This window comes from Parambassis ranga, unplaced genomic scaffold (genome assembly GCF_900634625.1).
Source record: "Parambassis ranga unplaced genomic scaffold, fParRan2.1 scaffold_24_arrow_ctg1, whole genome shotgun sequence".
In the NCBI taxonomy this organism is placed as follows: Eukaryota; Metazoa; Chordata; class Actinopteri; family Ambassidae; genus Parambassis; species Parambassis ranga.
This window is the reverse complement of record NW_021144797.1, coordinates 1373129-1442709: the sequence shown is the minus strand read 5'-3', so window position 1 is coordinate 1442709 and position 69581 is coordinate 1373129. Positions and strand designations below refer to the sequence as shown.

At 42.1% G+C, this 69581-nt stretch overlaps 3 non-coding genes across 3 annotated transcripts; 2 read left to right on the top strand and 1 right to left on the bottom strand.

Moving 5' to 3' along the window:
• Nucleotides 1-26286: 26286 nt before the first annotated feature.
• On the top strand, nt 26287-26358 carry trnaa-ugc (transfer RNA alanine (anticodon UGC)). The gene has a single exon. It is a non-coding gene; the product is annotated as a tRNA-Ala (tRNA).
• A 19387-nt stretch (nt 26359-45745) lies between these two features.
• trnap-cgg (transfer RNA proline (anticodon CGG)) lies at nt 45746-45817 on the top strand. Its single transcript has one exon. It is a non-coding gene; the product is annotated as a tRNA-Pro (tRNA).
• A 4522-nt stretch (nt 45818-50339) lies between these two features.
• Nucleotides 50340-50412, bottom strand: trnal-uag (transfer RNA leucine (anticodon UAG)). The gene has a single exon. It is a non-coding gene; the product is annotated as a tRNA-Leu (tRNA).
• Between the last annotated feature and the right edge of the window lie 19169 nt (nt 50413-69581).

Genomic DNA, 69581 nt, shown 5'->3' with positions numbered 1-69581 from the left:
ATGAAAACTAATAAAAACACATTATTGAATAATAAACACTTACAAATATAAATGTATAAAAATGAATAGGAACAAACTTCAATATATGTGAACACACGCTACATGGTAACACAGTGCAAAGTAAAGACTTTCACCCTTCAAACATTAGGAAGCTATGAAAGAGAAACTGCTAAAGATAAGAACAGTATGAAGCCTGGAAATATACCATATGAAGGGTCTAAGGCTAGAATAATATCTTAAGCTTATAAGAAGCTCAGGCTGTGTGATTTGAATGTGGAAACGTAACAGACAGCTGAAGAATGATCAATATGACAGTTGTGTTGACAGTCTGATCAATAAGCAGAGTATAGGTCCTCTGTAGGTGCCTGTGAATGTTTTCCTGTATCCATGGCAACCTGAATGTTTATCAACTGAATGTTAATCTGAACTTAATTTGCTGAAACATGGTTAAGAATTAAAATAAAATGAAGCTCTTATTTGGAAAAGTAGAAAATGTTTTAATATTATGAAGATATGAAAGAGAAACAGCTGAAGACAAGAACAGTATGAAGTCATGACCTTAAAGAATAGCCTGTGAATATACCATATGAAAGGTCTGAGGGTGGAATAATACCATAAGACTATAAGAAGCTCAGGCTGTGTGATTTGAATGTGGAAAAGTAGTATACAGCTGAAGGATGATCCATATGACAGATATAGTGCTTAAAGTCTGATAAAGACTACAAATATGGCTGCTTTGTATGCCTCTGTGTGTCAGCCTGTCACCATGGTAACGGCCCTGCCTGCCCGAGTGTGTAAGTTGGAGACACAGGTGACGATTAAACTGCTTATACTCCTGTCAGGGCAGATTCTATGTATTTTAATGGGGGTTGCACCCTCCGAACAACTTCTCTTTTTGTCCAAACTGAAGCCTTCATACCAAAAATAAGGACACCGTCAGAATCACAAGAAGTTGCTCTACACACAGTATAATTTTTGTTTTTGGTTTTACATGATGTCTTAATGGAAGAATGACCGGCACTCTCCCCAAACAGCTGGGTATAAAGGCAAAACGGTTTGGTGTTCAGTTTAAAGAGTCACACCATCAGAAAGCTAACGAGTGTTCCTTCAAACTGATATAAAATGTATCCCAGTTAGATGGACGGTGCAGGTCTAAGCGCAGGTTAGAGAGATTTTTTTAGGCATCTCCTCAGCCTCTCTCCACTCTAAGTGATGACATCATCCACTCTGCCTTTGATCATTCCACGCAATACACACTAATGTTAAACTCTGAGGAGACCTCAAAAACCACTCCAACTTTGAGAGCCTGGCGTGCGGAAAGGATTCAGAATTTGAAAATTCTGAATACAAGTTTGATAGAGCAGCATCTAATGAGTGTTTTAAGACTAAAATGGAGTCTGTAGCTTAAAATTTGTAGGAGGAGATACATTTGGCAGATGACCCTCGTTGAAGGGCTCTCTCATTGACTTCAACGTTAAAAGGCTTTTGAATTTGTTTTATTAATATTTTGAAAACAAAACACATTTGAACAAATCTGAATACTGGTTTAATAGACCTTGAAGGGCTGAACAGAATGTTTGAACGGTGTCTGTAGCTGAAAGCATGTGGAACCAGTTACATGTCAAAGCTGAAGGTGGTTTTGAAGGCTCCTCCATAGATTCCCATGTTAGAAATGACGCAGAAGATGCTTAATATTTGAAAAATTTTCTGAAAAAAACTTGAAGTTGACCTGGAATGTCCTGTGTGAGATGAACATTTTGATAGTTGAATGGCTGAAATCGGTGAATGTATGCTGAAGATACGCTGCGCCAAAAAACGTACGGAAGAATAAAAAGAAGAAAGAGGGTGAAGAACAATAGTTTGATTGTTGCCTAGCAACGGCAATCAAACTAATCAACTAAAAACACAAATGCAATGCATGATGGGTAGTTTTTAAATGTCAACATGTTTACATGTCTCCATGGTGATGTGAAGTGCTTTGATGACAAGGGTTTCAGTCACAGTGTGTCTTTGAACTTCTGTTACATACTGAGAGGAGACAGGCAACAAACACTGAGAAAATATAAAGTCTGCAAAGTCAACATGACTCAAAAAGACGGGGAATTAGTTTACAAGGATCTCCTTGACCAGGAGCTTTTCTGTGATGCCGTCATCAGAGTGGAGGAGGTTGACTTTAATATCCACAAAGTCATCTTGGCGAACTGCAGCCCTTACTTCAGGTGAACGGATTATCTCAATTTTAAATGAATGTGTTAGTAACCTTTACATAGGGAGAGAAAAACAAGGATTTGTTGTAGTTCATGATGTGAGTGTTGGAGATTATTCACTGCAATCTTGTTTGTGTTGTGTTGTGTGTTGTTAGTGATTTCTCCCTCTATAGGCTCAAACTTATTTTATCTTAAACTTAAACTTGATGTATAGTTTAGAAGTCATAAGTGAATTAGATAATGTTACAGCAAGCAGATTTAGACCTTTAACTAGACTGTTGAATAAAGTTACCTATAAATCCACCAGTGACTTGTGACTGATTATAGTGTCTGTTTTAAAAACTGAAATGCATCAAAGTGGTGTAAAATGTTGTGGAACTTTTTCTGTGTCTTTCAGAGCTCTCTTCACACGCTGGTATGACCCTGACAAGAAAGTCTACATTATTCCTGACCTATCCTCAGACATGATGGAGCTCATCATTGAGTTTGCATACACCGGCTCTGTTAACGTGACAGAGTCCAATGCACGGAGGCTTTTCATGGCAGCTGATTACCTCAATATAGTGAAGCTGGTGCAAATATGCTGCAACTTTTTTGAAAAGATGCTCTGCCCAGACAACTGCATCGGCATCTGGCAGTTCACAAAAACCTACCATGCCCCTGAACTGCACCTCAAGGCTTTCCACTATGTCCTCAGTCACTTTGAGGAAGTGGCTTTCGGTGAAGAGTTCCTGCAGCTCTCGGCCCAGGATGTCAGTGACATCATCAGCAGTGACAACCTCAATGTGAGACAGGAGGCAGCTGTGTTTGAGGCCATCATTCGGTGGATCACACATGAACCTCAGGAACGAGAAGGATACACAGATCTTCTCTTGCCAAAGGTACTTTATAGGTTAATCTATTTCAAGACAGTGACTGAAGCCAACCTCAGCCCAATAGAGGGTTATCAGTTATTAGATGTGCTCCATGTCATGATGATGGCCAGTACAGCCATCCTTTACCCTTTTATAGGCCAGAAGGTGCAATATCATCTATCCTGATGAGTGATAATAGAAAGCAACACAAACTACCTGAGTGACGCATTGTGCTCATGTGCATGCTGTTCTTCTGGGTGACTCTGAAAATGGAGGAGAATTTATGCAAATCATCATCTTTTCCAAAACCTTACCAAGCATTTGTGGTGTGACAACCTACCTATGAAAGAGCAAGAAATGAAAATATAAGACAGTGTCGTGACCTTCCCTGGTCACCCCGGATTGTCAGATTCCGTCTTCTGTGATCAGAACATTGAGTGAAAGAAAATACCCTGGGTTTTGTAGTTTCGCCTTTTGCAAAAGGGAGAACACAGTGAACACAGGCCTTTCAGTCTGCTTCACTCCCGTCCATACGTGTTCTGCCCCTCCCCTGGACACAGGCTTGTTTTATTGAAAGTTGAGGTACATTTGCATAATAGATAAACAGTTCTTCAAGACCCTCGTTGGTATTCCCATATTGGGACATGTTGCCCTTTTATCCACACCTACTTATTATCATAATGTTATTTATGACTGTGAAACACTCTGTTTCCCTCCTATGTTGGATGATTTATCTTACGTCCACCTTCACCACAAAAAGGGCTCCAGTAATGTAAACATCCTCCCTAACTCTCTGTAAGGGTGTATGTGTGTGTGTGTGTGTAGAGAGTCCCCCTTTTTCTCTGAGTGAAAGCATACATACGAGTAAATATGTGCTCTGTATCATGTCAGGGCGTAGGTAACCTTTATATACTTCCACACAGCCAACCAAAAGTTACTAAACCTCCTGTTAAAGCTGGGCGCTGGCACAAGCATTTATAATCATTTATTATTATTAGTACAAGTACATAAACTAATAAGGAACATATACATGTAATGCTGGCTATTTGCATAAGCTTTGTGTGCAGGTTAATGCAACTCAGACAATCAATAAGCTGATAATGATACTATGACAGATGAAGGGAGGAGAGTAATGAGAGGAATGAAAAAATATATTAAAGATAATCAAAGAGGGCTCAGTCCATCTGACTGACTGCCACGATGTAGAACAGAGAATGAAGACCTCGTTTGTTCAGGTTGCTAATAGCATTTCAAATAACTGACCATTATTTTATTGTTTTACTTGTTGTATTTATTGTGATGTTCTTTATTAGGAACCATGGTTGTTTATGTATTTTTATTTATTCTGACACAGACTGTTATTGTTGTAGGTCAGGCTGAGCATGATGCCTACAGAGTACATACAGAGTCATGTGCTGTCCAATAAGCTGGTGACGGACAACTTGAGGTGCCAGGCCATGGCCTCTGAGGTCATCGAATGCAAAGACAGAATCCTCGGTCGGCCTCATCTGCCTTCTGCCATCCTATTGGCCATTGGAGGGTTGAACAGCAGCGTGGATCTAACTAATGTAATCGAGGCATTTGACGTCCGTGCAAATCACTGGATGAACATAACAAACTTTTCTGAGCCCCTCGCGCCTGTCATGGTGCAGCCTACCTCGGTGGGTATGTCTACTGTGTTGGTGGCTTTGACCAGGTGTTCAAAGCCACCAATAGTGTGTGCAGGTTTGACCTGAGCACACAGAAATGGCAAGAGGTGGCACCGATGCACTATTGACGCGGTAATGTGAGCGTGACTGTGCTGAACGGGTGCATCTACGCCATGGGAGGCTATGATGGGCACACACATCTCAGCAGTGCTGAGTTCTACCAGCCAGAAACCAACCAGTGGCTTCAAACTGCACCCATGCATGAGCAGAGGAGCACCAGCTGCACAGCACTCAACGGCAGGGTGGGTGGAACACAATGGAACATACCAGAGAACAGAAAGATCTGTTTACAAAACACTGCTGCCAGTTTGAGCCAACAAAAAAGACAATTTCTTATTGTTCCCCCCCACCCCCCCTTTTTGTATTCAGATCTACATATGTGGTGGATTTGACAGGAATGAGTGCCTGCAAACAGCAGAGTGCTACAACCCAGAGACCAACCAGTGGACCCGGATCTCTCCCATGAGCAGCCGGCGTAGAGGACTAGGAGTCATTGCATACAACAACCATGTTTATGCAGTAAGTGCATGAAAGAAATGTGTGACCAGCTTTCATCAGCGCTTTAAAGCAGCTAGTTTTTTATGTGACAATTGAATTGATAAGTGATGCATCTTCTTCTCATCTTTGACTCCAAAGGTTGGTGGCTTCAATGGAACAGGCTGTCTGCAGACCGCTGAGGTCTACAACCCTCACACCAACACCTGGCGCAACGTGTCCTCCATGATGACCCCCCGCTGCAACTTTGGCATCGAAGTAGTTGAGGACCGGCTCTTTGTTGTCGGGGGCTTCAATGGCTTCAACACCACCTCTAATGTTGAGTACTATGACAGTGAGACGAATGAGTGGTCTCAGGCCTGCGACATGGACGTCGGCCGGAGCGGTCTGAGCTGCTGTGTGCTTTCTGGTCTTCCCAACATGGCCGACTACACCATCCCTCGTGATTCGTGATTTCTGTAAATCTTGTAATAATATGAATGAATGAATGAATAAATGTATAAAGTGATGTAACAATACTGTCACAGTACCTGGCTGTAAATGTATATCATCTGTTTTATTCTGTTTATATAGGAGTGTACCATTAAAACACTACTATTTATGTGCGGATCAGTTATCTGATTGAACATCATGAAACAATTTTCAAAGTTTGACAGGCTAAGTTTATTTTTTACCTAAAGGTCGCGCACATCAAGCAGCTGTGGTAGACATTTTTTAAAATAACAGTGTACGACTTTACAGTTTTGATTTACTCTTGCTGATTTCACCGTGTTATGTTGAACCACAGGAGGCGGCTGCTTTCAGAGACTTGGCTCTAAACTCCCTCCTTTACCTACTCGGCAGCAAACAGCAGGAGCTGACAGACAGCATTGGCAACTGCCGGGTGAACATATGGAGCATTTGGCAGCTAGAGAGGCAGATGTAGAAACCAAAAAAACCATAGAGCCAAAGGAGAGTGAATATTGGGCTTACGTTCACCAGGTGGACAGAGACACAGCTCCAAATGAATGATGTTCCAAAACAGCTGGCTGTGTAAATAAACAACTGTTTGCTATCAGGTTAGAAAAAGATGATAATGACATTGTTGTGCTGACAAAAAGGGCTTAATTTAAGAGAATCTGACTCCTTCAAAGCTGCTTCACATACCATCATATTTTTCATTGGAGGCCTTTATTCACAGCATCAACATATTTTTCATATCAGTGGTTATTAAGATTAAGAAACCTTTATTAGTCCCACAATGGGGAAATTGCATAATAGTGATAAGAGACAGTCTGCTGTCCTTGACAAATAAATGCCATTAAATTCCATGAAGTTCTGCTGTGTTTGGGACAATATTAGTGCTTCATCACAGCTTTTAACCTGGGACTGTTGTGGATGTCACTTCTGTTCTCTGTTTGTGGTTTTTCTTGCCTGCCTTTTGTTATTCTTATTTCCTGATTGTATTATTATCCTTCCTGCCCTGACCTCTTTTGTATGTGTCTCTTCCTTACCTTCCTTCTGTTTCCCGCCTCTGTGATTACCTGCTCCTCCCTATTTTTTTCCACCTGTGTCTCATTGTCCCTACTCTTCTTAAGTCCTGTGCTCTCTTTGTCCTCTTTGGATCATTGTTCTTTGGACGTGTGTCTTGTGTTTGCCTGCCGTCATGTCCTCCCTGTCAGTTCGTCCTCCTGTTCCTCTCTTTGGATTTATTTTGGTTTGGTTAGTGTTTTTCCTTGGTTTCATTTTGTACTTTGGGTTTTTCCTTTGGAATTCATTCTGAGGTTTTGCTCCCAGCCTCTTATGTAGTCGAGTCCTGACTTTGTGTTTTTGACCTTGGCTTTTAAAATAAAGCTCTCCTTTTGTTGGATTAGCACTATGCTGCATTTGGGTCCTCTTTAATCACAAACATAACAGGGAGGTCCAGAGACACAGATTTTAATCAGACACAAAGAGACACACTTAAAAGCAATTTCCTGTAAATGTGTCACATGGGTGTCACCACTGCTGCCACTAGGAGATCCCAAATGAACGTGACATCACTGCATCCTGGCCGTTTCCAGCCTGATCCACGGGATGTGTGTACAGGTGCTTTTAATGTGGTTGTTGTCCAAATGTCAGGGCATTATTCTGCCCAAAATGGAACCTTGAGATGTATAGTTTTATTATTGTTGTTATTTAGCGTCACTAGGGGGCACCAAGGTTATTTAGGGAAGCACTAGACACAGGTAGACCAGAATGCACCTGGGTGGGCAAATGGTTTTTTACCAGCACAGGAGAGACAGCAGGGAAAAAGTTTGTCTGGTTGTCTGCCTGAACATGGACAAAATAAAATCATTTTGATGTCAGGTTTAAGAATGGACATTGAGTTTTTCCTACCTGCGTAAACCAAATGTCAGAGAGAGAGCAAGAGAGCGAGAGAGCGAGAGAGCCAGTCACTGCACATCCAGATTTGATGTATTTTCCTTCCAAATGTTTGGCCTTATTGAATGAGTCTGCAATAGGACAAGCACAAAATACAGGATCAGTTACTATTACTTAAACATGTATATAAACAGACTTTTGCAAATAGCAATCATAGCTTTTAAAAATGTCACTTCACCTTTGCAGCTGTTATCTGTACTTTCTACTCCACTACATTTCTCCTTATATGGAACTGCAGACTTGTAGATTACAACCTAAATGAAAACTTGTTGAGCTAGCCAGGAGTCGAACCTAGAATCTTCTCAAAAAATTATTCAAGGTTTCAAAACCTTTTTTTCGGGTTCAGATTATGGCAGGATTCTAATCCCATAGTTTGTTTGTATGTGATTTTGTGTTTACAGACGCAGAGCTAGCAAATTTTAAAAAGGCTCTATCTACTTACTAAAGGTAAAATTTGACCAGTCAAGGATTCTAATGACTACATAACACATCCTTTATTACATAAACGTGTTGTAAACACATGTATTGAACAAATGCACTTGAAAAAATAAAATCAGATAAAAATCATTGTGACATATATGTCACATCGGCCCTTTAGCCAAAAAATCGGTGAAAAAAATGATGTGACATTATGATGAAACTCTTGAGGGTTAAAAGTCTCTCCTTCGAGCCAGATTTGAACCAGAGACCTAAGGATTTCAGCGTTTGGGTGAGATGAGAACAAGATGCCCGAGCACAGCCGAGCGTTCACAGTCGACTCAAACACAGGTCATCTGTGCTTGATTTGAAAGTCAGGATTGTGGATTGGATTTGTGTGTTCATAAAGACCTGAAAAAAATCAGACCAGATTTTCCTCATCCTGGAATGCAGCTAAGACTTTGTGGTAGTACGACCACTTTACATCTTGACCATACTAGAATAGAATAGAATAGAGCAAGGCGTCTGGACTTGTAGAGTTTTCTTGAAGATGTTTCGTTGCTCATCCAAGCAGCTTCAGTTTGGTGGGGAAACATGGTTTATATGTGGTTACAGACCTCAGTGGGTGGGTCTGGGTAAAACTCACAAACAATAGCATTTTAGTGACCCCAGCATCTGTTTATTGGTCTGTATCCAGTAACCAAGAAAATAAAACTACAAAAGTTGTGAAAAGAAATATCAAGCAGGAACCCTGCTGGGCAATTAACAGTTTAGAACAGGGCAAACTGAGGAGAACACAAAACTATCCAACTCAAGGGATTTTCAGAACTATACAACAAACAAAAACCTACTCTAACAGAGCGAAACATACACAATGCCCAAACAAACTGAAAACTACTCCACAGAGCGACTCACTTACCCAATAGAAGATGTTGGTTATGTATTGTAACCCCAGATTCTATGAGTATAGGCGCAGCCCTTTAAGGCTATCGCTAATGGGTTCATCCCTTCGCACGCATGCGCAGCACTGAAAGATTTAATCACCGCCCACCTACTACGTGGGCCTCACCTCGGTCTCACCTCGAGTATAATTTGGACTGAGACCGGACAATCGGCTCCCAAATAAAAAACGTCTTTTTCTTCAGCCAAAAATAGGAACCAGTGAGGCCCTGGAGGGACAGCATCAGATGACAGATATGCCTGTGAGATCGCCTCACACAGCCAGTGTGACAGGCGCTGAGCAGACAAAGGAAACCACAAAGACTGAACTCTGTAATGCACAAACAGACGCTGCGTGCGGCGCACAGCAGCTGTGCGCGCCACATAACAGGACAACGCGCGCACCGGACAGAGAAGATGAGATGTCCTCTCCTCATCAGAACTGTGAGGAGGAGGGAAAAAACCATCCAACGTTACCACCCTGGATCTGAAAGAGCTAGTGATGCTCTTAGGTATAAAAGTCGGATAAGGACGCAACACAGCTGAACTGCCATCCCCCTGAATCCTGAGGCAGGAGGGGGCCACAGAGAGGGCAGATAAATCACTGACTCTCTTTGCAGATGTTAAAGCCAACAACAAAGCAGTTTTAATAGACACAAACTTCAGTGAAACTGTATCCAGGGGCTCAAAGGGCGCCCTGGTTAGTGCGAGTAAAACTAACGCCAAATCCCACTGAGGAGCAAAGGAGCGGGACACAGGCCTGTGTCTCCGCACTCCCTTCAAAAAACGTTTTGTTAAAGGATGGCTAAAAACTGTTCTGTCACCAAAACCCTCATGACAGGCAGACACCACAGCCGTGTAGGCTTTAATTGTACTAAAAGCCAAGCCTCTATCCAGCAACAGCTGGAGAAAAGACAACAGAAGAGGCAGGGGGCAGCTGGTGGGATCCACACTCCTGTCAATGCACCACTGCTGGAAAGCAGAAGTGATGAAAAAATGAAAAAAGAAAGGAAAGTTGTGGAAACTTTGTGAACATATCCAATTTATGTACGTATTTCAGGATGCAGAAACTCAAATTGACACTTTTAGGATTTTCCTTTGGACCACAGCTTGGATTCGAACCAGCGACCACAGGAATGCTAGTGTTGGAGGAGAAATAAGTTATCATTTAAAACACTGCCAATTGAAGCCAATTGAATGATTTCATCTGTTATGATAATATTAAAGGTAACAGCTGAGACATTACACAAAACTTTCAGGGGTTCTTCCTGTTGTTTCTTGCCACTGTTACTCTTAAGGAGGGTCATTCTCTGGCTCCAATCAGATGACATCACAGGGCGCTGCCGGGTTAGGGGTTTAATTCCAGAATTTTGTTACCATTCCGGAATCCTGCATATCATTCTGGAATGGGTGGATGGATGTCTATTCCGGAATGCTGCCTCTCATTCTAGATTTCTGCCTTTCCTTTGGGAATGCTTTCTTTCATTCTGGAATGCTTTTCATTCCAGAATGCTGTCTTGCTGACTTCTGTTCCAGAATACTGACTGTTATTCTGGAATTCTGCCTATTATTCTGAAATACAGATGTCTATTCTGGAATGCTACAGCTTATTCAGTCTTCAATCCAATCCAATCCAATCCATCTTTATTTAGGGAGCACTTTTAAAAACAACAAGGTCAGCCAAAGTGCTGTGCACAGCCTATCAAGTGTAGAATAAATTACTAATAAAGTGAAATAAAATAAATATACATTTGAAAAAGCACAGGAATATAAAACAACAAAACAATAAAAACACCAGTCAGGAGTAAGAACAATAAAACAAATAAAAGTCAACAACTCAGAGTTAAAAGCCAGAGTAAAAAGATATGTTTTAAGTGATGACTTAAAACACATAAAAGAATCCATCTGTCTAAGGTGCAGAGGCAGTTCGTTCCACAGTTTAGGACCCGCGACAGAGAAGGAATGGTCCCCCCTGAGTTTTCACTGCGTTTTTGGGACGACCAAGAGAGACTGGTCAGCTGACCTGAGAGAGCGAGCAGGGCAGTAGAGCTGAAGCATGTCAGACATGTACTGAGGGGCAAGACCATGAAGGGATTTAAAAACAAATAAGAGAATTTTAAAATCAATATGAAAACGAATCGGGAGCCAGTGCAATGACTTAAAATCAGAGTAATGTGCTCTCGTTTCTTAGTCCCAGTTAAAAGCCGTGCAGCAGCATTCTGTACAAGCTGCAGTCATCCAAGTGAAGCCTGGCTGAGCCCAAAATAAAGTGCATTGCAATAATCTAACCGATTCGTAATAAAAGCATGAATTAAAATCTCAAAGTGATGCCGAGAAAGGAACGGTTTGGCTTTGGCCAGTTGTCTCAGTTGAAAAAAGCTCGCTTTGACAGCTGCACTGATCTGAGCATCAAGTTTCAGATTGGACTCCAATTTCATGCCAAGATTTGTCACTGTGGACTTTTCAGGACACCCAAATCTACAACAGCAGCAGAGGCATCACTGGGCCCAAACAGTGTGACCTCTGTCTTAGTGTCATTAAAATGTAGCAGATTTGCTGACAGCCAGGATTTAATTTCCTCAACACAGTCTAAGAGTTGTGGAACAGAATGAGGATCCTTTCGTTTTAAGGGCATGTAAATTTGTGAATTTGTGAACAAGAGAAACTGGTCAGCTGACCTGAGACAGCGAGCAGGGCAGTAGAGCTGGAGCATGTCAGACATGTACTGAGGGGCAAGACCATGAAGGGATTTAAAAACAAATAAGAGAATTTTAAAATCAATACGAAAACGAATCAAGAGCCAGTGCAATTTCTTAGTCCCAGTTAAAAGCCGTGCAGCAGCATTCTGTACAAGCTGCAATGTCAAGACCAGGCTTCTTGATTAAAGGCTGCACCACAGCATGCTTAAAACCATCAGGGACCGTACCATTTCTCAGACTGCTGTTTATAATATTGAGCACATCTGGAGGGATACTGTTGGAAAAACCTCTTTAAAGAGACGGGGTGGAAGAAGATCCTTAGGGGAACCAGAGGGCTTCATATGACCAACAGTTTTCTTTAGCAGATGCAGACCAACAGGCTCAAATTGGTCTAATACAGCAGAGGGAGTGATCGGGTTTGATGGGTTAGATAAAGTATGAGGGCTCTGGTGCTTGCAACCTTGCTAATAAAAAAAGTGCAAAAATGTCTCATCATCTGAAGCTTCCAAGCAGGCTGTTTTGGGAGCATTGATAACATTGTTGATGGTTTTAAACAGAACACGGGGATTGTCACAGATGAAAGCAATAATGGAGAAATATTTAGTTCTTTCTTTTTGTAGTTTTCTGATAGTTGCGCCAGCTGTCCTTTAAAATTTGAAAAGACACCTGTAACATGTCCTTTTTCCACTTTATCTCTGCTCTTCTACTTTCACGCCTGGCTGCGCATGTGACGTCATTCAGCCACGGCTCACAGACTAGGTTTTGGATGCCTAGTTTTCACCGGAGCCACAGAGTCTAAGATGGACAGGCATTTAGAATTAAAACAGAGAAGATGAGATGTCCTCTCCTCATCAGAACTGTGAGGAGGAGGGAAAAAACCATCCAACGTTACCACCCTGGATCTGAAAGAGCTAGTGATGCTCTTAGGTATAAAAGTCGGATAAGGACGCAACACAGCTGAACTGCCATCCCCCTGAATCCTGAGGCAGGAGGGCCACAGAAAGGGCAGATAAATCACTGACTCTCTTTGCAGATGTTAAAGCCAACAACAAAGCAGTTTTAATAGACACAAACTTCAGTGAAACTGTATCCAGGGGCTCAAAGGGCGCCCTGGTTAGTGCGCGTAAAACTAACGCCAAATCCCACTGAGGAGCAAAGGAGCGGGACACAGGCCTGTGTCTCCGCACTCCCTTCAAAAAACGCTTTGTTAAAGGATGGCTAAAAACTGTTCTGTCACCAAAACCCTCATGACAGGCAGACACCACAGCCGTGTAGGCTTTAATTGTACTAAAAGCCAAGCCTCTATCCAGCAACAGCTGGAGAAAAGACAACACAAGAGGCAGGGGGCAGCTGGTGGGATCCACACTCCTGTCAATGCACCACTGCTGGAAAGCAGAAGTGATGAAAAAATGAAAAAAGAAAGGAAAGTTGTGGAAACTTTGTGAACATATCCAATTTATGTACGTATTTCAGGATGCAGAAACTCAAATTGACACTTTTAGGATTTTCCTTTGGACCACAGCTTGGATTCGAACCAGCGACCACAGGAATGCTAGTGTTGGAGGAGAAATAAGTTATCATTTAAAACACTGCCAATTGAAGCCAATTGAATGATTTCATCTGTTATGATAATATTAAAGGTAACAGCTGAGACATTACACAAAACTTTCAGGGGTTCTTCCTGTTGTTTCTTGCCACTGTTACTCTTAAGGAGGGTCATTCTCTGGTTCCAATCAGATGACATCACAGGGCGCTGCCGGGTTAGGGGTTTAATTCCAGAATTTTGTTACCATTCCGGAATCCTGCATATCATTCTGGAATGGGTGGATGGATGTCTATTCCGGAATGCTGCCTCTCATTCTAGATTTCTGCCTTTCCTTTGGGAATGCTTTCTTTCATTCTGGAATGCTTTTCATTCCAGAATGCTGTCTTGCTGACTTCTGTTCCAGAATACTGACTGTTATTCTGGAATTCTGCCTATTATTCTGAAATACAGATGTCTATTCTGGAATGCTACAGCTTATTCAGTCTTCAATCCAATCCAATCCAATCCATCTTTATTTAGGGAGCACTTTTAAAAACAACAAGGTCAGCCAAAGTGCTGTGCACAGCCTATCAAGTGTAGAATAAATTACTAATAAAGTGAAATAAAATAAATATACATTTGAAAAAGCACAGGAATATAAAACAACAAAACAATAAAAACACCAGTCAGGAGTAAGAACAATAAAACAAATAAAAGTCAACAACTCAGAGTTAAAAGCCAGAGTAAAAAGATATGTTTTAAGTGATGACTTAAAACACATAAAAGAATCCATCTGTCTAAGGTGCAGAGGCAGTTCGTTCCACAGTTTAGGACCCGCGACAGAGAAGGAATGGTCCCCCCTGAGTTTTCACTGCGTTTTTGGGACGACCAAGAGAGACTGGTCAGCTGACCTGAGAGAGCGAGCAGGGCAGTAGAGCTGAAGCATGTCAGACATGTACTGAGGGGCAAGACCATGAAGGGATTTAAAAACAAATAAGAGAATTTTAAAATCAATATGAAAACGAATCGGGAGCCAGTGCAATGACTTAAAATCAGAGTAATGTGCTCTCGTTTCTTAGTCCCAGTTAAAAGCCGTGCAGCAGCATTCTGTACAAGCTGCAATGTCAAGGCCAGGCTTCTTGATTAAAGGCTGCACCACAGCATGCTTAAAACCATCAGGGACCGTACCATTTCTCAGACTGCTGTTTATAATATTGAGCACATCTGGAGGGATACTGTTGGAAAAACCTCTTTAAAGAGACGGGGTGGAAGAAGATCCTTAGGGGAACCAGAGGGCTTCATATGACCAACAGTTTTCTTTAGCAGATGCAGACCAACAGGCTCAAATTGGTCTAATACAGCAGAGGGAGTGATCGGGTTTGATGGGTTAGATAAAGTATGAGGGCTCTGGTGCTTGCAACCTTGCTAATAAAAAAAGTGCAAAAATGTCTCATCATCTGAAGCTTCCAAGCAGGCTGTTTTGGGAGCATTGATAACATTGTTGATGGTTTTAAACAGAACACGGGGATTGTCACAGATGAAAGCAATAATGGAGAAATATTTAGTTCTTTCTTTTTGTAGTTTTCTGATAGTTGCGCCAGCTGTCCTTTAAAATTTGAAAAGACACCTGTAACATGTCCTTATTCCACTTTATCTCTGCTCTTCTACTTTCACGCCTGGCTGCGCATGTGACGTCATTCAGCCACGGCTCACAGACTAGGTTTTGGATGCCTAGTTTTCACCGGAGCCACAGAGTCTAAGATGGACAGGCATTTAGAATTAAAACAGGAAAAGAGTGCCTCTACGTCTGTGGTACAAGGATCAGCAGTGGACGTTTGACTGAATAAAGCGGAGAACTGAGAAGCAGTGGAGGACCCTGTGGTCTGGTGGTGTCGGTTCAGCACCTTGGACAGCGATGGACAGGAGGACAGGAAGGTCCAGCTGTCTCAGCTGGGACCTGTGTGTGTCTGTGAGTGTGTGTGTGTGCCCATGCATAAGTGTCAAAACTTGTAATTCACGCCGCAACCACTGGGGGCTGGCTCCAAAAGCGAGTCATTTCCAATAGACTCCCATGTTTAAATGTCCGACTTCACAGCAGAAAAGAACATGTTTACAGCCTAGTACAAAAAACCATTCTGGTCTCAGATGATAGGTTCTCTTCTAGTATCAATTGTAGGGGGGGTGAATTTTTTTACAACTCACTCGTTAAAATTACGCATAATTATGGGCGTTGAGTGACAGGCGTATCACAGTGTGAGTTTCCTGCTTCCACGATCGCCCGCCCCCTTAACCCCGCTCGTGCTCCCCCTCTTTGTCCATATTTGGAGTTTTGGTGGACGTGGCGCTACCAACATGGCGGCGGTCATCAACGTCCTGGAACCTCCCACCGAGCCTCAGAACGGCTCTTCAGAAACAAACGTGACGTCACGGAAGCTCTGTCCATAGTTTTTACTGTCAATGGGGTGCACACACACCTGCAGTCTGCCCACAGTTACTGACGTAGCCACTCCGTCACACCCCAGCTGACACATGACCGCACCAGGTGGCTGCTGCTATGACAGATGGTGGTTGTCAGCATTCCTCGTTAGTATAGTGGATAGTATCTCCGCCTGTCACGTGGAAGACCGGGGTTTGATTCCCCGACGGGGAGAAAGACTTTTACCACCAGATAGGATGATACTGACCCTGTACATTGCTGCTGCAATAGAAAACATTTCCCAGTTTGGGATAAATAAAGTATTTATTCTGTTCGTCTTGTGTCTTGTGAGCTTTAGATTATATTATTTCTTGGGCTCTGTGCTCTAAGAGTCTGAAAATATGTGGTTTCCTTTATTTACAGTCGTGCATGTCATGTGACTTTACTTATGCAACATGTATGATAATGTTCTGTCTCCTCTCGTTTCCAGACTGTCTGGAGGACACACAGGCTGTGTCCCATTTCAGGGTCTGCATCCTTCGGAGGACGCAGCCTACGCGGTCTCAGGAGGCCGCGTCCTCCTGAGGATCCTCCGGAGGATCCTCCACCGTTGGTAAATGGGACAGTCTGGCCTTCAAAGCACTTCCTGATTGTGGCGCGACGTCATAAATTTTGCCCCGGGAAAAACAAAAGCAGCGACAGCGACACAACACGGACTAGACAACAAGCGGGACAACAGTGTGGATTTAGACATTTGGAATTTTTTAATATATTTATTTGTTGTTGGAGGAAGAGGAGAGGCGGCTCCAGCAGCAGCAAAACCGGTGACGGCTCATTTTCTTCAGGCTGGGAGAGCGCAGTGGGGAGGTGACGGTAAGCTGCTGTTTAACCATATTATTGATCATAATTAATATACCGGTTACTGAGCAAACGCTAGACATATAACCAGTAGATAGACAAATATGATTAAATGTAATTTATATTTGATTCAATCGTAAGACTTGATACAGGGTCTGTATTAAACCACTGCTTTAATGTGTCATTAAGCATCAGGTCTGTCACTGCACCAGAGAATTACTGCTGGGTGGAGGAGAGTGGGGCTCCCTGCAGGACCAGCTGTCTGTCCTGGAGGAGGTGTACTGACCATCATCACCTTTGGAGGGTGAGGATACATATTTTATAGCTTTTCATATTTTAAGCTGCTTTGGAAGCCGCTCTGTTGAAGTTATTATTTTTATTTTTGCCCTTTTTAAAAACATCTTTAGTAACATGGCAGCCGCCGATCGTCAGCTCTGCAAACCCTGATGGACGATGTGGTGGACAGAGGAGACAGGCACCCCCCTCCCCCAGATGATGTCCCACTCACAGCCAGAGGACTCCAAGGTCTTCACCGTGGCATCATCCAGTCCAGCAGCACCAAGGACTCCTGCTCAGCCAAACATTTATATATATGTTCTTTGTGAATAGTATTTTCTGCTGATCTTTATAAATAATAAACTGTACATTTTCATAATGCCCACTGGTAAATAGTTAGAAATGTTCTGTGTCTTTGTAAATATTGTACATAACAGAACAATAAATGATTTACTGTGGCCACTGAGAAGTTGTTCAAAAGTTTACTTCAATTATAAATAGGTAATGAAACACATGATGTAACAAGGTGAGAAGAGTTTAAGAACACAAAGACAAGAACGATTTAATATACAAATTAATAAGTAACATTTAAATAACAGAACATAAAAATCACTGCTGTCCAACATCCTCTCAATGAGCTGAGGTCTGTCCGTTCTCTCTCTGCTCTCCCTCTCCCTCTCTCTCTCTCTCTCCTCTCTCCCTCTCTCTCTCTCTCTCTCTCCCTCCCCTCCCCCTCTCTCTCTCTCTCTCTCTCTCTCCCTCTCCCTCCCTCTCTCTCCCTCCCTCTCCCTCCCTCTCCAGTCTCATCTCCTCCGTTATCAATTGTCAGGTTTCTTCTGTTTCTCTCTGCTCCTCCTACAACAAAATGCCAACAGGCAGAATGACCGTTTGATATAATAACGATAATATTGCTCCTCACGTGAACTATACTTTATACTATACTACAGTAAACAACAAGAAACAACATTCAATCAAAGCGTTTAGTTTACAGCGCCTCGTATCAACAGGACGTCATGTTTGTAAATACAAAACTCATTTTTTTAATGCCGCTGTCACTACTAGCATTTTAAAACTCTCGAACTACTGCTCTTTACTTACATTTAAATGTGAATTCGGCACTCCTGCCGCTGCCGCTCGCTTGGTCCGTCATTGTACTATTGGACAAAAAGTAGGCCCGCAAAGCATTGTGGGATATTTAAGGCCACGAAGGATGGTAGCGATGCGTCCTCCAAATTCAGGCAAAAGGAGGACGCATTTGGAGGACGCATTTGAAGGACCCTTCGACTTTTGGCGAATTGGGACAGCCTTCGCGCAGCTTTGTGACGTAAGCGGCCTTAAAATGCGCACTCCGAAGGATGCAGACCCTGAATTGGGACACAGCCACAGAGTGGACATGGGTCACAGAGTGCTGCTGCTGTTTGTGTCTCTGCAGCATGGGCAGCTGCTCCTGCTCCACTCGTCACCGGCTGATTGTTCACACCTGTGATCAGTCATCAGCCAATCCTGCTGCAGCTTCCATCTAGTATATGTGTCCAATGGAAGCTGAGCAACATGTCAGCTACACACATAGAAACACTACACATAGTTTGTCATATAAATAACATGGATTGAATCATGTTGTACAGTCAATGGAAACAAAAAGCACTGAGAGTGGTGCTGGTAGTGCAGCAGTGGATGGAGGCTGAAGTGCTGCCACCTAGTGTCAATATTTGGTATTAACTCTGACTACATATTCCACCTTTAACTCTCTGCCATATATACTGTGCCATGTGTGAAGTGATAATAAAATGTGAATGTGAATTTATTGTAAAGAACTTTACTTATTATCCCTGTTATAAGTGAGCAGTGTGTGTGTGTGTTTGATGGAGTGTGTAATGTCTGCTCAGTGTTACTGATGCTGCTGTGTGCGATCTGAAAACTGATCAAACTGTGATGTGTCTGATGCTGACAGAAGAATCAGAGGTCAGACAGTCAGATCCTCCTCTGTGACACCTTTAACATCATATCAGAAATCTCTGTCTTCTTCTGGTACATGCAGCTGATCACCAGCAGGGGGCTCACTGCTTTGCTGTCAGTGTAACAATGGAACTGTTAGAATGATGGTGCGGCTCACACAGGTGTGTGTGGTTGAGGTTAATCAGTGCAACAATGTCAGCTTCTCTCTACAGACTGTGAGAGAAACAGTCTGACTGAAGACAGGAGGAGGCAGAAATGTCACTGTGTGGATGTCAGCTGCCAGAAAACACCACAGAAGAAGAAGAAGAGGCAGAGGAAGAAGAAGAACAGAGGGGAAAGTGTTTGTGGTGACGGTGGATTGGAGTAAAGCTCAGCTGCTACAACAGAACAGTTTCTGAACACATGTGTAGCCACCAAAACTACACAGGAGGGTTCTGGCAAAACTGACATCCATGCTAGACAATGAGTCCCACCCCCTGCAGGACACCCTGTCAGCCCTGCAGAGCAGCTTCAGTGGCAGACTGCTCCACCCTCGGTGTGTGAAGGAGAGATACAAAAGGTCTTTCCTTCCTGCTGCTGTCAGACTCTATAATAAACACTTCTGATAGGTGCAATACTCACACACCACAGTGTGCTTTTATTTTACTGTTATTTATTTAGTTGCACTCTGTACAGTTTATAAACCACTTCTACCTCCACTCACCTGTGCAATAACTGTTAATATGTAAACTGTTTATAATGTATATATCTTTTTAGTGGTAGTCTATTTTATAATGTATATATCTTTCTCTTAACTTATCCCTTGCTGTCTGTATGCCGTTGCAAAAATGCAATTTCCCCATTGTGGGACTAATAAAGGTTTCTTAATCTTAATCTTAATCTTACACCTGGTACAACAAAGGATCACAGTGAGTGGAGGACCAAGGCTGGAACCAGAGGACCAGAGCTGAGCTCTGGAGGCCAGAGAAGTCCTCCTGCAGCCTCTGCTGAGTTTGTTCCTTTTGGCCCTCTGTTCTTTGTTCTTGCTGATCTTTTTGCAGTGTTTTGCTGATGCATTTATATAACTATATCATGTGAGAATGTTTTTGACATAGCAGCCTGTATTTTGGATTATTATGTTAGACTTTCTCTGGACACTTATTTTTATTATTTTGGCTGTTTGTTTAGTTTCCAGGATCATCATTTCACTGTGATTCAGATAAAATCCAGATCACAGAAAGGCCTTCCTGTTCTCACTTCAGTGAATGAATTATGGTTTTGTATTTTCATTGGTCACTGAAGAAACAGTGGTGGAATTGTAACCTTTTAAATGAGATTCTGTTTGGTTACCATAGAAACCACTGAGGAGGCACTGATGGCTGTTGGGGTTGCTGCTGCTGAGTGGAGTCGTTCTGGTGGTCATTATGATGGAGATGCTGCAGAGTGGGTTCATTGTGTTGGTGGTTGTGATGGGATGGTGGTCCCTGATGGGGTGCTGCCGAGTGGGGTCATTGTGGTACAGGTTAGGGGTGTGAAGTGGTCCCTCTCAAACCTGCAGTAGAAAGTCTTGAGGTCGCCAGCAGTGGGGGAGGTTGTCTCCTGTGGTTTGTGATCTCCACACTGATGCATGGTCGTTAGCAGAAAAGCTGTTTTTCAACTCTTCTGAGTATTCCCTTTTTCCTAACCCTTTTTGCCACCTTGATTTCCTTGGTGAGAGGGTTTCTGGTCTGCCTGTACACTGTCAGAAAAAAGGGTACAACTGAGGTCCATTTTTGTTCCCTAAGGTACAACTGCCGATGATTTACCATCACAGGTTCCAAGCTGTTTCCCATGGTACTTAAATGTACCCTTTTGTGTCAAAATGGTACATTTAAGATCCAAAATGATCAATGGTCGACATCTGTACCATTTTTTCCACAAACAGGGGTACAATGACAAGGTGAAGCTGTCAGTGACAGTTGGGGGACTGTATGGTTTGTGCACCAGAACTGGGAAATTTAGTTTGTTCACACTCTTATTTTTAATCCTAAATTTCCAATATTAATCCCAATTTCCAAAATGTAGGTGATGTGGTTGGACAAAATTTAGTCACACAAAAATAAAATAAAGAAAATCAGTGGTATCACACATTACTAATATTTAAGCTGAACCCAGCTACAGAACCTATTAAAATTTTACAGTAAAAAGCCCAATTTCAAAAATGTATCCTTGAAATAATATTAGAGGGTTGAATCACAATGATGTGACCAATGACCATGTGACCAATAACGGCTCACACAAGCGCGTTCCTTATGCAGCAGCATATGCACGCGCACCAACGAGAGGTCTTAATCGCCCTCACCAGTTCGCGCTCAAATTCGAGTTGGAGCTCTCTACAGAGGAGCTCCTTCAAAAGCTTCAGGAAAGTGGATTAAATGTGACAGAGGAGGAGGCCCAGCGATTCAGAGGTAAATTAATTTTATCATTTGATTGAGCTGGAAAGTTGTTTTGTTACAGAATTGCTTTATCAATTAGCATTGACCTTGTCTAAAACATGGAATTGGCCTACTAAAGTCAGAAATCAAATCTAGGTTAACATGACCAAATATATGATTTTGAGGGGGCTTCCGGTTTGGCGGACATTTTTGACTACCTTTATAACCCACCGGCTTACTTTTCTTCTCGTCAGACCATCTGTTTTTATATATGTATACATAAGTATACCTCCTGACTCTACGCAGCAGTGGGTCGTTTCATCGTTTCGCCATGCCACCTAAACCTTCTAAATCGAGTGAAAGGGCCGAGCCTGAGGCCGCCATTAGCAAAGCTGACTTGGTAGCATCGCTAGCCGAACACAGGGAAGCTCATCATGGGCACTGGTCATGGCCAGCGCCTGGTTTCATTTTCAGAAAATGCCGACCTGTTCCAGCTACGTTTGGAAAAGGTTGAAAACTGTTGTGAGGGGCTAAAGGCTGAAAATGACAAATTGAAGGCTAAACTAACCCAGCTTGAGGGGAGGAATAGGAGGAATGTCCGTCTCGTTGGTCTGCCTGAGGGGATTGAGGGTCCACAACCTACGGCCTTTTTTGCCAGCTATTACAGGAGGTTTTTGGAAAGGACATTTTCCCTTCTGCACCGGAACTGGACCGTGCACACCGTAGCCTTGCCCCCAAACCCGGCCCCCGAGCTCGGCCTGTCATCATTTGCTTTCATCGGTACCAAAACAAAGAAGTGGTGGTGCGGGAGCCAAGTAAAGGGGCGAGCTGAAGTACCAGTCTAACCCGTTTAGGATCTATGAAGACTACAGCCCAGAAGTGGTTACTCAAAGAAGGGAATACAGGTCCATAATGGCTACTTTGTACAAGATGGGACTCAAGCCTTCACTGCTGTTTCCTGCGCGGCTCCGTATTGTCAAACCTGATGGTACTCGGGTGGCATTGAACTCCGTGGCAGAGGCTGAAAAGTTTATTAAAGACTTTAAAGACTCTCTCTGAACGTCAAGCGTAATCTCATGTAACCGCTACAGCTTCAGGGAGTATCTGGACTGTTTATGCTTAGCGCGTTAGTCTCTTTCTTTCTGTTTTTAATAACGTTTATTACGTGATGGCGAATGTTTACGTCCAAATCTTCACTGTAACTCCGCAGTGGTGGTTTACCTGTGTGGTGGGTTATTTTGTACCCGTATTTGTTCAGCAGGAAGGGAGTGGGTATTTAGGTAGGTAACAATATGGAAGTGTTACAGTTAGATAAGGGAGGTGTGCTGTATATTTTGGCAGCTAGTTTGACCTGGGCTTTGGGAGGGCGGTTCTGTATCTCACTGTTTCTGCTAAAGAGCCGAGCTTTGTATGTATATTTTTTTTCTATTCCTCCAGCCAGGATAATTTGATTGGTTTAATATAATGTTGCATGTTGATCACTGAGTTTCTCTCATTTTTATTATTGATTCAGTTATTATGGTAAGCCCCTTGAATACTGTTACCTGGAATGTTAAGGGTCTGAACCATCCTGTTAAGAGGAAAAAGGCTCTTATTCATCTGAAACATAAACAGGTAAAAAATCTACAATACACACTTGAGCCATCATCCCATTTACCCAGCCGTACCTCAGTATTCTTTATTTAATCATTAAAATGTAAATTTTCTTCCAGCAAGCACTCCAGAAGGCTCAGAAGGAATTAGCAGAAACCCAGCGCATTCTGGATGATGGCAGAAAAAAGCTGGCAGATTTGGAGGGGGCTATTGCTGATTTGCAGGCCAAGTACCAGGACAGTTTGGCTAAGAAGAAAGAGCTTGACAGCAAGTATCAACTGTATGAGGCGCGCCTCGACCGAGCAGACAAGGTCAGAAAGAGCGATGAAATTTGATAAGGATTCAGGAACACGACACACAGGAGCAGAAAAAAGTGAAACTACACAGATACTGTATACACATAGTGGTACGCTGTTTACAGTGAAGTACATTCTATAAACGTAAACCAGTTAAATGTAATGTATGTGTAAAATGTTAACAAGGTTAGTACTGCTCAAAAACATAAAGGGAACACTAAAATAACACCTCCTAGATCTTAATGAATGAAATATTCCAGGTGAAAATCTTCATTCAAGTAGAATATGTTGACAACAAAATAACATAAGAATGATCAATGTAAATTAAAATTATTCATCTATGGAGATCTGGATTTGGAACCATACACAAAATAAAAGTGGAAAATCACATTACAGGCTGATCCAACTTGAGTGGAAATTGTCAATGTCAAAATGAGGCTCAGTGTGTGTGACCTCCACGTGGGCTTAGGACCTCCCTGGCATCTCATCCTGGTACCTAATAGCAGTCAGGGTACAAATATCTACTCTAAATACTCTACACAATAACTTTATACAAGTCATACAATTATTGAATTTTTTCATCATGATGATCTGCGTTGGGAAGTGCGTTGGGAGGAAACAGTCCAACATGTGGATATGGACATGTGGATGGCCAATAATGTAGCAGGTGATATGCTTCTATCTGCTGGATACATAGTATACCTGGGACCCTTTACTGTAAGTTTGTTGTACCTTAGTGTGGCATATTGAAAATGTTTCTCTACAGTATATGTGCATATTTCAATGTATGCCTTTGTCTCTGTCCATGTGCCTGCATAATTGAATATATTTGTGATGGCCACAGCAGCATTTCTTTGTATTTTATTTCAGTGAGTACAGGTCAGCCATGGTAGATGAGTGGCTTCACTGTTTCCAACAGATGAGTGTTCCACACACTGATTGGGACAATCTCATCAACACCCTTGAAGATCCTGACAAGATCTGCTCCTGGCAGGTCAGCGGCTCGTCATTGCTGACCTTCAGGGCTGAAGACAGATTTAATTTGGGCTTACTATTTCTGTCCTAGAACTTTATATTTGACAGACTTATTTTTTTATGGTTTTAATCATCCTGTTAAGAGGAAATAGGCTCTTACTCATCTGAAACATTTGGGTGCAGGAATTGCTTTTATCCAAGAAACACATCTCAGGAGTTTGGATAATGCTCGTCTTAAATGTGGGTGGGTGGGTCAGCTATTTCACTCAAACTTTCAAGGGAAAGCTCGGGGTGTTGCAATATTGATACATAAGGATGTTTCTTTCACGCCTTCTACAACACTAGCAGACTCAAATGGCCGTTATGTTATTGTGACTGGCAAACTCTTTAATCTCAAAGTTATTTTAGCTAATATATATATATATATATGCTCCAAATTTTGATGACCCACAGTTTTTCTCCCGCATCATTAAATTGATCCCTTTAAATTCACACCTGCTCATTATGGGGGGAGATTTGAATCTGTGTCTGGACCCAGGGATGGATCGGTCATCGGTTAGGCCTGGTTATCCCGTATCAAAATCTGCCTCTTGTCTAGAGACATTTCTTTCAAACTATGGTATCTCAGACATCTGGCGTTTTTTTCATCCACAGGACAGGAAATATTCTTTTTTCTCCCATGCTCATCAAACGTACAGTAGAATTGACTATTTTTTCTTCAGATATTCTTTCATGTGAATATCAACCTATAGTAGTTTCTGATCATGCCCCTCTTCTACTCAAATTGAATATCACTGACACCAGGACTCCCACTCAAATCTGGAGGTTTAACTCAATCTTATTATCGGATGAAGAATTTGTGCGTTTTCTTTCAGATCAAATTTCCTTATATTCAGATATTAATATGACACCAGATGTTTCTGTTTTGACTGTTTGGGAAGCCCTTAAGGCATACTTGAGAGGCCAGGTAATATCTTTTGTGGCTAAAAAGAAAAGAGAGTCTGAATTAAAACAAATGGAGCTGGAAAGACAAATAGCTGACTTGGATAACAGACATTCACAAAGTCCTTCTCCTGATCTATACAAACAACGACTTCAGCTTGGTGCAGAATATGATATACTAACATCTCAACCTATAGAATATTTGCTGTTAAAGAACAGAAGTAACTTTTATGAGCATGGCAACAAGGTAGGAGAGGTTCTGGCGAGACAGCTAAGAGGTGCCAGAGCGGAGCAGATGATCAATGGGGTGACATCTCAGGCTGGTGAAATCATCGCTGATCAGCAAGGAATAAATGATTCCTTCAGACACTACTACAATGAATTGTACAGTTCTGATAAATCCTGTAACCCTGATCTTCTTTCTAATTGTTTCAAAGATTTGCACATTCCATTATTATCTCAGGATCAGGTTTCTGCCCTGGATGCGCCTATTTCGCAGCAGGAGGTTGTGGCGGCAATTAAATCATTACAACCTCGGAAATCCCCAGGCCCAGATGGATTACCTAGTGAGTTTTATGCTGCTTTTTCTGGACAACTGGCACCTGTCTTGGCAGATGTATACACAGAGTCTCTTAATAGAGGATCTCTTCCTGATACTATGAACCAAGCCTGTATAACATTGCTCATGAAAAAAGTAAGAACCCTTTGGAATGTGCATCCTATAGGCCAATTTCACTTTTAAATTGTGATTATAAAATTCTGGCTAAAATACTGGCCCGTAGTGTAGAAGTTGTTTTACCTAGTGTGATATCGGCTGATCAGACTGGCTTAGTTAAAGACAGACGTTCTTTTTTTAGTATTCGTAGGCTGTTTAATGTTATATACACTCCCTGTCAGGCTGATTCTGAATGCCTTCTCTCCATGGATGCAGAGAAGGCATTCGATAGGGTCGAGTGGGACTACCTTTTTGAGACTAGATGCTTAAAGAGCCAATTCATTACACTGGTCCAATAAAAACTGAAATGAATGTGTTTTTATTTTTTGTACACATGTTTACAATCCAACATGACAGATGTCAGTGACAGGGAATATGTTGTTATGCTTCAAGTAAACCTGGTTCAAAATCTGTGCATACAGCCATCAACTGTACGAGCAGACCCCGTTTATGTTCAGGCTGCAGGAGGACTTCTCTGGCCTACAGAGCTCAGGGCTCAGGGCTGATGAATGAAAACACAACTCTCACTGTCACTGGAGCCGTGCTGATCTAAGAAATACACATCATATTCTGAGTGGAGATATCTTAAGACAAGCTGCTGTTGGTGCATCAAACATGGGGGATGTTGCTCAGTGGTAGAGCGCATGCTTTGCATGTATGAGGTCCTGGGTTCAATCCCCAGCATCTCCACAGGAATGTTATAGTTCTCTATCAGCTGGAAGATTTGTTCGTTTACACTTCAGCACTTTTTTAAACCTCACTCTGAGTAGACTGCATCCTTTCTTCCCTCCCTCCCTCCCTATCCCTAGCCCAGTAAAACCAGCGCTTAACTGCTGCTGTGATGTCTGCATCCGTGGCAGCAGCGCAGGTGGGGTTTCTTCTCACAGCATCTGAAAGTGACAACACACAGACAAAGACAAAACAAACTGAATGACTCAATTTGTTATATAAGTAGCTACAACACCATCCTGAATTAGCGGCACACTTGTTTAAAAAAGATGAAAAGTGGAAGTAAACATAAGGGTGTAAGGGTGTACTAAATGCCTGAAACACTGGTGATCTTGAGGTGCACTACTGATAAAGTGTCCTAGAAATGTTCACAGACCAACTAGGACAATGGACCTAGGGTTCAGTAATAATACAGTAATGAACCTACAGTGTTAAATATTCTCCCAGATACTAGCAAAATATCTTCTGAGTTTATCTTAGTCCCACAATTTAAATATAATTATATCATTCAAGGTAAGCAAATTAATTTGGGGAGAAAAATGCACTGTAAGGGAAAAAATATTTTAACAAAACATGCCACAACTATTGGGACCCCTAAAAATATTAGGAATAAAACGTAATCAAATCTTTTTTAATTCACATTCTTTATGCAACAGTGACTATAATCTTTGAAGATGTATTTTACAACTCCATGCTTCTTTGAGCTATAAATGTCACGACCTGGTGTTTATTTATGGTTTTGGTTTTCCTTGTTTTGGGTTTTTAGCTTGATCTGCGTTTAGTTATTGTTATTTTCCTGTAGTCCTGGTGTTTTGTTTCCCTGGGTTTGTGTCAGTGTCTAGTCTTGTCTTGTGTTTCCTGTTTTACTTTGGTAGTCCTGTCCTCCCTGTGTATTGTCTTGAGTTTTGCTTCCTGTGTTTTCCCTCCTCGTTGATTACCTGCCCTGCCCTCATGTGTGTCACCTGTGTCTCGTTGTCTTCCCTGGTCCCTGTGTATTTAGTCTTTGTCTTCCCTGCACTCTCTGCCAGTTTGTCTTGTCGTCACCCAAGGGGATTGTGTTTTAGTCTTGTCTTCGTCTCTGCCTTGCCATGCTACAGCCACGTGACCAGGTTATGCCATGCCTTTTGTTTGCCATGTTTTGATTTAGGTTTGTTTTTGCCCTGTAGTGGCTTTTCCACGTCAAGTGTGATTTTTAGTTACTTTTTGCCTTTTGCCCTCCTGGCGTTAAATAAAAGACTGCTTTTAATTTTGAAACTGCTCTGCTCTCTGCAACTGTGTCCTCTCCTCACAAAACCCTGACAATAAACAGTATGTGACAGTAACAGTATGTCATTTTTCAGCGTTTGAAAGACGAGACAAGTGTATTCTGGAAAATGACTTGACCACAACAACTAGGACTAGGAATACCTAGAATCAGATTTCAGTCAGAAAGAGAATTTGGTATAGGGGGGCTTCAAAAAAGAAAGAGCATCAGGAAGAGCAGAGTGCAGGGCACCAGTGACACTATTACAGTGATGAATTCACCAATGATAACAGCTTTCAGCTGAAGTTTCTCAAATGCAGTCTTGCCATTAACCCCCCTCCAGCTGACCATTTTGGCAAGGTCATTTTTCATGGCCCTCTTTAAAATTTGAAAAACTGTGTCTTTGAGGCTGGCACCCCCAACCAATCCAAGGGTATAGCCTAAGGAGAGCAATGGAAAATTACTAGAATTATTTTGAAATCACACATTATTGCATTACTTCACCTTAAAGAGCTTAAACGTAACTCACCAATTCGGTCTGTATTTGTGGACAGGTGTCCATTTCCCTCTCCAGGGCCATTAAGGCCTCCACATTCTGCAGAGGGAAATGGGCACTATGTTTTTCTGCTGCTCCATTATGATCTCCTGCTTCACTAGTATGTCATGCAGAACAGCTGAAACATATCAGACAGAAACAAACAAAACACATAAGCCACGAGTCATAGGTTTGTTCATGTATGTATGTGTATTTATTTATATATTTATTGACTGATTCATTGAGTGAAACCTCCTATGTATTTCAATAATTCTTACATCCACACATTCCACTACACACGGTGGAAGTTTTGAGGCGCTCCGCACATGAGATGGATGGTGCATCTACCTCTGTGACAGACTGGCCCTGCTGCTGTAGTGGCCCTGACAGCTCTCTCACATTTCCCTGGCCTATCTGCCTCAATCGCCCTGCCATCAGCTCCCTGTCAATGTGTGCTTCTGGGAAATGTGGTGTATTGAAGATCCCAGGGAACTGCCATGCTAAGAGTCAAATATACAAGTCATGATATAAATCCTTTTATCTGATTGGTTTTAAACTCTGACAACTGATATTCCTTTTCATATAAAATCATGTTTTGGCTGCTTACAAGTGACCATAAACACTAAGTTGCTTTATTATGTTATTTTAAATCACATTACAATTTAACTAAAACTGGAATAATAAAAATATTTAGCGTAAGTATCAATTATTTGTTACAAAGTAATAAATATGGATAAAAGTTTAAGAATGACATGAGTCTAAGAATTGTGGAATTTAAACTTTACCTGGTATTCAGGGATGTCAGTGGAGGATCCACCATTTGGTAGGATCGTACACCCTCCACTCACCCGGTACCGCTGAAGGGGCTTCTGAATAGTGGGAGGTTTGGGAAGAGGTCTCCTTTTAGGAGTAACCATTTCCTCTTCACTATCTTCTTCAATTATTTGTCTGCTTGGTCTTTGGATATAAAAAATGAAACAAAGACAAAGTTTACATAATCATGTTTAATGAAAAGCAGCTGTGACATTGATTTAGCAGAGTAATTGATTGTATGTGTCCCTCAGGTTTGGAAGGCTTCAATTCATACATTTTGAGGAATCCAAAAAATGTAGATGTATTTAAAGAAATGAATAAGTTATTAATTTAACCAAAGGAAACTGTTGCTCATAAAATATGCACAACAAATTTTAACAAAACAAATTCTCAAAATTCCTACCGGATCTTTCTTTTCACTGGCCTGCCAGAGACGTCTTCTGCCTCTGACTGCAGATCAGATTCATGGTAATCATCTGTTTAGAATGGAGTTCAACTTCAGTATTATGTTGCTGATTTATAACCGTTGGTTTATTATTACGAGTTATACATACTTGCTGTGTAAAACACTCCGGCATTATATGTATCCCAGGTGTTATGGGGCTCCTCCATGTTTTTGACAGCTTTGTTGATACCGTCTGCCCTGTATGGAGGCCTCCAACAGACCCCATCTTTAATCCATGAACTGGGCACCACCTCTACCTCTGCCGTGTTGTCAAAACGACAATGTGGTACATTTTCTGCAATGACAAAACAATGCCCCATATACTTTGTTTAATCTTAATAGCAAAAAATGGTCTTTACACTGAAAGAAATGACTTGTAAGATTTACTAAAAAAAATCTGCACATCAAGTACATTTTAATGCTGCAATAATAAGTAAGACTTACTTTGTAGATTTAAGGACAGTTTACTCAATACTGGTAAGTTTAGAACCTACTTTTGTGAAGATATTAAGTAAATGTTACTTAATTGCATTTAAGTTGATATGTTATTTTTATTCAAAAAATTGAGTATTATTTATTTGATTAATCTAATCAAAACCGTAAGTAAATTTTACCTTTTAGTTAAAGAACTAAGTAGAATTTATTTATTTCTCTCTTATTTTATTAATTACAAATTCTACTCACTGTAATTAAAAAATGATGCAGGAATTTGATAAATGTAAATGACAAATCACAACACACAAACACGGCCAAACTTTTGTGTTGAACAATTAGATCTAAGCATCCATAATTGAAACAGTGGCCACAGTGGCATGACTTATATCAATTTATAAAACATTTACCCACTGATTTAGACTGGTCATAGAAAAAGGACAATGGGACTGAAGGCTGCTGATGTTTCAGTTTCCTTGTAATAACATAAAGTTACCAAAAATAAGAAGATATCACTAGTTTTGACCTCAGCATAAAATATGAAATGGTGTGTATGACACAAGACATATCTGATTGACAACAGTAACAATACATAAGTCTATTAGTACCTTACTTAAAGACAGTTCTGCAAGACTTCAAATGTGTAGGGGAGTGGTTGAGACAATCTTAAGTGCTTAAATAAGTCCCAATGAGGAGCACACATGCACGCCACTACACCCCTGCCTTCAAGAAGGATGGAGGCCTCCACTGGATCCTCTCCTTCCGCTTCATGGTACATGAAGATCCTCAGGATGTGTTCCATGTCTTCCACCCAGCAGCCCACCTGCATACAATGTACAACACAAATTAAAATGCATACATTTAAAAATAGAACTTATTGTTCTTCAGACAGGAACCATCCATGCATCATTGAATAAAGATTAGATCACATTAAACAAAGTCAAAATTATTTTCCAATGAGCTGGCCCTACAAAAATAGAACATCTTGATACACAACACCATTGGAGGGTGTGTGGATCAAGGATGCAGATCTCTTGCACATTACAAAAGATACGTGTGGAAAAATGTTAATACAGCTATTACAAAGAGTTGGGGAAAAATTGCAAACAAACTGGACAGTGATGAGATTAGAAGATTTCTATTAAACTAAGGTTGTACTTGCACCCAAAATAAAACAGCTTTTGAAAATCATGTCTGACAGTTTGGGAACATTAAACACTTTACTTACCAGGCAATCTTTAAAAAGTTCCTCTTCTTTTACACCAAGGTACAGTCTGAGGCCCCAGAGAGCAGACTCATGTCTCATCTCAATCCTCTGGGGCTGTGAACAGATGTTTGTGTCAATACTAAACCATTATTTATATGCCACGAACTGTGAAGAGAAGAGCATACATTTGCAAAGATCAGTAAGACCACTGCAGACACCAGAAACCAGTCAGCCTGTCCTCCCAAGACCTCAGCTGTCCACTGCCTGGGCTTGTGTTAGAAAAGACATCACCCTGTAAATGAACACCACATGTGTGTTTTAACAATATTACAAACACTTTATGTTGCATTAAGCCGATTTCCACCTACCTGAATGACAATGTTTTTACAAGAGGGTGCTATTCAGCTCTCTGTTGACACAAACACAGATTACAGATTAAATTAGTGCTGTCAATAGATTAAAAAAAATCTCAAATTAATTACAAGTTTAAAAATGAATTAATCATTTTTTAATACTATTTATAAGACCAAATTCTTTTATTTCTAACAGTGCAAAAGGCTTAACACTGAAAACAATATGACTACAGCTATTGTTGCAAACGTGCCTTAACGTACATGTAGAACAACTAAACAGTAACAGACCCAGGGCTGCGTAATACCTCTTGCTTGCAAAGTGTGCGTCTGTACAGCTGCTCCAGTGAGGCTTGGTGAGGCTGCAGGCTAGCAGCTAGCTTGTGCTAACATTCAAGTGATACTTAATCACGTCAACAGAGCTGGTGCGCACGGGGTGGGGGGGGCACGTTATTGTCAGAGGCAATAACGTAACGTAGTAGTTTTTTAACACGTTCGCTCCTTCGTTTTAATCTGCAGTACTAATCTTTGTACTTCTCACTGACATGTTTTACTGTGCAGTCTCAGTGTGGACGGGGCTAGTCATACCTTGGGAGCCTCAGAGTGACCGCACATAATGTTCACAACACGGCCTGCCATAGTACCACACTCGCTGTCGCAGCGGTGCGACATGGCTCAGTTGCCACACTATGTAATGATACTTGATTATGTGCAAACTAGCTTTAACATATTGCTCACTGCGCAATATTAAATTTAAATATTATACTAGGCTGCATATGTTTTAAACTCATGAGAGCTGTCGCTGCCAAAATGCCTCTGGTTGATCTGACCAGATTATTTTGCACAATAAGCACAGTCCATGTCAGGGCTCAGCGTGAAAGAGGACACAGATGCAGTATGCGGTGCAGTACTCAAGCAGTGTCTTTATTAAAAAGGCAGGGAGGGCGACAAGTCCAAAGTCAAAAGCTCAAAATCACACACCAGGTGGAAAAATGCAAACGGCAAAAGAGGTAACACAAGCACAATAAAGCTGCAAGCAGCGATGATCGGGCCCTCGCACTCCGCGCGACCGCCCCCTTCCCATTACGCCGTCCCTTCTCTCACCCGCTCCCCCCATGAGCTGCTGCGATTTTGCCAGCGGTGGGAAAAAGCCGGCAGACAGAAGCAGAGATGTGTCAGTGCAACAAATCTGTCAATATATGTAAAAATTGTTAGTATGCAGTAACCTCCTGTTTACAGTAGGTGGCGCTGTCCACAGATGTCCACACGTGGTCGGGGTCGGGTCTGTATTACATGTAAAAAATTTGAGGATTTTAGGAGCATCTGTGGTGGAGTTATATCAGCTGCAGTACTGTATGTGTCCACTAGGTGGAGCAAGACACCATGAGAATAGTGGAGACCTGTCTGTGCATCAAACCTCCAAAAAGATTTGATTCATACATGAAAATTGTCAAGAAGCAGTTATTTTCGGTTTCCTGTAGGTGGCGCTGTGCAGGTGACTCATGAACATGCAGACGTGTCGGGGGACGGACCGTTATGACATGAAAAAAATTTGAGGACGTTAGGACGATGCGCGGCGCGAAGTTTTAAGCATCCGTTACAATGTCGTTCAACTGAGCATGCTCGGATTCAAACTGCTACTTACTCTTCTGGATTAAAGATTACTCAATATTTATAGTATATGTGCAGTGAATACAAATTAGTTAAATTCTATGCACAAATACACAATAAAACGTACTCTTTTCATACAGTTCGATTGTTACATGATAAAAATGAGTAAATATTTATGTTTTTACTTAAGAAATTCTAGTATTCTCTTGATTTTAATATTATTAAGTAGAAAATGTTACAGGTAATTTAGTACATTTTAGAGTTCGTTTTTTCAGTGTATAAAAGGTCAATCGCAAGTCAATCAGGACTCACTGCACTACATGAAGTGTACTAGTAAAGTATTAGAAGCATCAGACTTTTAATCTGAGGGTCCAGGTTCAAGTCCCAGTTTGTTGCCAACAGCCAATTATAAGTAGACACAACACAGGTTTACCAGGTCAGGTCACTAACGTGAGTGTTTGCTGTGTTGAGTTGGCTTTCCCTCACAACATTTTAATCCTAAGTGGGACTGACATTCCAACAAGTAGCTTCTTCAGTTCTGTGATGACAATGTTGTTCCTCAGCCAACCAAAAATATTCCAAAATATCTCCTTTCCAGGGATAGCACACCAAAACTATGAACTGAGCAGCACTGGAGATGCTCTGCTCTGTCGATTCATCCAACTGAAAGGAACATTTCTTACATAATTGCAGTCTATCCAGCAGCTGTGACTGAATGTCAGCTGAGAGATCTTCTCTTCTCCCCCTCACCATGTCATTTGAAAACATTACAACTACCAGTGTATTAGCTCCCTAAAGGATAGTGCACAGGAAGTTAAACAGCACATTGATTCTGGTGGGACTTGAACCCACAACCTTTGAATCACTTCTCCTGTGTTTAACTAGAAGTCCAATGCACTATCCATTGTGCCAGAGCCACAAAGCTCTCAATTTTTTTGTCCTAGAATGAAGGGCAGAAATCCGGAATAAGCAGCAGCATTCCAAGATAGTCATCAGTATTCCGGAATTATACGCAGAATTCAGGAGTAACAGTCAGTATTCTGGCACGTCAGCAGTCCTGAATGGAAGGCAACATCAGCAGTGGCTTAGTGGTAGAGCAGGGTTGTCCAAAAACTGGAAGGTTGGTGGTTCAATCCCAACTTCTCTCTAGTCATTGTTGTGTGACCTTTACCCACATTGTCTCCAGTAGATTCACTAGTGTGGTGCTCCTTGCTGGTCATTGTATGACACTGCTTGGCAGCAGCCTTAAGCAATTTCCCTTCTGGGATTATTAAAGTATTAAAAATTCAGTATAACAGAGGTTGCAGCATCACTGAGTTTCCCCTCAGGGAAGCTGCTTTTTACTGCTCTTTTTTACTGCCACCCTGGATATATGCAGTCCAGTGCAGTGAGGCATGCTCTGTTCTGTACAATGGAGAAGCCAAACAACTACTCCAAAAACTGGCCTTAAGTGTTTGTCAAAGTTTGTCTTCAAACAAGATGCTTATTCAGTTTATTCAGGAAACCAATTTATTGAACTGGTTGCATAAAAAAATGTTTTTTCGACATACACACAAATCAACATGACAGATCTCAGTGTCAGCTGTCAGTTCACATTCAATAGTACACAGAAATAAAACCTACCAAGGAACATTTTCAAACAAATAGTTCAGTTGGTCACACCTGTTTGGCAAACATTTGACTTATTTGTGTGGGTTCTCTTGTGGCCAATTAAAACACTATTTTGTCTAAAACATTTCCACCATAATTTGCAAGATAATGGCTTCTCATCTGTGAGTTCTCATATGGACAGTTAAGTAACGTTTTTGACTGAAACATTTGTCACATGTTTTGCAAGAAAATGGCTTTTCACCTGTGTGGGTTCTCATGTGGGCAGTTAAAGTGCTATATTGACGAAAACACCTGCCACATGTTTTGCAAGAATGTGGTTTCTCACCTGTGTGGGTTCTCATGTGAATAGTTAAATGGCTATATCGACTAAAACACCTGCCACATGTTTTGCAAGAATGTGGTTTCTCACCTGTGTGGGTTCTCATGTGAGTAGTTAAAGTGCTATATTGACTAAAACACCTGTCACATGTTTTGCAAGAATGTGGTTTCTCACCTGTGTGGGTTCTCATGTGAGTAGTTAAATTGCTATATTGACTAAAACACCTGCCACATGTTTTGCAAGAATATGGTTTCTCCCCTGTGTGGGTTCTCATGTGAATAGTTAAATCATTATTTCGACAAAAGCATTTGCCACATGTGCTGCAAGAAAATGGCTTCTCACCTTTTCTACCAAGTTTACATTTTACAGATTTTTTTCCTGGAGGAGAGTTGTGAGAGACAATCCTGTCACAGCTTGGTTCTAGTTCCTTTCATTAGCAACAGTCAATATAGAGGGCTCAGTCTCCTCTCTCAGTTCATGCTGCTCTTCCTCATGACTGCTGCAGAGAACATGCGGTTCCTTTCTAACCTGTGGGAGCTCTGGTTCCTCCCAATCCAGGCTGTGGTTTCTGTTCTGGTTACAGAGCTGCTGGTCAGCTAGAATCAGCCCTTTCTCCTTAAAATTGTGTTGAGTGAGATCTAAAGGGTTAGAAGAAACAAGAAAACATGTTTCACAGTTTTGATCATTGAGCTTAATATAAACGTTGCACAGAACTGAGTAGGATCCTGCATGAGTCACTGGAATCACTGCTTGTTTGCAGTTTCACATACCTGTTCTGTGTAACTTTATCTTAGGTGTCAGCAGTGGGTCCTGATGGTTGATCTCTTCTTTGTATTGGATGACAATCGGTTCAAAATGGTCCAGACTGGATTTTTTTTCCTGGTTACAGATCTGCTGGTCAGACAGGATCTATTCCTCCTTACAGTCATGTTGTTGAGGGAGAACTGGAGGAACATGGACACAAAGCAGTGCTCTCAAGTTTTCAAGTTCAAGCTTAGAGTGAGTTTCCCAGTACCCCTTTGATATACTGCTGTATCATCAACATTGTTATTTAATACTTTTATTTTATTTTATTTTTTTTTTAGATACTGTATTAATCCCAGAGGGAAATTCGTTACGGCTGCTGCACAAGCAGTGTCATACAATGACAGGAGATGGTGGCTCGGCCATACGCCGCACCTCCGCCTGGTGCTTGTCCATCAGGTCACGAAGTTGCGCTCGCATCACGTGTTTCTCTGCCTCCATTTTGGATTCAAGACTCTCTCGTTCGACTTGCAGCCGCCGCAGTCGCTCCGTCAGCTCCTGTGTAATATGTATAATATGTATTATACATATACATATTTATAATCAAACTACTCTATTTATTTACAAAATCATACATTTTGATGTTTTTTCTATTGATTTTATACTGTGCACAATGGTAGAAGTTGATGAAGCACAAGGTAAAATAAATACTAAAAAGCTCCAGTAGATGCGATAGACTGTAGACTCTCTGCATCAAGTCAGTCAGAGGTGAGTCCTGTCCAGTTTAATAACAGCATCATGTTTTGTGTGGAGGAACAGTGATTTTCTTTTTAAGGAGGACATCAGGTGTAACCGTCTGACCAGACAAGCTACTGCTGTTATGTTGACTGCAAGAGAAAGCACCATCTTTCACAGGTCTGTCTACATACAACATTATTACATCTGTTTTGATTTGTGGCTCTGTTGATTATCTGCATGTCAAGGACAAGCCTGACTCTCACTGAATGGTGCACATCTGGGCTGATGCCTGCAATTGAAAACATTGTGTTTCAAATATTGTGTATATATATTGAAAATAAAAAATACATTTACAGTGACCCTATTAGTCAATGAGCTGCAGCATATTTCTCTATGAGATGTGATGTTTAATAATTCCTTGTATTTGCTCTCTGCTATCTAATTAGGATTTGAATGTACTTTGAATGCCTTAATAATGAGTTAAATAGCATCATTGTGTTGATGTTAATATAATACACTTTGTAATAGAGATTGCATGCTAATAAATTAAAAACATGGACTGCTTGTATTTAATTTGCTCTTATTTCTTGTCTGTTCTGCAGAGGTGTGAATGATGTCTTGGCAGCAATGCAGCAATATCAAGCTCTGTTGGTGACTAGTCTGAGGAGTCAGCTACAAACTGTATTTCAACATCAGGGAAGTGAACTTGAAAAGGAAGCGTTGGCAGTATTGGACCAGATTGAGGATCCATTCACATCTGTTTGGACAGCATACAGGCAGGACAATGTGATTAAGAACAATGTCAAGTGTGTGGAGTCAGAGGATCTTTCTGTTGGCTATACCGCCTGCTGCAGAAAAAAGGGACAAAAAGGGTTCTTGCCACAGCTCCTGAATGTTTTCATTACATACCTCTGATTACAAGTTCAGAACAGTTATTGTCCCATCCAAATATAAATAAATAATGTGTTGTACACTGTGGTGTGTGAATATTGCTCCTATCAGAAGTGGTTATTATACAGTCTGACAGCAGCTGAGGTTGTGTGTAATGACGCAGCTCACCAGCAGAGGGCGTGTGAAGGAGCAACAAGCAGGAAACTACAGAGGAGAAGAGACACAACAAAGATCAGAACAGACACACTCAGCTCTTCTCTCTGAGACCATGATGATACCGTCACATATCATCACTGCACATGTTTTTGGCTGCACGTCTGGAAATGAGAGGAGACAGAACATTATCATACATGTTGCATGAGTAAAGTCACATGACATGCACCACTGTAAATAAAGGAAACCACATATTTTTAAGACTCTTAGAGCACAGAGCCCAAGAAATAATATAATCTAAAGCTCACAAGACACAAGACGAACAGAACAGAACAGAACAAATACTTTATTTATCCCAAACTGGGAAATGTTTTCTATTGCAGCAGCAATGTACAGGGTCAGTATCATCCTATCTGCTGGTAAAAGTCTTTCTCCCCGTCGGGGAATCGAACCCCGGTCTTCCACGTGACAGGCAGAGATACTATCCACTATACTAACGAGGAATGTTGACAACCACCATCTGTCATAGCAGCAGCCACCTGGTGCGGTCATGTGTCAGCTGGGGTGTGACGGAGTGGCTACGTCAGTAACTGTGGGCAGACTGCAGGTGTGTGTGCACCCATACACACACAGGTCCCAGCTGAGAGCAGCCGGACCTTCCTGTCCTCCTGTCCATCGCTGTCCAAGGTGAACCGACACCACCAGACCACAGGGCCATTATTTATTTAGCAGGAAAGAAGAAGATGCTCTGCAGCATTCAGGTGTTATCAAGACAGCCCCTATAAAGGAGAGGTTCTGCTTCTCAGGAGGGTCACACCCTAATACAAGACCACTTCCTGTTATGCAACAAATAGACTTTATGATTCAATGTTGAGCTAATGCCACAGCCACAAAAAGACATTTCTCCCAGCTGCTAGACAGCAAGCCTTACCTAGACATGGAGGACAGTCTCCTCATGGAGGACAGTCTCCTCATGGAGGACAGTCTCCATGGAGGACAGTGATATGCAAAGTGTTCAGTCTTTGTTGACACAATTAGAAGAAATTATTGTTCATATCTTTACCAATGTCAAACTAAGAAGAACATGTGCTTTGTGTTGTTCTTCCACCGACTGACACATGAAAAATAAGAGGTCACACATGGCTCGTTGGTCTAGGGGTATGATTCTCGCTTAGGGTGCGAGAGGTCCCGCATTCAAATCCCGGACGAGCCCTGATGTTTAACTTTGTTCCATTGGAGACCAACTCCTTGTTGTTGACTCTTTTCAGTTCCTCTCTAACTACCACACAGCTTTACAAAGCTAACAAAGTTCTATTCAGACTCATCCCAATCCAGAGCAGTTGTTCCACAGTAACACCTGCAGGAGGACGTCATCACCCAGTATGTGACCTGCACTGTGAGCTGTAAGGTCTTATACAGACAGGTGTGTGTCTGTCCTCATCAGGTCCAATCAGTATCATCAAAGACAGCTGGACTCAGATGAAGGTGTAGAACCATCTGAAGGACGATCAGAAGAAATGGACGCACCTGAGTTCAATATATGAGAGTCACAGCAAAGGCTCTGATACTTAGGACCATGTCATATTTCACTTTGTCTTTTTAATACATCTGCAAACATGTCAACAGCTCTGTGTGTTTCTGTCAGTATGGGGAGCTGTGTGGACATTAATGAGGAAAAATGAACTTCAATGATTTTAGCAAATGGCTGCAATATAACAAAGTGAAACATTTAAGGGGGTCTGAATACTTCCTGCACCCACTGTACACATTAAAAGACAGTGATGATCTGTTCTTATTGTCTAAACAGGAACAGTTGAAGCACAGCTTGCAGCCCCTGTATCTCAGGCTTCTCAGCTTCTCTTCAGATGTTTGGACGTTTCTGCTGGAACCTCTCATTTAATGACTCACATTTATTTATATGCAATTAATGAAGTTATAATCCAGTAGAGTGTATTTTGTCTGATTGCTATATTTATGTAATTCTTTAGTTTTCATTAACACTTTGGTGCATTTACTGGCACAGTAACTCACATTTTTTTCTCTGGCATTTATAATCTCTTTATATGTTTTGTTCTTTTCTAGTTCAATCTTAGTAAGTCTTACAATAATGTTTTTTTTCTGTGTCAACAGGACATTGTCAGACGTGAGATTATTTCCAGGTTGCTAACAAAATTAGAGTCAGCTCTTTCAAGAGCACCTCTTGACTTGAAAGAGCAAGAGCTGTACCTCTGGGAAGCACTTTCAAGACATGTAAATATCTCCGCTGAACTTGTATAGGCCGTAAACGAATTTCTCAGGCTAGTGACAGAGTACGCTGAATGTACAGAACTCACTAGGAACACCATTGAAATTGTAGGTGGAGAGATGGGGCGCCCTGCGTACGTTCTAGAGAGAGAAAGGATTACTGAGCTCCTGGACATGAATCTTACTGTGGACTGCATTGCAAAATTGCTTGGTGTTTCAGCCAGAGAGTGGCAGCATCAATGCACTGAGTGGATTCCATTGGGGTGCTCTCTAGACTAACTGGACTGGGCTGTGCGCATAGCATACTCTTTAAGGGATCCCTTTCTCTCTGGCATGTGGACACTGTAGGGTGAAAGAATTTATTCTGCACGGTGTTGACATGCAGTGTGTTCAGATATACAAGTATTCATGTTTATATGTGTTTATTGCTTAATAATGTGATTATGTGTTAGAATATTTTATAGAAAATCAAAGTAATTCGAGGATACTGAATGTATTAAGAAGTAATTTCATAGTGTGTCATATAACTTTGTTTTCTGCAGTTCAGGCTGTGGCAGATGAGATCAGTTGTTTTTCTGCTCTCTGGAGCTTCGGTTGGTACGAGATGGTCATAAATTCAGACTAAGGACAGCAGCACCTCTGACCTGATAAAAGCCAGATTTTAAAGGAATGTGTTTTTCTCCTGAGTGCCCAGTTTATGGTCATCCCTAGATCGGACTCACAACCTATGAGATTTAAGGAATTGGAGTTTTACCTTATTAGGGAATAAACACTAATAGTCTATTCGCTGTATGAACCAGGTTCTGCAGGGGGATAGTAGATGCCCCTGTGGGCCGGCAGGCAGGAACGCCCATGTGGTATATCAATGTGTGAATTCCATGTCCAGTTGTTGTTGATGAGTTGTTCTTTGTTGTTCGTGGTTGTTCTTGCCTTGTTCTTTGTATCTCAACAACCCAGAGCTCTGCGACTCAGAATTTGCCTCATTGTTTAAAAAATCATAATTTTGAGACCAGAATTTATCCGCTCCTTCCTTACAAACTAATTCAGGGGGTGGTCAGAAGAACAAGGGGATTTTCACCCCGACAGCAGCCATGGAAACATTTAGTGCTATTGTTTGTGAGTTTTACCCAGACCCACCCACTGAGGTCCTCCACCACATATAAACCATGTTTCCCACCAAACAGAACTGATGAAGCTGCTTGGATGAGCAGCGAAACGTCTTCAAGAAAACTCTACAAGTCCAGACGCCTTGCTTCAATCTTCTCTACGTATTAACATATCATATTTTCACAGCAGTTTTAAGGTGTGTACATACTCCTAAAGGTTAAATTAAGAATTTTTGTTGGTGCAGTAGTCAGCGCGCATATGTTTTATATATTATATTTATAATATAAATTATATAAATAACAATAATATTTATATATTTTACGTATCCTGTGGATATATTTTATTTCTAACATGGCACCACCATGCGACAGTCGTCTTGTTTATTCAAGAGAAGAACTTTTTGCACTGCAGACTAACGTCGGAATGCAGCACAACGTCCCGGCAGAGCTGAGGAGGAAGTACAGGGGCTGCAAGGCAGGAGGAGTAAAGGCTGCACGTAGACGTTTTAAGCCAGTGATCCCCTCGGTAATAATGGGGAACGTGAACTCACTACCGAATAAGATGGACGAGCTGACTTTAACCATGCTTCCCTGGACTCCACCTTGACCTCCTTCTACCAGGCTGTAGACTGTCCCACAAGGCAGAACAGAACAATAGACCTGCTGTACACCAACGTGAAGGACGCCTACAGAGCCACCCCCCTCCCCCCCACTTGGAAAGTCTGACCATAACCTGGTCCACCTGCAGCCACAGTACACCCCCCTGGTCAAAAGGATGTCCAAAACCACTCGTTTAAACAGGAAGTGGTCCCCTGTGCAGCCCTCTCCCCACCTATCACCCCTCCCCCCATCTCAACACCCTTCGCTGCTACTGGACAAACTGAGGGAGATGTCTGTGGACCACTACTTGGTGTCCTGGATTGCTGACTACCTCACGGAGAGACCGCAGTACGTCAGACTAAAGGACACCACATCAGACACTGTCATCACCAGCACCGGAGCTCCCCAGGGGACGGTGCTGGCCCCCCTCCTCTTCACCCTTTACACCTCAGACTTCTGCTACAACTCAGAACTGTGTCACATCCAGAAGTTTGCAGATAACACAGCCATCGTGGGGTGTATCAGGGATGATGGAGAGGATGAGTACAGAAGTGTAGTCAGCGACTTTGTCACCTGGTCAAGTGAACCATCTCCAGCTTAACACCTCAAAGACTAAGGAGCTGGTCATCGACTTCAGGAAGTCCAGCCCACAGCCACACCCAGTGACCGTCAGGGACGACGAGGTGGAGATTGTAGGCAACTACAAGTACCTCGGGTTGTGGCTGGACAACAAGCTGGACTGGACATGCTGTACAGATCACCTGTACAAGAAGGGCCAGAGCCGACTGTACTTCCTGCGAAGACTGGGAGCCTTCAACATCTGCAGGAAACTCCTGTGGATGTTCTACCAGTCTGTGGTGGCCAGTACACTTTTTTATGCTGTTGTCTGTTGGGGGGGGGGGGGGGTAACATAAACAAAAGGTGTTAATTTTGTTCACGAATCATTTTCGTCATAGTTTTCGTTAACGACCTTTTTTTGCTGATAAAAATGAGACGATAACTAAATAAAAACTAACGCACGGTGCCAAAAACGAAGACGAAATGTATTGACACTTTCGTCAACGAATAAAAACGAGACGAAATTATTGATTGAGACGAGATTCAATCAGAGCAAAGTTTGTTTGTGGGAGGGAGGGACGAATCAGGAGACGGCGGCAGAGAGCCAATCAGAAGTGATCTCTCTGCGTAAGGACGTTACCCCACGATGCTGGAAGAAGGCGTACTCATGCATGGTAACACAACACAGGAGAAGAACAGACACACGGACATGTTTGATGTCAAGACAAACAAGATGGTCCAAACCGTGTGGAGCGACTATCAGCGGTAAAAACACAACAAACCTGAAGCGACATTTGCAGACGAGTCATCGTAACTACCGTTCATACACGTGACAAAATCTATAAATGAAGACACCGCTGCTGATGGTTTACAGCATGTGCACTGTTTCTAAGTTGTCACTGAAGTGTTTTGCTGTAGTTATGGAGTATTCATGAAGAAGGTCATGACTGAACAGTGTATTCAGGGAGAGCAGCTCACTGTTCACTGGGTCTTTTGTGACAAGGACATAGCAATTAAATAAAGAGGTGTTTGTTTCAAATAACGTTAAAGCTGTGCCTGTTTTTATTGCACAATAAAACCTTAATTATTTCATGAAAAAATGTGACTAAAATCAAATGGCATTTTAGTCACAAGACTAAAATAAAAACTAAATCAGAAATTGCTGCCAAAATTAACACTGGCTAACAGGCTGGACAGACTTATCAGGTGGGCTGGCTCTGTGGTCGGCATGAAGCTGGACTCCCTGGTGACAGTGGCAGAGAGGAGAACACTAAGAAAACTCCTGTCTATTGTGGACGATGCCAGTCATCCTCTGCACACTGTCATCAGCGCTCAGAGGAGCCTGAACAGTCACAGGCTGCTCCTCCCCAAGAGCAGGACCAACAGAGACTCAGAGACTCCTTTGTCCCCCGATCCATCAAACTCTACAACTCTGCTTTTGGCAGGAGGGGGAGAAGGAAGGGAGTACAGCCCGCCTGATACATGAACACATGTGCAATAATTTATATGTGCAATAATCCATCTGTACCATTTATGCTGCTGTGCAATGTTTGTAAATAATTCCTTTACATTACTGCACTATATCACATGACCATCTATGGTGGTGTGCAATGTTTGTAAATAATTCCTCTTATCTTTTATTTTTTTTACTGCACTATATTCTATTTCATTCTATTTTATTTTATTCTATTTAATTCTTGCTCTGACTGTTGGTGTTGTAGTGCTGCTGGTACCCAAATTTCCCCGAGGGACCTTCCCAAAGGGATTAATAAAGTATATTCTATTCTATGTGGAGGAGGGATTGATTTTGGAATGAGGAGGCTGCAACCTGCGATGGCACCACTAGATGTCAGCTTTTCACAGCATTGGTGGTTCAGTGGTAGAATTCTCTCCTGCCACGCGGGAGGCCAGGGTTCGATTCCCGGCCAATGCAATGACCCTTTTAACTGAGACACCATCACTGGTAGTGAAGGTGTCACAGGAAGAATTACTGTGATGTTTTACCTTTAGAGCCTTTTTATAGAACACATTCATTTGATTTGAATTAAGAATGTTAGTTGGTGCAGTAGCCAGCATGAGCACTGTAGATGTCTTTATTTAAAAAAGAAAAAAGACCATATTTCACCTCTTTCTGAGCCTCGTTAATGCAGTAGGCAGCGAGTCAGTCTCATAATCTGAAGATTGTGACTTCAACACTCACAAGGGGCACTTGTTGTTGTGCACTTGTCATGTTTGTATCATGTTTGCTCCTCTCTCTCTCTCTCTCTTTCTCCTTCATCCTCTCTCTCTCTCTCTCTCTCTCTCTCCCTCATCCTCTCTGACTAGCAGCAGGACTGGTTCCCCCTTAAGTTGACGGGTCCTGCTCAAGGTTTCTTCCTCTTAAAGGGAGTTTTTCCTTGCCACAGTGCTCTTAGGGGGGTTCCTGTGAAGCGCTTTGAGACAATGTCTGATTGTAATATGCGCTATATAAATAAAACTGAATTGAATTGAATTGAAATTGTTTTAGAGCCAGAATACAGATTACAAAGAGCACACTGTATGTTTACATGTCATTCAGGTCATATTCATAGAGACCACTGAAGCAAGGCGTCTGGACTTGTAGAGTTTTCTTGAAGACGTTTCTCTGCTCCTCCAAGCAGCTTCATCAGTTCTAACTGTTGGTGGGAAACATGGTTTATATGTGGTGGAGGACCTCAGTGGGTGGGTCTGGGTAAAACTCACAAACAATAGCACTAAATGTTTCCATAGTTACCTGTGATGATCTGGCAAGCAGACTTGCAGAATGAAAAGCATTCCAGAATGAAATTCAAAATTCCAGAATGAAAGGCAGAAATCCAGAATAAGTGGCAGCATTCCAGAATAGACATCAGTATTCCGGAATGATAGGCAGAATTCCCGAAGAACACTCTGTATAGTGGAACAGAAGTCAGCAAGACATCATTCTGGAATGAAAAGCATCCCAGAATGGAAGAAAGCATTCCCAAATGAAAGGCAGAAATCTAGAATGAGAGCATCCTGGAATAGACATCCATCCACCCACTCCAGAATGATAGGCAGGATTCCGGAATGGTAGACAAAATTCTGGGATTAAACCCCTAACCCGACAGCGGCCTGTGATGTCATGGAAGCGTGCGTTCCAAAATGGAAGGCAACATTCCAGGACAAAAGTCAGCATAACAGAATGAAAAGCAGATTTGCAGGATGAAAGACACCATTCCAGAATGAAAAGCATTCCCTAATGAAAGTCAAAATTTTGGAATGAAATGCAGAAGTCCAGAATAAGCGGTAGCATTCCAGTATAGACATCAGTATTCCGGAATGAATGGCAGAATTCCCGAATAACATCATAACGTCATTTAATAGGGCTCGACCGATTAGCTCGATCCCCATACGGCCAATCTGTGTTTTCATTGTTGAAGCGTGGACATGCCTGTTTCACTTACTGTGTGCTGGTTGGTACATTGGACTCAAGGATTGGTTTTTGAAGACACTCCTCCAAGTGGTGTCTTCAGTTCTGCTACTATTCTGGTTGGGAATCTGAGTTTTATGTGTTCAGGATCTCTGTGGGTGGATCTTGCAGGAACTCAGACTTTTAATCTGAGGGCCCAGGGTTCAAGTCCATGTTCAACACTATATATTCCTAACCAGAAATCTTTGTACATATCTTTACCAATGTCAAACTAAGAAAAACATGTGCTTTGTGTTGTTCTTGCACCGACTGAAACATGAAAAGCAAGAGGTCACATGTGGCTCGTTGGTCTAGGGGTATGATTCTCGCTTCGGGTGCGAGAGGTCCCGGGTTCAATTCCCGGATGAGCCCTCTTCTTTCAACTTCAGTAGATTGAATGTCTGTCTTACAGCAATAATCTTTAACCCAAACAAGTTCATATTCCAACTTAGACCCTGTAAACAGCAGTCTGCTCAAACTCCTAGGAGCAATCTACAACTGATATTGTTTATTCAAGAGAAGAAGTCTTTGCACTGAGGACTAAAGTCAGAATGCTGCACAAGGTCCAGGGAGAGCTGAGGAAGAAGTACAGGGGCTGTTCTGCACGTAGACATTTTAAGCCAGCGATCCCCTCGGCAATAATAAGGAACGTCAACTCACTACTGAACAAGGAGATCAGGAGATCTGCCTCTGTCCTACCCATCATCTGCCTCTGCTTGAAACTACTGTTGGTAAGTTTTCTGTCTTCTATTCAATAAGTTTATTATCTTTATGTGAAACAATGTGCATGCCTTCAGATAAATGGACCTTGAGTTTAGGAAGAAATGTCAGTCATTGTTCATGTTGGGGTAGACAGGCTACAAACAGCTAAGATTAGTTAGCATTCGTTGTAGCTAACGTCTATGGTCGCGTCATATAGCTGTCAGAGGTAAGTGGTGAACACGGTTAGTACTTGGAGTTTTCTACACAGGCACGTTGAATTCATCCTTAATACACTGAGAGCGCAGCTCGCCGCCATCTAAAACAATCCAAAAGTGCTTTGCTTTACTTTTGTAGTGTAGCTGGCAGGCTAACGTTAGCTCAGAGCTAACGCTCTGTGTTAGCCTAAGCAGCACTTGTATGCAGGGGTACAGCCAGTGCTTAAGTGTAGTTAATGTGAAACAATACAGTCGTGATTTATTGAAGTGAAGCAGTCGGCATATTTTCGCGATATATTTTATTTTTTATATATTTTTTGTCTGCTGGTGGGTGCCTGCTCCCCTGCGCATCGGGCTGGAACTGCGCCGTACATGACAGAGAGCAGGGGAGACCTGTAAACGTGCTGAAATGACTTTGTTTAGTAAAAGGAAAAGGTATAAATGTGTTCTATAGTAAGGGACCATTAAATGACTTCTGTTGTGATCTGGCGCTATAGATAAAAATAAAATAAAAATAACTCATTGGATGAACTCTTAAACTTAAATTGTGGGAGACTTCCAATAAATCCAATAAATATGGGTAGCCCCAACTCAATGTGATGTATTTGAGTTGGACCAACATGATTTTTCCATGTTGGTCCAACTCAACCTAAATAATACCTATTAAATTATATTTGATTAAAACGAGTTGAGATTTCAGATTAAAGTTTTGGGTGGACCTCAGAGGCTTTTCAGATTTGAAATTTCATTGTGAAATTTGGGAGTGGCTGCTGCAGCATAACATCTTTAACATATTTATTACATGCATACCTCTAATATATAATCTCATTTTATGCTCTTAATGACTGTAGCTAATTATATACTTGGTAATCAATTACAGCATCTCATTGTTATTTGGTCAATGAGATCTGACTCTTTTCTGACTTCTTTTATTTTACAGGATGCTGTATGTGGAAGTGTGCAGAGTGCAGTTTGGAACCAGGTACTTTTATGCATCTGCAGCTTATCATACACCACTGCATGCAGATGTACTTTAATACATGGATTATGCTACTACTAAATCACATTTTTACTTGTCCATGGTAATTAATGAATGTAAAATGAAAACTCACATTTCTTTATAGCCATTCAAGTCTGTGTGAGAGTAACTACAACTAACAATACTGTTTGTACTACTACTGTTTTCAAGGTGAATGATGACTTCTTGCAGATCACCACAAAGCCGCTGCATTGAAGTTCATGCGCTGGTGTTCTGCCCGGACCCTGGAGGGTCCGCTGCCTCGTCTTCGCTGGTGTTCTGCCCGGAACCTGGCGGGTCCGCTGCCTTGTCTTCGCTGGTGTTCTGCCCGGACCCTGGAGGGTCCGCTGCCTCGTCTTCGCTGGTGTTCTGCCCGGACCCTGGAGGGTCCGCTGCCTCGTCTTCGCTGGTGTTCTGCCCGGACCCTGGAGGGTCCGCAGCCTCGTCTTCGCTGGTGTTCTGCCCGGACCCTGGAGGGTCCGCAGCCTCGTCCTTGCTGGTGGTCTTCCGCCCGGACCCCGGAGGGTCCGTGTCTCCCTCGCTGGTGGTCTTCCTCCCGGACCCCGGAGGGTTCACGTCTCCCTCGCTGGTGGTCTTCCGCCCGGACCCCGGAGGGTCCGCGTCTCCATCGCTGGTGGTCTTTTGCCCGGACCCCGGAGGGTCCTCACCCCTGTCCATGCTGGGCTTCCGCCCGGACCCCAGTGGGCCCTCACCCCTGTCCATGCTGGGCTTCCGCCCGGACCCTGGAGGGTCCTCAGCCCTGTCCATGCTGTGCTTCAGCCCGGACCCTGGAGGGTCCCTGTCCCCTCCGTTTCTGACTCTGCCCCCCAAGCACCCCAGCCTCTCGTTTTATGGGACCTCTGTGTCTGTTGCCCTGTTGGCCCATGGCCAGGGCCTTCTTGAACTCTGAGACCTTTTTTCCTGGACTCTTGAGACTTTGAATTCTGGGCTTCCTGTGTTTTTGTTTGTACCCTTGTTTTGTGTTTTTGGAACGTCTGGGAGCCGTTCCTTGAAGGGGGGGTTCTGTCACGACCTGGTGTTATTTATGGTTTTGGTTTTTCTTGGTTTGGGTTTTTAGGTTGATCTGTGTTTAGTTATTGTTATTTTCCTGCAGTTCTGGTGTTTTGTTTCCTTGGGTTTGTGTTTAGCTGTCTAGTCTTGTCTTGTGTTTCCTGTTTTACTTTGGTAGTCCTGTCCTCCCTGTGTATTGTCTTGAGTTTTGCTTCCTGTGTTTTCCCTCCTTGTATGATTACCTGCCCTGCCCTCATGTGTGTCACCTGTGCCTCGTTGTCTTCCCTGGTCCCTTTGTATATAGTCTGTGTCTTCCCCTTTGTCCTTGCTAGTTCGTCTCGTCTGTGTGGGCTTTGCTTCTTTCCCGGTCTCGTCCATGCCATGCCATGCTATGCTTTGCCCAAGGTAGTCTCCTTATTCATGTTATGTTTTTGAACCCTCGCTAAGTTTCCTAGTTTTTGCTTTTCTAGTTTTGCCACGTGTAGTGTGATTTTCAGTTAGTTATTTTGTACTTTACCTTTTGACCACGACAAGTGTGATTTTTAGTTTTGTATTATTTTGCCCTCCTGGCCTTTAAATAAAAGACTTTTTTGGATTTTAACCGCTCTGCGTCCTGCAACTGTGTCCTCTCCTCACACAAAACCCTGACAATATGTTTAGGTTGAGTTGGACCAACATGATTTTTTCATGTTGGTCCAATTCAAATACATTATATTGCATTAATGTACTTGTTTTGAGTTGGGGCTACCAGTATTTATTGGATGGAAAAACTCAATTTAATTGAGTTCATCCAATGAGTATAGGTTAAAAAAATGAGTGATATTTAATCACAATAAATATACAGCAATGCAGTGATTAATGTGATTAAAATTTTAATCATGTGACGGCACTAGTTCAAACGTTTGCGTTCAAAGAACAGATGACCTACCAGTGGATGTCATGGTCATGGTTTTCTGCAGAAAGTCTCGTTCATTTTCTAACATGGCAACCTTCTCCTTTAGAGTTTTCTGTCAACAGGCTCTTGTTCTGACTTTTGCAACCCTCACCTCTCATTAACGCTGGCTTCCAATGATGTGTGTCTGGGTGCGTACACACTGCGTCACACCCCAGCTGATACATGACCGCACCAGGTGACTGCTGCTATGACCTATGTTGGTTGTCAGCGTTCCTTCCATTCCATTACAGCAGCATGAAAACAAGGTCCTGAGCAGCATAACAACAGATAAAGTAGAAATAAAGACTATGTACAGAGCAACCATAAGATATGCAGATATACAGATGAGAAATGTACAGAGATGTATTATGTCCTGTTATGATATCATGAAAAACTCTGAGTATTACACTGTAGGTGAGGATGTTATTGCACTAAGAGAAAAAACACTGTACTGTTTCCCCATCAGTGTCACTGGGTGTAAACATGGTGATAAAGTACAGAGGTTAGAGTACAGATGGACTGATGTTATACAGTCTGACCCCTGCCTGGACAAAAGTCTGTGGCTGAAGGAGACACCCAAGGTCCCCACTGTCTCATGTTTTTATATTTGACTCATTTTCACAGCACTTCATTAGTTTGTTATCGTAATCAGCCACCATGTACAGGTGCATCTCCATAAATGAGAATATTGTGGAAAAGTTCAATATTATAAACTAATGATGTCACACTGTGATCAGATGATGAACTCAAAACACCTGCAAAGCAGACACAATCATGGGGAAGACTGCTGACTGGACAGATGTTGAATAAATAAAAAATAGTCAGCATGGTTATCCTCGGGAGCAATAATGGGAATATGACTCCCATCCATCAACCCTGCACACTGAGGGAACCCATCAAGACGGGTATAGTGGCATAGTAGTGTAGTAGACCCACTAAAGGTTCTAGCAGTGGAAGTGAGTTGCGGATAAACCACAGATAGAAGTTGGCTCATTTCATACCTGTATAAAACCTCAACCACGAAGGGACTCAAACCCTCAATCTTCTGATCCTAAGTCAGACGCCTTATCCATTAGGCCACATGGTCTAGTGTGTTTGCCACATAAACTTTTCTTTGTCAGAATGTTATGGCATAGTGTTAATATTAAGAGTTTTTGTTGGTGCAGTAGCCAGCGCGAATAGAATAGAATAAAAACAGTTTACATATGAACAGTTATTGCACAGGTGAGTGGAGGGAGAAGTGGTCTGTAAGAAAACTGTACATAGTGCATCAGAAACTAAATAAATAATGTGTTGTACACTGTGGTGTGTGAATATTGCACCTATCAGAAGTGGTTATTATACAGTCTGACAGCAGCAGGAAGGAAAGACCTTCTGTATCTCTCCTTCACACACCGAGGGTGAAGCAGTCTGCCACTGAAGCTGCTCTGCAGAGCTGACAGGGGGTCCTGCAGGGGGTGGACTCATTGTCCAGCATCAGAATCAGAATCAGAATCAGAATGACTTTATTTATCCCAGAGGGGAAATTCTTTTTTGTTACAGACATTAGAAATTAAAGATACATTGAAATATATAATAAATATCTAAATACCTAGACAGCATTTAAATCCCTGAGTTGTATCTAAAGAACATATTCACTACTGTATAAAACCTTTCCGTAGTAAAGAGCAGGACATGAATGCACCAGTATGAATGTACAGTGTCTGAGTGACACTTCTACTCTTATACTCTGTACTTAACTGCATTTAATGTACCTTGATACCTCTGGCACAGGAATTTCCTTCGGGATTAATAAAGTCTTATCTTGTCTTATCTTACAGTTCAGAGTTCAGTAGTTTGATTGAGACAGGCAGGAATGACTTCCTGTGTCTCAGTGGTGCATCATGGGAGTCAGTTTTGTCAGGACCCTCCTGTCACCCACCTCCTGCACTGAGTCCAGAAAAAAGCCAGGTTTCTCTGACTATCCTTAACTGTGCTACATTGAATCAATGTGAGAGGTCTGTAAAGTATTTCTGTCTGACCTTTAATGTTTGATCATGTTTGATATTGCTACACTAGCAGAATTGATATTATAATATAGCAAACATTTATTTCCCAATTTGACTAATAGAATATCTATATTTGTATGTATATATTTGATGATATGAGAACTCTAATTTAGAACTATGTATGATACGATTTGTACTGTATTATTATTAGATAGATGGACTGTGTGCACATTAATTGGTCCTGTGCTGTGTGCAGGCCAGGGTTGATGGCGAGCTAGGATTGAGCTCTGCTTAGGCTCGAAGAATACGATTCAGCTCAACGTCTGGATCTGGCCCAGATCTCTTCTGGTTGGAGGAGTGGTAGGAGGCTCCTGCAGCCCCCTTTATTTTGAACTTTTGTCCCCTCGCTGCATGAAATGAACCTTATATTAGTTTACAGTAGCATAAAAAAGAGCTAACTCCTTTAACTTCTCTCATAAATACATCTGCAGTAAACACATGTTCTGTGACAAAACATAAGACAGAAAATACCTGAAAGTCTATACTGACAACAAGCTTTGTAACAACACAATTATCTTCTTCAGAGTTGAATTTATTTCTCCACCTGTCATAGTTTCAAGGACGTCATCCAAGCCACTTGTACATGTGAACTACTATGGATACAGGTCTGTGTTAAGAAGCCTCAGCAGAGGAGGAAATCTGAGGGTCGAAGGCATAAGGCTACATAAGGCTTTGTCTCCCATCTCTGACCAACCTTAACTGTCACTTTCCACAACAGCAGGCGAAACAAGACCATCATTTGTGAGAAACATGCTTATTCATGTCACATCAGTGCCTGAGAACAGACTGAAAAACAACAACGCTTATATTTTATAAAAGTACAAACAGCTGGTGTGCTGAATGCCAGATGTCCTTGTGTGATGGCAATGGCTTGCTGTATTTGATGCATATATGTGTGTCAAGTAAGAGCGTTTACTCAGACACAGAACTAGCTAAAGCCTAAATGTGAGGGCGCCTCATATTGGAAGTACATATACGAATTACAAGATTCTGCCCCGTATCAAGTCTGAGTGAGCATACGATATAGAAGCTAGGGTACCGTTTCATCACAAACCAATGTATATGTTCAGGATAACAGCATTTATAAAATATGCCCATTGTATTATAATATACAGACGGATTCTTGGAAATGTGTGTGTGAAAGATGCATGTCACATTTTTGCGTCATTCCTTTTATTACAGCAGTAGCCCCTACAGGTGCATTATGAGGCACTTGTCTGTTGATGTTGGGAGGACTGTGACCATGAGAAATCAATCCATCTCTCATACTATCCAGTATAATTTATGATGTTGAGTGACTGAACAAAGCAGCATCTGCAGGGATTAATGAGGTTTTTCTGATTCTGCACAATATGCACTTTAGGACAGATTTAAAATGGTGGTCAACCTCTACTCTATGAACCAGCTATTCACATTTCTTATATACATTTCTTGTTTACAATCTTCCAGTTTTTTTTTCATTTGACTCGCACAGGCTGCATGCACTCCCACCAGTCTCCTGGGCTTGAAATCTGCCATTTACAAACAGTAAGCGCCAGAGAGGAGGAAGGAGACGGCAATACCTCAGACAACAGCTCAGTCATTTCAGGGTAGGTGACTTCACAATTCCAATTAAGTCATTCAAATGGAAATATAATGAAATATAAAGAAAACAGAAACCTAGTCTGAAGGAAATATTGGCATTTGTAAGTCATACAAAATGTATGGTTTGTAAAAAAACTATAAAGCAAGGAGCAAAAACAAGTAAACACAGCGCTCAGAACCTGTGGCTGCACCTGGCGTGTGGAAACGATTCGGAATTAGAAAATTCTGAATGCAAGTTTGATAGAGCAGCATCTATTGAGCGTTTTAAGACTAAAATGGAGTCTGCAGCTTGAAATTTCTAGGAGGAGATACATTTGGCAGATGACACCGAAATTGCTTAATATTGGAAAAAAACGTGAAGTTGACCCGGAATGTCCTCTGGGAGATGAACAACAGATGAGCAACGGCAATCAAACAAAGAAGAAGAAAGAGGGTGAATAACAAGAGTTGGTTGCCTAGCAACAGAAATCAAACAAAAAAGATGAAAGAGGGTGAATAACAAGTGTTTTATTGCCTAGCAACGGCAATCAAACAAATGAACTGAACAAGGAGAAGAGATGTTTTATTACATCTGAATGGCTGCTGCTGAGTCTCTGAGAGCTTTTATCAGCGAGCGGCTAACTGCTGCTGCTGCTGAAATATTGGGAGTGTTTGAACAAACTATCGTCCAGTACGAGGGAGAGCTGGACCGTCAGCGCAAACTGCTGGATCTGCTCCTGAAGCCTGAGATCAAGCTACACAGAACAGGTATGTAAACATGACAATGTCACGGAACAACAACGGCTCTGTGTGAAAAGAGTGACATTAAGCACATAGTGTTTCTGACAGGAGGACACTGACTTCATGACTTGAAGCTACAAATGTGTCCCTCCAGCTGTTCTCTCTCTGCTTTAGCTCCTCAGAGCTCTGTGCTTTATTTATTTACCGTTGAAAACATCAGAGCAGCTGCTGTTATTTCTCAGTTAGCATCAGAGATGCAGCGATTGATCGGCCATGACCGGCATCCGCAGATCAGACTGAGATATGCCGATTTTATGCCGGTCAAGCGCGCCACATGATCGGTCGCGTCACAACCGTTAGCTTACCTTAGCTTAGTTTAGCTTAGCTTAGCTTAGTTTAGCCTAATCCACCAGCTCAATCCACTGGTGGAAGTGTGCTCACCTGTATGTGCGCATGTGTCTGCATCCTATGTGCAGACTGTGTGAAGTTACATTTAATCAGTGAATTAGTTAATGATTTGCTGCCTGTCAAATAAGATAAATAACATAAGGCTGTTTAGTTTGTTTAATTAGTTAGCAGCACAAACATGTTCATCTCTCCAGTTTCAGACTGCATGGTCTCCTAAATATACACATTGTGCTTCTGACGTCAACAGTAATGTGTTAATCTGTTAATCTCTGTATTATTTGTCTGTGCTTAATGCTAACTAGGAATGCCGATTCTGATTTCCAGTTTTTGATTGAGTTTGACCTGCTGTTGATTTTAGCTGATTACGATTTCATTTTTTCAAACCACTTTACAGTAGAGCTGCCGGACCCGAGCCTGTGTGCCCCAGTGTGGGCTTCACACACTAATAACTCTACTGTAATTGTTATAAAACAGACCATACACATCATGAAAGTGCAGTGTTATGGAACAACAACATATTGCAAACTTACCAGTGTTTCCTCTGCCATTATATATGGGAGCAGCTATTTTCTATATAGCAGCATTAAATTAAAATGGGCTCCAGCCTGAATAAATTACATTTGCATGCTTGTTTGTTTTCCTCTCTCTTTCTCCATGTCAGAGAGACTGGGTGACAAAAGGCGTCACTCCGGTGCATCGTAGTATATAAGGTGTGCAATGTCTGGCCGTCGGATTTTATATGGGCAGTTCTTATTTTTTTAAACTCATTGTGTAACGTTTAGGTGAAGTTCTGAGCAGACTATTGTCAGCTCACTGTCTGTGTCGCCATGATGCATCACATGGGGCTGTAGAGCTTGGACGCTGGGTACAACAACACAGAGGGCTCTGAAGCTGCACAACACCGGTGCAACACTTTTCACCACAAGACTAAACATGCTTACATATACAACCTGCTATCAGAGAGAGTCTGTGTCATACAAGTGAAGTTCTCTGCCTTTGCGTGTACACGGTGGCATTTTTTAAATTCACTGCAGCTGTCGGCACACAGCGGCCCGATGCGCACACACATACGCCGATATATACAAACACACACAAAGACATGTGCGTGAGCATACAGGTGAGCAGAATCCCACCAGCAGCTGTAGGAGCAGCTAAACCTCTTCGAGGAACTCTAACAAGTCCAGTTGTCCTACTTCAAGCTTTTCAGAGGAAATGACCTGGATGAATCATTGAGGTTCAGTTTTTGACAAATGAGTTACTATCATGGAGATCACATAAACTCTCTGTTTTCTTCTGTCCCTTTGCCCTGCAGATCTCCCTCAACAACACAATTTACAAGTGGAGGATGTTCTGGCTGACCAGCAGCTTTGTAACCAGAAGAAGAACTCCATTCTGGACCAGGAGGAACCAGAACCTCCACAGGTTAAAGAGGAACAGCAGGAGGTCTGCATCAGTCATGAAGGAGAGCAGCATGTACTGAAAGAGGAGTCTGATCCCTCTATAGTAACTGCTGCTTTTGATGGACCAGAACCAAACCATGACATGGTTCTCTCTCACAATGCTCCTCAAGGTAAAACGTCTCTAAAATGACAAACTTGTGCAAAATATTGTCCATAACCAGATCAAAAGTGTTTTTTTTTCTTTGTCAGAACCTGAATGTTTATTATTATTTCTGTTTATTAGAACTTTAATGTTGGTTCAGGTCATTTGGTTGTTCCAGGGCTTAGATCTTTCCATCAACACATTAGTCAGGGCTCTTGAGAGCAGGTATGGACTGGCCATCAGGCATACCGGGCAATGCCCAGTGGACCGGAACACATTTTTGGGTTGGGGATAATGTAATGAAAGGTTAGGGCTGAAACAAACCAGTGTTTTGGTACTCGGATACTCGCCGATTATTTTTGCGAATATTCAAGTACTCGGATCACGCGTAAATGTCATCGTTTTCCCATAGAAACAGCTGCAGCGTCAATGCTTCAGTCTAGGGCTGGGCGATAAAAATGATAATGTTAATTATCGCAATATAACTTTTTTCAATAACAATATGACAAAAGTTTGATAATGCTCAATAAATGTGTACACGTTGTGTGACGCTGCACATACGCATTGCATGCTGGGCTCTCGAGTGCTACATGTGGAGCTGCACCGTCACTGTGAGGAGCTGTGACTTGGAGGAGTGGTGAGAGAAAAATTAACGGCACAGACAACGTGGAAGACACAAAACGTCTGTAGTGTGGAGATATTTTGGCTATTTTGTTTTTGTTTGTTTAAATTATACCTAAAGCACTTAGAACTTGCACATGCAGCCACGTTACTTGTGTTTTATAATATTGCCCCTTCGAAGTCGACAAAAGCATGTTTTACAAAGTCGCTTACGGTTCAACTTTTGTTTTCTCCGAAAAGAGGACACTTTAGGCTTTCTATTAGTATACTCCGCTATGTCTCTGTCTTGTTTACAGGCTGTGTCTATGGGAAAGTCAGTGTCCAATCGGACGATGGAACAAGATCACAAGGTGCTCAAACTCCAATTGTAGAGCTTTCTGCTTTCTGCTCTCACGTGGTATATCAAAGATGGTTGATTCGACAGGAGATGTATCACCTCTGACTAGCTGGGTCATCTACACGGTTGAAAAGCAGCTCTGAATGCAATAATAGACATGTAGCCGACCGATATCTCAGCTGGAATGTCATCAAATTCAATAGAGCGAATCACACATTTTTTACTTATAGTGTAATAAATTTGTATGGGTTATGGTTCTACATTTTAGTACAGATATAGCGTGTAATATTGATTTTATGGAGATTTTATTAAGAGATATACACCTTAGTTTTTTGAAGAATTGGTCATGTCATGTTTTGACAAATAAAGAGAAGCTTAACACCACAATTAACCATCTGGTTTCTACAAACTGTTCTCCTCTAAATGTGAAATAAATATTTTATTTTTTTTTTTTTATTTTAGATACTGTATTAATCCCAGAGGGAAATTTGTTACAGTGTCATACAATGACTAGCAAGGCGCGCCACAGGCTAGGGTGAAGTGTCTTGCCCAAGAACACACAACAGTGACTAGATCGAACCACCAACCTTCTGGTTATTGGACAACCCTGCTATCCCACTGCGCCACTGTTGCCCCCAAAATATAGATCATATAGATTATACTTATCGTGTTAATTATCGATATCGACTGATATGGAAATAAATTATCATGATACATTTTTTGCCATATCGCTCAGCCCTACTTCAGTCCGCGACCTCCTCCATACCCGGCACCAAAATCGTGTGTCTAGGTGTCTGACCTGCAAACTGCTCACTTGCGTTTCGAACCCAGGACCTCTTGAACCCAAAACACTGATCATCCCGCTGCGCCACAAGAGAATCATTCTTAATGATGTCACTAACGAGTCGTCGAATGCTAAATTAGTTATCAATGCATTTTGCATTCGAATATTACTCGAGTAATCGTTGCAGCCCTAAAAAAAATAACCACAATGGTATTTGAGATGTTTGTATTAGTATTAGTATTAAATAACAATGTTGGTGATGCGGCAGTATACCAAAGGGGTACTGGGAAACTCACTCTAAGCTTGAACTTAGTTTATATTAAGCTCAATGATCAAAACTGTGAAACATGTTTTCTTGTTTCTTCTAACCCTTTAGATCTCACTCAACAACACAATTTTAAGGAGAAAGAGCTGATTCTAGCTGACCAGCAGCTCTGTAACCAGAACAGGAACAGCAGTCTGGATTGGAAGGAACCAGAACTCCCACAGGTTAGAAAGGAACCGCATGTTCTCTGCAGCAGTCATGAGGAAGAGCAGCATGAACTGAGAGAGGATACTGAGCCCTCTATATTGACTGTTGCTAATGAAAGGAACTATATTGAACTAGAACCAAGCTGTGACAGGATTGTCTCTCACAACTCTCCTCCAGGAAAAAAATCAGTAAAATGTAAACCTGGTAGAAAAGGTGAGAAGCCATTTTCTTGCAGCACATGTGGCAAATGCTTTTGTTGAAATCGTGATTTAACTATTCACATGAGAACCCACACAGGTGAGAAACCACATTCTTGCAAAACATGTGGCAGGTGTTTTAGTCGATATAGCCATTTAACTATTCACATGAGAACCCACACAGGTGAGAAACCACATTCTTGCAAAACATGTGGCAGGTGTTTTAGTCAATATAGCACTTTAACTACTCACATGAGAACCCACACAGGTGAAAAGCCATTTTCTTGCAAAACATGTGGCAGGTGTTTTAGTCAATATAGCCATTTAACTACTCACATGAGAACCCACACAGGTGAGAAACCATTTTCTTGCAAAACATGTGACAAATGTTTCAGTCAAAAAAGTAACTTAAATGTCCATATGAGAACTCACAGATGAGAAGCCATTTTCTTGCAAATTATGGTGGAAATGTTTTAGACAAAATAGTGTTTTAACTGTCCACAAGAGAACCCACACAAATAAGTCAAGTGTTTGCCAAACAGGTGTGACCAACTGAGCCATTTGTTTAATGTTCCTTGGTAGGTTTTATTTCTGTGTACTATTGAATGTGAACTGACAGCTGAGATCTGTCATGTTGATTTGTGTGTATGTCGGAAAAACATTATTTTTTTTATGCAAGCAGTTCAATGAATTGGTTTCTTGAATGAATTGTTAAATATTTTTTTTTAAAACTATATCAGCTGTCTCAGAATGTGATGGAGGTAAAGCATGCTGGGACATGTTCAATCAATTTTATTGCATTTCTGCAGTATCATTTCCTTAACATAGCATGTAACACTTAGACCGGCGTCTGCGCCCTGATTGTCTGTAGACCATTATCAATTAATAAATTCAAATTAATTCTATAATACCGGACTTATTTTTCTACGAAGGTTTGAATTTTGAGACTGTTTAAACAAGAGAGAAATGTGTGACAATGTGCTGCTATGTGGTGGCAGGGCAGCAAACAGGTGGGCCCTGGTAAGAAAAAGAGGGGCTGCCCAGCTGTAGCAGTGGTGTAAAACAGCTGACCCTGGCGAGACAGGGGGCTAACCCAGGCACAAGTAGGCACACACACATGGCCAGGTGCCATGGATGGACATTGGCAGAAGATTAAAAGATGAGTAGCAGTCAAGGAGGGGCTTGATGCTTTAGAAGGAAGGGATTATGCCTTGTTTTTGCAACCGGTTGCTGGCTCAGGTCTTCTTGTTGTATCATTTTTGTTCTGCAATAAAGACTCTGCTTCACTTGTCTTTTTGACTTTTTGAAGATGTGAGCTTTAGTGACCTCAGTTCTCATATTTCAAAAGAATGTACAGAACAACAACAATTTGTGTTGATGAAGATTCTCAGTCATCCAGGTCATCATACGTAGAGAAGATTGAAGCAAGGCATCTGGACTTGTAGAGTTTTCTTGAAGACGTTTCGCTGCTCATCCAAGCAGCTTCATCAGTTCTAACTGTTTGGTGGGGAAACATGGTTTATATGTGGTGGAGGACCTCAGTGGGTGGGTCTGGGTAAAACTTAAAAACAATAGCACTAAATGTTTCCATAATTACCTGTGATATTCTGGCTGACTGGGCCAGGTGTGTCTAACGACTGGCTAACGACTATGAAACTGCCGGAGGGGGACTGGTTGACAGCCCTTTGTTCTTACTGTGAGTATGTGCAAACTTCCTGGAATGGATGGAATCACTGCATTGTATGTGGTAGAAAGATGATGTCTGAGGCCACCACCTCTGTTAAGGGAAGGTTTTTCCAGCTTAACATAGATGCTTCCTTGACTCCTCTTTCAAACCACCTTTCCTCCCTGTCTAAAATGTGAACATTGTTGTCCTCAAAGGAGTGTCCTTTGTCTTTGAGGTGGAGGTGAACAGCTGAGTCTTGTCCTGAGGAGGTGGCTCTCCTGTGCTGAGCCATTCTTCTGTGGAGTGGTTGTTTAGTTTCTCCAATGTACAGATCAGAGCATTCCTCACTGCACTGGACTGCATATATCACATTGCTGTGTTTCTCCCTCTAAATGTTCACATCTAGCGACTCTAGCCTCTGTGTCCTTACTGCAGGTGGACTCTGTAGCTCTCAGCACTGCTTCACCTTTCAGACAAACTTTCTACTGCCTCTATAATCTAACCAACATTGCATGGAAACACTAGCAAACCTCTGGTAGCTGTGTCATGTTATTTTAGACCCTGTTCACACAGATTCGCTGGAATCTGGCCAAGCTCTGAACGCAAATGCGGCTAGCGACTCCCGCTAGCACCGTCAAACTTCCAGGTTCGCGGGGAGGGTATCCAGGCCGCGTACAAAAACACTAGAAAGGAATAAACTAGTTACACTAACCAGGGACTCACATTTCTAACTTTACATGCAGTTCTAGAGGAAAAGACCAGAAGAATGCAGAGCTGCTGAACCTTATTGTAGTCCTGCTGCAGTGGATCCACACGTCCTGCTGGAAAGTTGTCTGTAGCAGTCAGACACACACTGACTCGTACTGTTAGATTCACTGAGAGGAAGTTTATATTTCACTTTGAAGCTCCGCCCCCTCTGTATCAACCCCCTCCCACCAACATGGAGGCCATGCTGGCACCATGTTGGCACAGAAAATGTCACATTGTTTACATGAATAATAGTTGTGTATCGTTGTATATTTAGTCAGGTCATGTCAGGACTGTGTCCTGTGTAACTGCACTGATGTTGAGTTCAAACAATGATTTGTGGGCATTTTGTGAGAATCACCAACCAGAAGTGAAACAATCAGTGTAAGTGTGAGGATTTAGCTGCAGCTGAGTCACAGGGTGGACCTGAAGCAGCTCAGTCGCGTCATTGGTCACTGCTGAAGATGACATGAACTGTCTGAAGTCACACAGTCAGCTGGTTTGTTGTGCTGCTGTTGTGTTGTGTCAAATTTGGACACAACTCAGGTGAGTGCTTACCCAGGCTGGGCAGACATGTGGGATTTTGTTCAACAACTGACAACATAAATTATGAACACAAAGAAAACTGAGTGTGTTGTCTAAAACAGAAAAACACAGACGTTCAGAGAGTTCCTCAGTTTGTCTGTTTATCGCCGTCTTTGTGTGAACGTGGTTTGAGTCTAACAGGCAGGATCCAGGAGGAAAGTCAGCTTTGTGAGTAAAGAAGTGATTGTGTATTCCTGCTTGATGCACTAAGCAGGCTAAATGCTACAGAAGTGGTAACTGTGTGTGATACATGTGTTGGGTTGTTGTGTTCATCATAGTGACAGCATCATTTGTCTTGTACACACTGTTGTTAACAGTTGTGTGTTTTTGATGTGTGTTGTGTGTTTTTCTGCTGTATTGGCTAGCAAGGTAAAGCTGTGCAGGTTGTCCCCTGCAGCCATGGTCAAGAGAGCTCCTCTCTGAGGTGTGGATGGCTGCTGCAATTGAAGCCTTTGGAGACTCAATGGCTTGCTAAAGCACCTCGGTCTCCCGAGGCCGACTCTGCTTGTTGTACCTGGAAAAAAAACAACAACAAAACAGTAGTTTTACAGAAGCAATATATTCCACAAATACAGCTGACATGGTTCACATACTTCATGATTTACTCACCTCAGGCAGCTGGATGGTGGTCTCAGCCATCACACAGGCTGGCTGGTGTATGCTGATGAAGAGTCTCAGTCATCCAGGTCGTATTCATAGAGATGATTGAAGCAAGGCATCTGGACTTGTAGAGTTTTCTTGGATGACCTGAGTCGAACGGCTCTGGCTGCGCTTGGGACCTGACGAAACACCTGGAAAATTAAGGCAGTGTGAAATATAGCAATAAAAGATAAGTGTACATGCTATTTTGAAAAAAAAATGACCAGATATTACAGTAGCTGTCTTATAATTCACAATTATAAAGCCTGCAGTGATGCAAGATCAAAATAACCTTACATTGGGTCTAGCTGTTAGGGTTAAAATCAGTTGGAAAAAAGTGAAACCTTACATCAGATGCAGATGTGGAGAGGCCCCAGCAGAGGAATCGCCTGGGCAAGCACGACCAGAAGGGGACGCAGGAGCAGGAGACTTGCCTGTGGTGAGTGGAGGTGCTGTAGCAGATGTACCAGTGAGTGGAGGAGCATCCAGCAAGGGGACAGTGACGTCCTCAAACTCCTCTGGCTCCGGCAAAGCGTAGCCCTCATCCTCATCCTCAGCCACGCTGGTGTCTGTCTCCATGGCATCCAGTGTACACTTGCATGCCTCCTTCCAGATGCTGGATGTCTAGTAATTCTGTGGAGTAACAGTTTCAGTTTTACATGTACAGTATTGTTGTTTTTCTCATTAGAGTATGGTACACCTACAAAACTTAGTGTGAGGGAACTGTACTAACCCATTCTCATCAATATGTCCGTATGATGCTTGCTACAGTGTAGCGGCTCAGGCTGAACCCGGTGGCCAGCTTCCCTCAGGGTCATTCCATGGTTGATCACATGATCCACTATTGTAGCTCCGATGACATCACTAATTCTATTTCTTCTTACCCTTCCTCCTTCCTCTTCACCTCCTCGTCCTCTTCCTCTAAATTCACCTCCTAGTCTTCGTCCTCCTCCTCTTCCTCATGTTCCTCCTCTAATTCTCACTCTTCTCAGTTTCCTTCTCCCTCCATTGTTCTCCACACTGAAGCTTACCTGTGGCTTATTCACAGAGCTCATGCTGATTGCAAAGTGAACTAATGATGTAAAACAGTTCTCACATGTGACAGTGTAGCCAGACAGTTGGCAAAATAGTGTAAATACTAGCCATAAATGTGTGTAGTTTTACTAGGAGTGTGTTGATCATTTGGAAGTTGTGTGTAAAGCAGTGAGTTGTGTTTACAGTTCAGCAAACAGAGTGCTGTCAAGTGGATTATATTTATACAATTGCAAATTGTGTGTTACAAAAGTGCAAATTGAGTGTAAAGCAGTTTTTTTGCTTTTAGTTTTGCAAACTCAGTGAGTGATTTTGCTATAACTATTAATAGTTTTAGAAATTGTGCTATAAGAATCATTGTTAGTGTTTAAGCAATCAGAAAAAACTGTAACTAAAGCATAACATTGTAGCTATTTTTGCTAACTAAACAGCTTTCATTTCAACTTCAACTTAAATTGTTCATGAACACAAGTAGTACATTTGTCTATTTACAAAGTCCAGTCTTTACCAGTTGTCTTTGTGTCTTGCCTTAAGCTGAGAGTTCCATGGTGCTGAGGCTTACTGACTGTAAGGTGTGTGATCCATGCTGCTTCTGCTCTGCTCCATCCTGTGCTGATCTGCAGTTCATTGATTGCTGAGCTCCATCTAGTGGACAGACAGTAGAAGTGAATCAGGAAAAGTCTTTCAGACACTTGTTGGACTGGTTTTAACGTCACTGACGTGTTCAGACTGTGAGGCTGTGAGGAAGTGACGGCGTCAGATCAGATTGTGTCAGACAGCAGGACTGAGGAGGACCAGGAGCAGCTTCTTCTCCACACAGGAAGCTGGAAAGTGTCTGTAAGTCCATCTGAACTGATCCAGCAGGTGAGAGTCCTTCCAGAGAAATCTCTCCATGTCTGATCACACTGTGCTGCATCACTGACTGATGGTACAGTACAGATGTTTCTGCTGCTGATTGGCTGCTTTCTCTTTGCTCTTTGATGACTTTTATAGCAGATGAACAGCTGTTTCAGAACAAGTTGTTACTTGTAGTGTTTTTCTGTTCGAGTCACAGCAGACTGTAGAACACAGCTCTCAGGTCACATGATCAGTGAGAAATGCAGGGAGTGTCAGAACCGGTCTGACAGCTTTCTGAGTTTTTGTGTTCACTGAGCTGTGTGGAGTTACTGTAATTCAATTCATGTCAGACAGACAAACGACAAGCGTCTCTGTTGATCGTTCTCTCTGTAAAGTTCAGCAGCTTCATTTGCTCTGAAACTCAGATCGACTCGTTTAAAGCTTCAAGCGGAGAAAAGGTCGCTTTATTCTGACTTTATCAGATCAGTCTGTTTCAGGTTTAACACGCCTGTGCTGCGTTTTATTTTTCATGAATTCATATCGATGATTGAAACTCATCAGAAGAAACATTTTCTCTTCAAGGGTTCATAAATATGTGAATCTAATATTTGCCATGAGGAGAAGTGTGTCAGTCCTCAGAGCTCAGACAGTAGCTGCTCATGTGTTTGTCCTTTCTATAGAAAACAGTCCACAGACTGTTACAGAGGAAGGTCTCAGTGCTTCACTCAGTCTGTTCACACTGTGACAGAAACACACATGAACACATGTTCATTTATTCACATGTTCACACATGGAGAGAAGTGACAGAATTCTGAACCAAACACTGAATGTGTGTGTGCACTGTTCCACTTACAGCATGTGACATCAATAATAACAGCATCAGAGATGTTGGTGTGTTTACAGACTCACCAAAATAAAAGCCTGAGAACCAAACCTGGTCTGAGGCTCTGATACTAAGATAACAGCATGATTAGCCTGTTAGCATCTACATGAAGGATCAATAACAACATGCTGACTGTGTGTTTCTGTGTCATGTTGCTGTGTTTGTGTGAAGGTGTGAGCTCTGCTATGAGTCAGTGTGAGGACAGAGAGGAGGGAGTCCCTCCCTCTAAAAGCCCTCTGTGTGGGGACCATGAGAGCCGGACCAAAGCTCAGAGGTAAGAGGACCGTCTCTGACTGTCCATGACTCTTCTCCATGTCAGAGCTCACACTCACATTATTCACACATCTGTGTGTTCAAGACCAAAGCAGCAGCACACTGCACACTGTGCTGGACCTGGACCTGGACCTGGACCTGGACCTGGACCTGGACCTGGACCTGGACCTGGATCTGGACCTGGGCCTGGGCCTGGACCTGGACCTGCCAGCTGTGTGTCCATGAAGAGTGATTGGTCAAAGGATCACCCCCCTGATTTCAAAGATGTTGATCCATCTGACGGTCAAAGGTCAGAGTTAATGTCACAGCTGCAGTTTGTTTCCATCATTATTAAACATTTAAAGTGTAACATGATGTTCAGCATCATTTTTCCAGAAGAAGCTCAGAGTCAGTGTTTGTGATTCTATCAGGATCCAGGATGTGAGAGCAGACTCTGCTGGACCTGGACCCAGCTGTGTGTCCATGAAAAGTGATTGGTCGATGGAGGAGCCCATTAGTTTCAAAGCTGATCAGCCATCTGATGATCAAAGGTAAGAATCACTCTGGAAGTGTCTCCATGCTGTGATGAGCTCTGCTGGACTCTTGGGGTTGTATGTGTCTGTTTGCTCTGCAGGTGGTTGATGGTTTGGAGCATCTGTAGCACAGAGTAATGCATATTTACAGTGCTGCTTCAAAGTGTATGAATCATTTAAACTCTTCTATATGTCTGCATAAACATGACTTAAACATCTGCCTCACTGTACTAGAAAGGCAGCCCACTGAAACAAAGTATGGAAAGACATTTCAGTAATAAAACATTTAAATAAATGATAGATTCATACACTGTATGTAAATATTATACTAACAGACAATGCTCCGCTAGGCTAATATAGCAATACTGTGTATTTATACCTCACACTGCTGATTATTCTGACTTGAACACAGCCTGTGCAGAACTTTAAGGTGGCTTCTGTTCTTCGGTATTTTTGGTTGAATTTGGTCAAATTGTGATCAAATAAATTGTGTGATAACAGTTTTTCAGTCTCTTGTAGTGGCCATCATGGACACTGATCCAGCTCTGTGTCCATGAAAAGTGAACATTTCAAAAATGTTGATACCACTTTAAGTCCTGTTTCTGTAACTTAGCAGAGTTCTTCAATGATCATGTGGGTCTGCTTGGCTCTGTAAAAGACCCATAAGCAGGTCTGTGTTTGTAGATGTATAATAGAAAGTATCAGTATGTATTTATGTTGTCATGTTATCATCTCATGGTGGTTTCTGAAGGCTTTAAGTAGAGGAAATAACAAAGGTCTGCAGTGTGATGATATAGACTCTATATCATCACACTGCAACATTGTCTGACTGCGATTCATTACAAACCCATCCTGCTGCACATCGTTTAATGTTAAAGAAAGAGAAACATGATGAGTGGAAGATTTAACTGAACTCTTAAAGCTGTGCTGGCAGCCATTAAAGCAGAATATGTGAAGAAGAACAAATTACAAACCTGCTGGATGCAGCTGAACAGTGTGGAGTCAGGATAGTCTTCATTTTTAATACACACATTTTGTGTATTAATTAATTTTCTTCACCAGTCTATTGACTGTTGCACTTTGTATTTATTTCAGTCTGAGGTTTCAGTTTTCTTTAATCTGAAATAAAGGCCTTCAATGTATTTGCCTGGGACTACTTTTATTCATGGTAACAGAGCTAGCTGTGCCCCAGGTAAACATTTCCTGCATTGAAAACTGACAATAGATATTACTGAAACATATGAACATGTGGACATAGGGGAAGCTAATAAGACACAAGCTAGACATCAGTTCAGACCTTTGACTTGGAGCAAATGTGAGCAGCTGGACCTCAGTGACTTTAATTGAACCCCCCTGGTCTAAATCAATGTGAACATATGATGACAGTGGAAGTGGAATGGAACTCTTAAAGCTGTGCTTCAGTCATTAAAGCAGCAGCAACAGGTTCAACATGAGCTGGATGTGTGGAGTTGGGATAGTTTTCATTTTTTAATACAACAATGCTTGTTTGTCACCAGTCTGTTGACTGTTGTGTATCTGTTTAAAGTGAAAACACATCAAAACACTTAGTGAAGTGATTGTGTTGTTAAATGCTGATGTTTCTGTCACAGACTGCAGCAACCCAGTGTTCAGACTCCTGCTCAGGACGCCATATTTATGGTGAGTACAAACAGCTTCTAACTACAACACAACAGTCCTGGTGCTTTACAGAGACCCAGAGCCTGACCCCTGAGCAAGGCGAAGAGTGGAGGGGACCCTGTGTGTGTCCATGTCTTCTTTGGTTAAAATATGGTGAAACATACAACCAGCACACACAGTGCAGAGCAGCTCAGGTGATGTGAAGACACATTTACAGCATAGTCACATAGCATTGTTAAAATGTAGACAGCATGACTGTGTCTCTGCAAAGATGTTACATACTGTGATGAGCCACTCGGCAGAACTGAGGAAGCCACTCGGGGGAGTGGCCAAACGTCTTCAAACACAATCCTTGAGTCCAGTTGCCTCAATTTAAACTATATATACACAGACAGAGGGTGCAGAAAGTATTCAGACCCCCTTAAATGTTTCACTTTGTTATATTGCAGCCATTTGCTAAAATCATTGAAGTTCATTTTTCCTCATTAATGTCCACACAGCTCCCCATACTGACAGAAACACACAGAGTTGTTGACATGTTTGCAGATGTATTAAAAAGAAAAAGTGAAACATGACATGGTCCTAAGTATCAGAGCCTTTGCTGTGACTCTCATATATTGAACTCAGGTGCGTCCATTTCTTCTGATCGTCCTTCAGATGGTTCTACACCTTCATCTGAGTCCAGCTGTCTTTGATGATACTGATTGGACTTGATGAGGAAAGACGCACACCTGTCTGTATAAGACCTTACAGCTCACAGTGCAGGTTAGAGCAGATGAGGATCATGAGGTCAGAGGAGCTGCCTGAAGAGACAGAACTGTGGTAGTAATACTTATAACTACAGCAGCTGTGCATTCACAACACTTCATATCTAATGTTGTAGATTCAAGTAATACATGTTTGAACATAAGCTGTAATATCATGAAACACTAAACTGTTATTCTGCTCCTAAAAGTCTGAGAGTTTATACTCTGTTGTTCTGTTCCAGCTGCTGGAGGAGAACATTGTCAGGTTTGTGAAGGATGAGCTGAAGAAGATCCAGAAGCTCCTGAGTCCAGATTACCCAGAATGCTCAGAGAGTCAGAGGGAGGATGAGGAAGATGAAGAGCAGAGGAGCAGCAGAGAGTCATTAGTGCAGATCACAGTGCACTTCCTGAGGATGATGAAGCAGGAGTAGCTGGCTGAGCGTCTGCAGAGCAGTAAGAGGATTGGAAGAGCTTTAACATGATGGAAAGAGGAAATGAAGTTTACATTTACACACTCTGCTGTTAATATGATGCAGACATCTGTGAATTCTTCTGACTGAAAACACAAACTGTTTGTCTACAACTGATGAACAGATTTCATGGAGACAGAAAATATTTATTTGACACATTTAGTGTAGCGTTCACTTATTAATGACATTTATTGTTTGTTTAGGAACTCCTGCTGCAGAGTGTGGACGTAAACTCAAGTCTAACCTGAGGAAGAAGTTCCAGTGTGTGTTTGAGGGGATCGCTAAAGCAGGAGAGCCGACCCTGCTGAACCAGATCTACACAGACCTCTACATCACAGAGGGGGGGACTGCAGAGGTCAATGAGGAACATGAGGTCAGACAGATTGAAGCAGCATCCAGGAAAGCACACAGACCAGAAACAAGCATCGGGCATCGGGAAAACAGTCCTAACACAGAAGTTCACTCTGGACTGGGCTGAAGACAAAGCCAACCAGGACATCCAGTTCACATTTCCATTCACTTTCAGAGAGCTGAATGTGCTGAGAGAGAGAAAGTTCAGCTTTGTGGAACTTGTTCATCACTTCTTTACTGAAACCAAAGAAGCAGGAATCTGCAGCTTTCAGCGCCTCCAGGTGGTCTTCATCTTTGATGGTCTGGATGAGTGTCGACTTCCTCTGGACTTCCACAACAATGAGACACTGACTGATGTCACAGAGTCCACCTCAGTGGATGTGCTGCTGACAAACCTCATCAGGGGGAAGCTGCTTCCCTCTGCTCGCCTCTGGATAACCACACGACCTGCAGCAGCCAATCAGATCCCTCCTGACTGTGTGGACGTGATGACAGAGGTCAGAGGGTTCACTGACCCACAGAAGGAGGAGTACTTCGGGAAGAGGTTCAGAGAGGAGGAGCAGGCCAGCACGATCATCTCCCACATCAAGACATCACGAAGCCTCCACATCATGTGCCACATCCCAGTCTTCTGCTGGATCACTGCTACAGTTCTGGAGGACATGTTGGAAACCACAGAGGGAGCAGAGCTGCCCAAGACCCTGACTGAGATGTACATCCACTTCCTGGTGGTTCAGACCAAAGTGAAGAAGATCAAGTATGATGGAGGAGCTCAGACAGACCCACAGTGGAGTCCAGAGAGCAGGGAGATGATCCAGGCTCTGGGAAAACTGGCTTTTGACCAGCTGCAGAAAGGAAACCTGATCTTCTATGAGTCAGACCTGACAGTGTGTGGCATCGATATCAGAGCAGCCTCAGTGTACTCAGGAGTGTTCACACAGATCTTTAAAGAGGAGAGAGGCCTGTACCAGGACAAGGTGTTCTGCTTCATCCATCTGAGCGTTCAGGAGTTTCTGGCTGCTCTTCATGTCCATCTGACCTTCATCAGCTCTGCTGTCAACCTGCTGGAACAACAAAGAACACCTGTGAGATCTAAAGTCTTTAGAGACAAACCTAAATTAAATCATCTCCACCAAAGTGCTGTGGACAAGTCCTTACAGAGTC